The sequence below is a fragment of the Motacilla alba genome, chromosome 24, assembly GCF_015832195.1.
Source record: "Motacilla alba alba isolate MOTALB_02 chromosome 24, Motacilla_alba_V1.0_pri, whole genome shotgun sequence".
In the NCBI taxonomy this organism is placed as follows: domain Eukaryota; kingdom Metazoa; phylum Chordata; class Aves; order Passeriformes; family Motacillidae; genus Motacilla; species Motacilla alba.
In genome coordinates this window covers 274,935-326,030 of record NC_052039.1, presented here as the reverse complement: position 1 = coordinate 326,030, position 51,096 = coordinate 274,935, and the positions used below count along the sequence as shown (strand labels likewise).

General features: G+C 46.4%; 2 protein-coding genes across 3 annotated transcripts; both read left to right on the top strand.

Moving 5' to 3' along the window:
• The first annotated feature begins 23,675 nt into the window (after window positions 1-23,675).
• LOC119711312 (transmembrane protein 45B-like) lies at window positions 23,676-34,563 on the top strand. The gene is made up of 6 exons (XM_038161337.1): window positions 23,676-23,814; window positions 29,944-30,145; window positions 30,644-30,856; window positions 31,885-32,069; window positions 32,968-33,113; window positions 33,793-34,563. The coding sequence occupies exons 2-6, from the start codon at window positions 29,962-29,964 to the stop codon at window positions 33,908-33,910; spliced, it is 846 nt and encodes a 281-aa protein (XP_038017265.1). The 5' UTR covers window positions 23,676-23,814; window positions 29,944-29,961; the 3' UTR covers window positions 33,911-34,563.
• Window positions 34,564-34,885: 322 nt separating this feature from the next.
• LOC119711311 (transmembrane protein 45B-like) lies at window positions 34,886-45,908 on the top strand. 2 transcript variants are annotated; one of them, XM_038161334.1, is made up of 6 exons: window positions 34,886-39,520; window positions 42,337-42,535; window positions 42,794-43,006; window positions 43,643-43,827; window positions 44,449-44,594; window positions 44,851-45,908. In XM_038161334.1, the coding sequence occupies exons 1-6, from the start codon at window positions 39,473-39,475 to the stop codon at window positions 44,978-44,980; spliced, it is 921 nt and encodes a 306-aa protein (XP_038017262.1). In that variant the 5' UTR covers window positions 34,886-39,472; the 3' UTR covers window positions 44,981-45,908. The 2 variants fall into 2 exon arrangements, with proteins under 2 accessions (XP_038017262.1, XP_038017263.1); XM_038161335.1 differs by lacking the exon at window positions 34,886-39,520 and adding an exon at window positions 40,113-41,587 and having other exon boundaries at window positions 44,851-45,906.
• Window positions 45,909-51,096: the final 5,188 nt, after the last annotated feature.

Genomic DNA, 51,096 nt, shown 5'->3' with positions numbered 1-51,096 from the left:
AGGTCCTCTGAGAGCCTCTGGGAGCAATTTGCTTACTCACAGAATAAATTAGCTACCTTGGAAAACTGGGAAAAAAAGCTTACTTTCCCCCAAACATGCTGCTAAGGAACAGCAGAGGTCTGGAAAAGCATATCCAAAGATGTGGGTGCACTGTAAAATTCCCTGCATCAGGTCGAAACTGTGCATTTTCAGCCCTCAGGTCAAATATCAGGGAGCTGCTGCACCCTCAACATTGAACCGTCATTGTGAGAATTCCTAGTGTCTGAAATCCAAAAGTCAAAAGGTTGGTAGTGATGCTCCACAAAATTCATCCTACAGGATGAACACAGATATTTCTACTGGGATTGACTGTAAAATGAACAACCACATCAGCAGGGATGGTTGTCCCCCGTTTCTCCTGCCCATCTACTCTGCACCCACGCCATCATCCCTGCTTTGGGAGGAGCAAGGCGTCGCATCAAGCCCAAAAAGTGCCTGCTGGATGCTGTGGTGTGTGTGTGTGTGTGTGTGTGTGTGTGTGTGTGTGTGTGGATACCTGGGATAATTCCTGCCCACACAACGCCTACACCAGGCGATTTTACCAGCCGGCCCCTTTGCTAAGCAGTGGGACACGCCCAGTTGTAATAACAAAAGTAAATAAATACATTTTAATGATCCAATGGTGGTAATTAACAATGCTGAAATACAGATGTCTCCCCGAAGAACTCACGAGGTGGCTGATTGCATAAGCTGCCCCATTATGTGGATATGAGTTGATTATTAAAAGAAAACATTTAGCTAATGCAGAACAGGATATTCATCTGCTATTACATAATGGTAATAAGCAACTGAATCCAGGCAGAAATAGTCTTCCAGCCCTTACTGAATGCCGAGTGAAGTGCATTTATTGCTTTCACTGTGAAATAGTCCTCCTTGTTTTTCCAAGAAGAGGAGAGATCTTTCAAGAGATAATAAATAAAGTAGACTCTAGTTGCTTTAACATGAAGCAAGATGAGTCCTCAGGATTAGTTTGGATTAGTCTGTTGCCAGTGGCATGGAGGTTTGGCACTCAGCCATTTATTTACCTAGAAGACGTACACCTAATTGGAAAAGCACCTGTGAGGAGATGTAGCTCACCACCTGCACTTTGCTGAAATAAAATAAGCCTACATAATTGACTACATTACCTATTAATGTTATGAAATCACCCCGAGGCACTTTTAAAAATTATTATTATTATTATTATTATTATTATTATTATTATTATTATTATTATTATTATTATTATTATCTCCTCTCCCCCCTCTTCTTCCTGAAGCTTTTATGAATCAAACTTTGGTCTCTTGCTGTTTCTGTGGAAGCCCCAGGATTGTTTCACTGTATCAAGACCAGGACTGCTCTGATTGAATTGCTTCTCTCTGCAGGGGAATCCTAGGAAATTAATCCTTCTTAATAGGGAGGCAAAATAGCCTGACATTTAATTCCTTTTTGTCATGGGACACAGCTTCCTCCTGGTCTCTACCTTCTTCCCCAAAAAAGAGTCTGGTGGGAGTGTTTTGAGCGTCCTACGGGTTGTTGGGATAACCCAGAGCCTCATGATGATAAAACAACTCCTTGTTGGCTTTTTTGTTGACCCTGGCCAACAGCACAGGGTGGACTTTGCCCAGACACTGTTGGCAGAAGCTGTTGGGAGGTTGGTGCGGTTGGCTGGTTTTGGGGTGGGCAGGTTCCCTGCCTCGCAGTGAGCACATTGGAAAACAGATTGGTCACATATAGGAGAACCTGGTGCTATAAATTGCAAAATCTGTGTGTAACAGAGGGTGACAGGCAGGTGGTCACAGGGACTTCCATGGTTAGGATGGCCCTGCTTCTGGCAGTGCATTTAAAAAACCACAGAGGAAAAGCCCTCTTGCTGCATAACTGCAAGGGAAGTGAGGACAGAGCTGGGAAGACTCATGGAGAAGAGCCATCAGAAATTCCTCCTGTTTTATCTTTTCTACCTCCTGGAAACTTTTCCACAAAGTTGAACCAGGTTCAAATCAAACCATCTCAGTGTGTCTGCAAAAAAAAACCAAAAAAAAAAACCCATAACAGACGAAGAGTTTCAGGGCTTTTGCACATCCTGATTGAACAGGAAGGAAAACTGAAGTTCCTGTGGTCAGAGATACCATGCCAAAATGTGAGACTAGTTTTTGAAAATTCAGAAGCCCTGTTTGTTCCCGAGTTAGCCAAAGCTTTGCTTCAATCATGAAACCTTCATCGTCATGGGCTTCAACTTGACGAGCAAACCCAGCTGTTCTTTGCCATTTCACATCAGAGGGAGGAAAGTGCCTAATTATTGTCCCTGGTTGTTAATTACTGCAGTTCTGTATCGATAATTACTGATGTTACTGCACAAATGATTGTGTTACTTTCCGCCAAAAATAACCAGTGTCAGTAGGAGGATTGGTTTAAGCCCTTTTAGGCAGTGAAAGAGAGCAAGACAGAGAAGCCTCCTGCTCATGGCATGGAGTGTATAGGCAGGCCTGAGGATGGTGAGTTTGGCATGTGAGAGAGGATGCAGAGTGGAATTTTAGTTTGAAAACATAGCGAACAGGTCTCTGAAGACACCTGAGCTCTTTGAAGCGCTGAACTTGTTGAAGTGGCTACAGAGGGTGCCCAGAGAAGGAAATCTGAATTTTTTTCTCACTTGCATTAGGAAAAAAAAAAGTTTTTCTGCAAATAAATTATTTATCTATGATCAGATCAGCCCTGGCTGTGGAACCCAGTTGGCGTACTCTCGTCCCATGGGAAGGGATCAAAGTCTCACCTGTTGACTCACTGGCTGGACTGAAAGGTGACCTTAGTGCAGCTCTTGAAAGCTCAGAGAAGATCTCCACTGGAAAAGAGGCTCCAAATCCCCCAGGCACCTGGATAAAAGGGTTATTGCCACATAGCCCGAGAAATCCTAATGTGTGAGGGATCCTCTGAGATGAATGGTGCTTGGGTGTGCTTGCTGGGGGTCTGCAGGGGATTGCTGTTCACCTCAGTCTCATGCCCAGTCACTGGCTTGGCTGTGCTGATCGCTCTCCTCTGGACAGGGCCATTCCTGGGAAATGCCCTTCTTTCCAGGTATGTGTGCATGTGGCAAACTCCAGTTTGGACCTGGATTAAAGCATATGCTGCTTCTCATGTCCCTCTGAGTTTGCATTTTGTGGATTGCACCTAGATATGGTACACAAGGACACCAACAGGATCTCCAGGGCATTTGTCTCACACAGCTAATCCTATCACAGATATGTGGGCAGGACTCAGAACCACAGAATGCTTTGGGTTGGAAGGGATCTTAAAACCCATCTTGTTCCATCCCCTCCCTTCTTGGGCAGGAACACCTTCCATTATCCCAGGTTGCTCCAATCCCTGTCCAGCCTGGCTTTGGACACTTCCAGGGATGGGGCAGCCACAGCTTCTCTAAGCAACCTGTGAACCACAGCACGAGGTGCTCAGCATAGGTTCTGTAGAAGGCACCAGTGGCATCTCAAGGTACATCCAGGCAGGAAATCAGAGGTGATTAAGCTTTAGCAGTGCTGAAGTACCAAGGTTCAGTCTGAAGAAGACTGCAGGGAGATCTCAGAGCCTTTTCCAGTGGCTGAAAGGGATCCAAGAGAGCTGGAGAGGGACTTGGGACAAGGATCTGGAGTGACAGGACAAGGGGGAATGGCTTCCCAGTGCCAGAGGGCAGGGATAGATGGGATATTGGGAAGAAATTCTTCCCTGTGAGGAAGGTGAGGCCCTGGCACAGGCTGCCCAGGGAAGCTGTGGCTGCCCCTGGCTCCCTGGAAATGTCCAAGGCCAGGCTGGATGGGGCTTGGAGCAACCTGGGTGAGTGGAAGGTGTCCCTGACCATGACAGTGAGTTGAAACAAGACAATCTTTAAGGTCCCTTCCAACCCAAGCCACTCTGGGATTCCGGGATTACCAGCAGGAATGTGGCTGCAGCAAAAACATTTATTCCAGTGTTTGCATCCCTGGGACAGTGAGGTTCTCATGGCCAGTGTCCACCTTGCAGCTGACCTGCTAAGTTGCCATGGCTCTTCTCCATCTCTGATACTTGGATCTCACCTGCATCTTGGGGCAGATCCACAGCTACCAGGAACTGACTCACACACATAGAAGTTCAGCACTTCATACCAGGGAGACAAGAACTAACCACCGTGGGCTAAATATTCCATAACTCAAGCCCCTGCCATTATTGTGCTAGTTTTTTCTTCCTGAGGCTCCTAAGTACTTTTATTCTCATTATTTTAATTGACCTCTGAAAAAAGAACAGCATCAAAACAGGAGCTCAGATTACTGAAGTTATTACCTTGTTATGTGCAATGAGTGATTATTTTATATATAGAGAGATATAGGTATGTATAAACTCTTTTTTTTTTTCTGCAAAGGGAGCAGTTCGATAAATAATTAATGTTTCCCAATCCTGTAGCTGTTTTTCTTGCTGTAAAAAATTAATTGGTTTTCCATCATCTGTTTCCCTCTGACCTGGAGGTATCTGGCATAGCAGCAGTGCCCCTGCTTAAACATGCTCCTTGTAATCTTTGTCATGCCCATGGTGCAGAATCTGGGGGATAAACAAACTAATCAGAGATGTTCGGGGCACCTCCAGGAAGAGTTAGTCATCGTAACACTTTGCACTTATGCAGCATCCATCTGTCTGGGAATAATTAAGCCTCTCAACCCATGATGAGGTAAATGTGCTCACTGCTGTGGCGGCTGGTAAACAGAGTCACAGAGAGGTTACATGGTTTGTCCCAGACCACACAGAAAGGCAAAATGGTTCTGAGGTAGAAAATTCTTTTTCACCACCAGTTTACAAAAAGTAACAGAAATACGGAGGTGGATGAGGTGAAATGATTAAGAGATCCCAGACAAGCCTGCAATGAATTAAGGGCTAGCTTCTGGTCTCTTGGCTGGTCATGTACCCATGAACTGACACGCTGCCTCCTCTCCTCCACTGGAAACAACCAGGGAGGAGACGTGGGCTCTGTGGGAGTGCAGACCCTGACCCCCTCCCAGGGATTATCAGGGTCAGTGTGCTCATGTCACACCACAAATCCCCCTCACAAGCCCCTCCTTGAACCTGGGGCCTATTTGGGCTTCACATTTGGAGCCCATTGCTGTTGAATTCTCCCACTCTTAGCCCCAGTCCTGCACCACAGCAACTCGTGCCAGACCCAGCAGAAGTGAGGAGCTCTGGCAGGAAGGTGGCATTTACTTATCAATAAGCACATCTCATTTAATTTTTTAGAGAAAAAAGGTATTTTGGGAGGAAAAAGGACTTGTTCTCACTGCCTGTCAACACTTTTTCAATGCTTCAAGGCTGCTTTGGTCCCCAGTCTGCTCCCCAAAGCATCTCTGGTCCCTGTTCTTCCTTTGTAAACACTGTCATCCTTTTGATCTGTTTCCTTCAACTTTCAACCTTTTTTAACCCAAATTTTGCAGATTGGTGAGGGAAATGGGAAGCATTTGAGGTCTCTCAGTGCTGTCTCTGACAGCCCTCAGGTGTTTGCTGCAGGGTGACTTTGAGATGTGTTTTCTCTTACTTTTTCTCTCGGCCATGGGCAGATGCTGAGCATCCCCTTCACCAGGTGGCATTCATAAATCATCCCTACCCCTCTTCCAATAGCAATGCTTTACTTGAAGCCTTTGCCTTCCCCTGGAGCATCCTCTGGATGCAGGTCCTGGGAAGGAGGAGGAGGAGGACAGCTTGCTGTAGCTGTCTGAGCTATTGCCCCCATTTAACAGGGAAAACCGTAGAACTGCAGGGAGAAACTAAGTGCTGGAAAGCTGGAAAATATTACATTTGCACCTAATAGTTCATGTCCTGGCTGCTTTCCATCAGCTGCAGACAGTTAGTCTTGGGGTCCAGTGTCTCCGATGTCATAGCCACCTCCATCTCCTGTCTTTAAGAGGTGACTGAAACTGCCATCTCTACTGTTGCTTTACCAGTGTCATGGAACTTAAAAATGGGATGAAAGGTGCTATTTCAGGCTCCTGTGACATTGCACTAGCTGGTGCTGTCACTCCCATTTCTTGTGGGAGACTGGAGGGCTGAGCTTGCTGTGGTGCCTGGGCTGAGGAAAGCAGCTTGCTGTGCTTTGCCAGGGGGATTCACTGGTTGGTTGTGCATGGATTGAGCCTGAAAGAGTTAATTGATGGGGAAACAAGAGCCAGATCAGCCTAGGGGAGCTAACAAGTACAAGCATTTTCCTTATAGGAAGCTTTGTTTAATTACATTTGATGAAGGTTTTGGTGGGAGCCACCACTGCCATTGTGTTTTCTGGAGCAAATTCTTTCCCTTTGATTTGTAATCTGCTCACATCCCTACCAGCCAGTCTTGTACAAACAGCCTCATGGGCTGTAAAATCAAATGGAAAATGTGGGCTCACATGGCACATGGCACAGCTCAAGTCTGAGCTGAAAGAGCAAGACAGGGAGGGCAGGGAGGTTACAAGGTAAAGATTCATGCTCCAAGTTGTCTCTGCATGTGTCCAGACTGAACCCTCACAGATGTCTGGAGATCAGGTCCAAAGCCGGGCAGCCCTGAGACCCACAAATTCATCCAGATGCTCCCAGGCCCACAGGAATCACAGAGTGGCCCAGTGCAGGCACTAGGCATGGAAGATGCTTTGTGTCACCCCACACAGCAAACTTTCATCAGCCTCATCCCTAAAGCAGAGCTTCAGCCTGAAACATCTCTGTAAAGCTGAATCAGGAGGGGTTGAGGCTGGTTCAGAGCACAGATATGGTGGCAGAAACACAAACCATTTTGGGTTGGAAGGGATCTTAAAGCTCATCACATTCCAACCCTGCCACAGTTAGGGACACCTTCCACTCACCCAGGTTGCTCCAAGCCCCATCCAGCCTGGCCTTGGACATTTCCAGGGAGCCAGGGGCAGCCACAGCTTCCCTGGGCAGCCTGTGCCAGGGCCTCACCTTCCTCACAGGGAAGAATTTCTTCCCAATATCCCATCTATCCCTGCCCTCTGGCACTGGGAAGCCATTCCCCCTTGTCCTGTCACTCCAGATCCTTGTCCCAAGTCCCTCTCCAGCTCTCTTGGATCCCCTTCAGACACTGGAAAAGGCTCTGAGATTGCCCTGAAGCCTTCTCCTCTCCAGGTGAACACCCCCAGCTCTAGCCCCAGCCTGACTCCAGAGCAGAGGAGCTACAGCCCTCTGGCATCTCCGTGGCCTCTCTGGACTCTCTCCAACAGGTCAAGGTCCTTTCCATGCTGGGACCCCAGAGCTGGAGGCAGCTCTGCAGGTGGGGTCTCATAAGAGCAGCAAAGTAGGGGGGGAGCCTCTGTCTCACAAGATGAATTCCAGCACAGCCCTCATCCTGCAGCAGGAATGTCAGGGAGATGGATGCTCTTTTAAAGAACAAAGAGGACAAGAGCAGTAACAGCACTGAGTGGGCCACTCCCCTCCTACAAACAGGGCACTCATACAACAGAGAACCAGGTTTGAGCCAGCAGGTTATAAACAATGGAGTTGCTTGGACCACCAGTTTTCTTGGTGATATTTCTAGGTATTTCTCAGCCAGCACAAGTCAGACAAACTGAAAGTTTTTAACTCAAAAGTGCCCAGGTTATTTTTCACTAAGTACATCGACCCTCCCCAAATCACAGATGACTTTGCAATCCAGCAAGCAGGAAGTGGTTAATATGGTCACACTGGTTTTACAGCCAGAAGCTGTACAAAGCTGAGCAATGCAGAGTCCCCAGGCAGGTGCAAAGGAGAGCTGCTTTATTGCAAAAAACGAGGCCTTTTAAAGCAGTTAGCCCATTATCAGTTACATTCCATTAAAGTATAACAAGTGAAATTCAACCAACCACCATAAACCACGATGTGAGCACGCAATGGTTATACAACTTGGTTTTCTACCTCCAATTCAGCTGATTCTCTTTCCTACAGTCCTTTTCTACTTAGCCGAAATAGCAGGCCTGAGCCATGATTTTACAAGGGTAACAAGGCCCTTATTTTATAAGGTTTTACCTATATGCAACACAAAGCAAATGTGATTGGCATCAAGACCAGCTTCTTGCTTAGCTCAGACACAGCAAGAAAAAAAATTAGTTCCTACATTAAGCCAAAAGCTTTGAATTAATCTATAGTAGCACATTTGAATAGAAAGTTTTTTCTGGAAACTGACAGAAATACCTTGTGCTACATGAACTCTTGATTACTGAATTACTTTGCCTTTAACCACTTACGTCTTACTGCTACTCTTGCTTCAGTTTTTTGTCCTCAACGGACTCAGATCATGATCCTGCATGTCATATAGCATGAAGACAGCAGCATTTGCTAGTAGGAGCTGAGATCACAGCATCATTCCTCATCGGAAAACATATCTAGGAAATTTTACCCAGATGCAGAATTCATAGGATCATCCCAGATATATTTATATGTTAAAACATAGCAGAAGTTACATATGCTCGCACAAATAACTGCATTCTCTCATTACTCATACTTTGCCTTTGGATTTTTTCATCTTTTATTGTTGTTTTACAGTAGTAGCAGAGTAGTAGCAGTAAATCTACAGTGCCTCTTTCTAATTACATCTCGATTTGATTATTGTCTTTCTTTGTGTCTCCATCCTAATAAGGCCTTCAGGTTGGGACTGTTGACGATGAAGTGGCTGGAGAGGTGTTATCTGCTCTTCACCTGAGCAGGAGCCATCCAAGCCAGAGAGCAGAGAGGGCTCTTGACAGGGCACAGCCTCACTCTCTCTACCTTGCACATACAAAATAATCCACATTGTGAAAAGCCTGCTGGAAAGGCAGATAAAAAATTTAAACAGCCACAGGGCACCCAGGTTGGTGGATGGGTTCCAGAAACATTAGGTCATAGATTAATTTTTTTCCCCCTCTCTCCCAAAATACACTCCAGCACTTTCCCAGCAATTTTCAGAAGTCACTTTTAATAGCAAGGCTGTCTTCTACAGCACAGTCCTGCAGATTCTCTTCCATTTGCTTTGTTCTCATCAGATTTCAAAGCTTTTCTTTATTTATTTTTCTTTAAGGTGGAATGGCTCTAGAGGCAGGGTCACCTATTTCCCTCCAGATTCCCCCAGCCTAAGCCCAAATGAATATCAGATCAGTACATTTCTAGCAAAACAAATAGTCCTTTCTGGAAGTGGGGTAGATACCTTGCTGTGCTTTCTTGGCCCATGCTTTGGCCTCTGCCACTTGGGACTTGTTTCCTGTTGACATCCCAAAGGCTAAACAGCAAGTGGGGAGGAACTTGCTCCATTTAAGTAATTATTCCCTTGGAAAAGCCCAGACCCGACTAACAGTAATTGCAACAAAACTGTAGAATTCACCCATGGTGCGTTACCACACTGAGCAAAATCTGTTGCAAATGCAGAGCAATGAGATTCCTTTCAGCCCAAGTGGTTTTGGTAAAGTGCTGCCTGAACCAGGACTTCTGCTGAGCTTTATAATGCACCGCCAGTCTGGAAAGTGGGAGAAGTGAAGTGGTTTGACAAGGACCATGGGAATCAGTGGCAGAATTCAGGGGAAATCCATCAGTAATTGACTTGGCAGTGATCTCAGAGTTCACTTTGGGTAGCACTGCAGAGTCAACAATCTTGTGCTGGTGTGTAGGAGCAACAGCCTCATTTGTGGCTGTTTATAACTTTTCTGTCCCTAGTGGCAAGGTGACATCGTTGAGCTTGAGTAAGGAACCACATTCACAGACCAAATACATCACTGGGTGTTCAGTTTCAGAACTTATTCTAAAGTCTAGTGAAGACTGGGGTCAGAGGCAACATAACCATCCTAGTTCTTATTTCTCAGCAACATTCTTGCTGTGTTTTCCTATTTTCATGACAGATCAAAGGAAAGAGGAGGGCTGCTCTTATAATATCTGCCATTGAGTTTAGCAGTGCAAAATCTGCAGACTAGTGAAGAACACATCTACTTATAAATATCCCCCTCGGTCCCAATATTGACAGTGCTGTGGCCAAATGATTTATTGCCAATTTATGAAGCAGAGATGGAGAGCAGCCTTGAAACACCACCTAACCTACCTGCCCCATGTTTGACTCTTTTGTCTGTCCTATCCTTAAAACCCATAAATTGTTCAAATTCTGTATTTCTAAATCTCTTCTGTTTTTTCATTATACTTAGAAGTTTCTCAAAGTTCAGTCTGAACCCTTTTGTTCCATTTTCATTTTATTTCTTACTCAACTTATTGAGAGTCAATAGAGGTTATTTCACTACCTCACTTAAATATTTTTGCATGGCTTTAATTAGCCCTCCCTCTCCAGCCTCCCTTTTCTCAGCTGAGCAACACCATCTTACTCATTCTTCAGATGTCAGTTTTTCTGATTGCTCATCAATACTCTGTTGCACAAAACACACGGATGATTGTCCTCAATCCACACACTGAAATTTGTTTAAATCTAAGCAGATAATTGAGGCTTGTTGGATCAATATCAGGCAATGATCTAATACATTGACTAGAGATCTCTATCTGGGTAGTAATGGGTTAGTCATCAATACATGCAGGAATGATAGGACAGCTGTGGCCAGATCCAGTCTGGGCTTACACCGTCTTATCCAGATCATCCACATCCATGATTTGGGCTCCCTCCGAGTCCACATGGACTTGCCCAGGGATGGGAGTAAACCAAAACCTGACAGCCACCAAAAAAGACTGCTGATGTCAAAGACGATCAGGGCAGTTTGAATTACCTCCTGTCCATCTGCTGGCTACAAAGAGAGTCCAAGTCCTGAGGTCAAGCAGGGTAGCATGTACCTGGTGAGAACTGTGAGACTTGGGAGTGTTTTCACACCTAGCAAAAATCTTCCCCAAAGGTCCCTGCTTCCTTCATCCTTAGTCTGGACTGAGCAAAGTTCATTAAGAACCTTTCCAAAAAAGTTGTGTTGCATGCTTGAAACATCAAATCCAGGAGCTCAAAAGCCACAGGGTATCTTCTGCCACCTTAAGTAGTTGGTGAGACATGGGAATCTGAACACAACCCAATTAGCCTGAGATATACATGATGCAGATTTAAGAGAAGGGAAAAAAAAGATATTAGCACACAAAATATTAAGTCATTCGTACTTTCTGCAATTAATTTATCTGTCGTCAATAGACTCATAAACTATTTGACTTTATGACAGCTTGGAAAGAGTAGGTGCCAACTTTTCCTGCAGGTGTGCATCTGTTTGGGAAGACACCAGCAATTGTACGTGCAGGGAGAGAGGATGATGGGAGAGAGACAGAGGGGTTGTGAAATAAGATGAGAGTGAAAGGCTTGGCAAAAATGCTTGCTTGCTTCATTTGTCCTCCTTGGAGATGAGAAGAAAGGGTTTGCAAAGCCCTGGCTTTGAGCTGTGATACCAAAAGTAGGTTGAGACCCCCTTACTGTGCATTTTTATTGATCTGGCTTCAGGAAATGAACACATAAAAAGATCCCAGGGCACTATAGAAATGGTTCAGCACATTTCCTATATTCAATGTGATACTTCAAATATTTATTGAGGGACAAATAGCAGGTGTTCACACATTGCTGTGATGATAAATCTGACTAACTTCCTAGGATGTGAAACCTTTCTGAGTTTTGCATAATTGCTCTTCAGAGCTTCTCCCTTGGCACCTGTGGGGATATCTCCATGTTGTCCCTGTTTAATGGCCATGAACTACAAGGCTTTGTGCTTTGGGAAGTTGGGAAAATTATCCAAGTCAAGGCAGATTTGATGGGTCCTTCTAAAAGTCAAGCAGGGGTGGGTGAGAAGAGTGTTATAGAAACACTAGATAGTATTGAGACTGAACCCCCTGTCTCCTACTAGGCTGAAAATATGCAATAATGCCTGAATATCAGCTGTTTTAGCTATTTCCAGGGTTTTCTCTGAGCCAGGGCAGCATGGTTTTAAGGGGATGGGAGATGAACATGGTCAATGGCCTTGGTGTTTCCAAGTACCTCCAGGTGAAACCCCTCTGTGGCAGCAGCTACTAAAATGTGAGTCAGCTACAGGCTGTCTTTCCTGCAAGAGCTGAAAAAAAACTGGTAGGGAGGCAGTTTTCTCCCTTTCCAGAGTGAAAACTCCTCAGACATGTGATGGAGGAGACCTCTGGGGCTGGAAGGGGAACCTGAGTCTGCTCCTTTCCCTGTTTGTGCTTGGCTGGAATTTGTGTTTTCCATATCTCAGTAAACTGAAATGCCTATAAAGGTAATTCAGTGGCTTTGTGGGATATCTTGGGCCAAAAGTTTCTTGACCTCCTTTTCTCCTTTTCTTGAAGTTAATTAACTTTAATAATCAGAGAGGTTCTGGTCCCCACACTAGGTTCATGTACTTCCCGCATTTCCTGGAGAAAAATTGTGGGGTTTTGGCAATTTTTTCCTTCCTGGCAATTTTGGTAGTATAAAGTTCCAGATAAGCACCTGCTGAATTTTTTTTCATACTTTTTTTTTTTCAAAAATACCTGCTGTTTGGATGAAGCCAATGCTCAAAAGATTGAAACAGCTCTGCTTTCAAATGGTGAAAAGCAGTTCTTTGCTCACTTGGTGCAAAAGGGGGAAAAAGGAAAGCTATAACAGCCCCAGAAAGGAATAACTGCGGTGGAAATGTGGAAAAGTCCTGATTTGAAAACACTATCAAGAAGAAAAGTGAATAGTGAGTCTCAAGGGCCAAGGAAAAAGTAGTAGTGAGTAGCGCCCTGGCTGTCGTTTGGCAGAAGATGAAGGGGGAGGTAAGAGGGGACACTGCTGGGGTTTGAGTACCAGAATGGGGAGACAGGAAAAATGCATAGTGAGAAACAAAGAAATTAATATTTGGGCTTATGAACCAATGAGGATGCTTCATTTCTACTGAAGCTCAAGCAAAGCTAAGGATGCTTTAAAGTGAAACCTTCAAATTATTTCAGTCTGTGTGGTCTTTTGACAAGGGCCTGGATTGACAGAACAAGAGGGAACTGTTTCAAACCAAAGAGGGTAAGTTTATGTTGAATATGAGAAAGAAATCCTTCTCTGTGAGGGTGGTGTGGTCCTGCGCAGGTTGCCGAGAGAAGCAGTGGCTGCCCCTGGATCCCTGGGAGTGTCCAGGGCCAGGGCCATGGTTGGATGGGGCTTGGAGCACCCTGGGCTAGTGGAAGGCGTCCCTGCCCATGGTCACTTCCAACCCCAAACCATTCCATTATCCTTTACCATTTGTATCAGCCACAGAAATCTGCAGGGAACCACTGCTTCCTTCAGCCACCCCCAGCACTCTTGGCACATCCCACCCTCACAAAGGAATTCAATAAAAATGTGGGGAAAGGGGGAAAAGTGAGGAACCAACACAAGGAATTTTGCTCCACAAACAGGGAAAGATCTTGAACATGCCACTGGCATGTTCATGCAGACAGCTTAAGCCGAGAGAAAATTCTTTGGCAGTGACATCAATTCAGAAGTAAGTAATGCATTTTCTAGGGCTGAGATTCAATTTTAGGTCTCTGCAGTGAATGGAATGATTGAATGGTACTTGGAAAAAAAAATTTAACAAATGAGACATCGTTAAGCTATTGTCAGATCATAATTTAAAAGTGGAGGTTTTACCCTCTTTTTCCACTTGAACTGTGGTCTGTGTAATGAAGTCTGCTAGAACTGCCTTGAACTTGGCTTTCTCTAGAAATCACTCCCATTCACCAAACACAGAAGTTGACAAGAATTCGTTTAGTGCTGGGTGACATCCAAGGCTCTGAGGTCTTTAGCCCCTTCACACTCACCCCTTCGACTAATATGCTGAGACCCAGCAGAAACTGCAGATTCACTGATCACCAAGAAAAGGGACAATTTTGGGCTGTGCATCTTTAAGAAATGTGGCATGAACAATCCTTTTTTTTTCCTTTTTATGATAAACTGTGCAGTTTTCAGCAGTCAGTGTTTTACAGCCTCCCTAAACTGAAACCTGCCTGAAGAGCTCTAGGTTTAATAACCCTCCACAAATCTCTCTTCCAGAATTTGTCACAATTTCTCCCTCTACAATAAAAAAAAATTAGAAATTTATGTAAGTTTACAGGGAGCTCTCACTGCCTATGAATTAAAAACTACCCTGAATAATGCTCTGGAAAAAAGGCAGTAAAAAATAGTTTCGTACCAGCAAGGCACAGGCTTGAAAGTTTATTTTCTTGCTGAGCAACTGGAATTAGGCAAAGCCAATCCCCAAAGGTTTCCTTGCTGGTGATGCAGCTCTGAGGATTGCCAAGTACATACCCAACAGAGGACTACTTTTCTAAAAATAGTGCTTAGGTCATTAACTCTACCCCCAAGTCTTTGTCCAAATGAGTCTGGTGTGGTGGGAAAGGATGAGGGGATGCCACTGAGCACTTCTCACAGTTCTGTCCTCTTGTCTCCTGCAGATGAGGGCTTGGATGGAACCTGCTATGACCTATTGACACCATCATATCCTCACCATTAAATAGGGTGTGGTTTAGGCAAAGGGAGGAAATGGGGAGAACCTCAGATTTGGGTTGTTTTGGGGTGAATACATGTACGTGATTTTGGCATTGGATTTGGAGAGTGTGCTGTGCCATGTGGGCGGCAAGAGTCTGCCTCTGGCTGGTAAATGGGGTTTCATCTCATTGCTGTTTAAAAACGAGTACTTTAATCAAAACTGGTTGTCTTGACTGCAGCAAAGGGAGAGAGAGAGAGAGGTTAAGCCAGCAGCACATCCTGGGTCTGTCTGGCCATGGTGAGCTCATCCTTGGTGATGCTCTGTGAGTTTTACTCCTCTGGGTGTCTGCTGGTGGATTAAGATGGGTTTGCAGTGGATTCAGATGTTTTGAGTCAGTCTGCAGCTGGATTGAGAGTGGGCACAAGGTGTGCTGGAGGCATTCCCTGGGCAATCCCCAATTGTACAGCGATATCTCTGTCACTTGACCTCTGAGCAGTGTGAGACTTGGCTACTGAAGGCTTCTGAACTTGCAAACTGTGCCTGAAAAATCCATAATCTTGGTCCAAGTCAGAACCAGAAGTCTTTCAGACAGGTTTAGGAGGGTCTGGTTCAGAGCCAATGAAGCCTCTGCCTTTGGAGAGGGTAATGTGAGGTACAGTTGGAATGATCTCTCCCAGACATGATCCTTCAGGTTGAGGTTGGAGCACTCTGTGGGACAGGATGTAGAAGCAGTTTCCATAGCCGAGCTGCAACCCACTCCCAACTCCCAACATGCCTTATCTTCATCTCTCACTGTATCTATTCACATGCAATCAAAAGCAGAGGGGTTAGGGATTAAACCTGCTCTGACTTACCCTGGGGGAAGCAACATCTGGGTGTAGAGTGTTTGTTTTGGGTGTTTGTGCCACGGCAGAGAAAGAGAAGGCTTCAGTGTGAAGTGGCTGCGAGGTAAAGCACAACCCAGCTTCACTCTAGGGGTCAGCTTTGTTTGACAAATCATCTCACTTTGCTGGTGGCTGCTATGAACACTATAAGTGGAAATTTTGGGCAAAAATTATAATACTACTGCCAGGATTAGATCAAAATAAAATAGGAAAACCCCATTTAGGAATCAACTACCACTTGTTAATTCATCTCGTTGCCATAGACTCCATTTTTCCTGCCTTGCGCTTCAACAACTTAAATGTCCTGGTTTGTGGAATAGTTTGGATAAAAAGGGAGTGGGATGAGGGAAGAAATCTGTGTAAAAAGTAAGTAAAAGGCTCCAACATGTGTTCTTGGCTGGTTAAATTCAAGATGAGAGTTTTAGGCTTCCCGTGGGACCTTCCTTTCACAGCCCCCCCTAATCCTCTGGAAATCGCCTGTTACCTACAGCTGTTGGGTCACCAGATGAACTATTTGTTCAATTATTCTTGGTCGTGCTGGCCCAGGCTGCCTCAAAGCTGCCGGCTCCAGCCCTCGGCCCACTTCAATCGCGTCCGGAGGAGCCCCAGCCCGTTTGAAGCCCCCCGTCCTGCCGCAGCAGCGTCTCCGCTCCGCCCCCGCGTCCCTTCTCCTCTGGCGCGGCCGCGGCGCTCGCGGCCTGCAGGGCCGGGCTGCCGGGGCGGCTGCGCTGTCGGAGCGCCGGAGTGAGAAAATAATTACAAATGAAAGAGAGGAGATTAGCACAGGCTGTTGCGACAAATGCTGCCGAAATGGTTTCTGGAGCGCCGGCGCTCCCTTCTAACAGGAGCGATCGGCGGCAGCTGCCGTCCCTACGGCGATGCGGAGAAACGAGGGACCCGCTGGGATCCCGGAATGAAAGCCTAAAACCTGGCAAACCGCAGCTCACGGGGATGAGATGATGGACCGGGGCAGCTTCACGTCATACAAATGGACTGGTAATTAACACCATTTTCCCCCCACCTTTGTCTGCCCCCTCTGCATCCATTCCCCAGTCGGAAATGTTCAAACCCACCTTATAAATGGATCACAGCTGCTGAAAGACGGCTCTTGCCTGGCTCTGGGAATCCTCAGACTTCACATTGCAGGGGATCTGAGTCTTCAGCCTGTCTGAGATGTCATGATGTTCCTACATGTTTTGTCCTGGCTTCAGGAAAAGCCCCATTTCAGTTTGCCAAACTTCTGCCTATTTAACCAAATGGTTGGGACAGCGCATCACAGTTATCCAGAAATTCTAGATGTACAGGACATGGAGAAAAAATGGTCTTTAGATGAGACCTGAAATAGTTGATTATTCATGAAAGAACAGGAGATGGCTTTGGGAAGCCATTCCTGGTGGGTACAAGGCTGAAGGCATCCCACACGTCTGCCCGTGCATGGAGTATTTGGAGGCACAAGAAGCACATGGACAAGAAGAGCTGTTCTACATTAGGCTGTTCAACTGGGGTTGCTGACTTGCAGGGTAAAATCACCATGATGGCCAAGACAGTGGTACCACATAGTAAATAGGAAGATCACTGGGATAGAAATGCTGCTGATGATCTCTGGAAATCTAAATGTGGGAAGCATGCAGGCAATGGGCTTTAGTAGCTTGCAGAGAAGTAATGGAAAATAGGGAGCTGGGTGATAGACCTGGAAGAGTTGCCCCAGCTGAGCATCCCCTTTTCAGCAGGCTGATGTCCCATCCCTGGAAGCGCCCACATTTGGATATGGCCTTGAGCAACTTGGTCTAGTGGAAGGTGTCTCTGTCCAGGGCAGGGGAGGGGAATTAGATGATCTTTAGGGCCCCTTCCAAACCAAACCATTCTCTGGTTCTGTGACTGAGCTCTGTGATCATGCTGACCCTGGGAGGACAGTCCTGCTCATGTGAAGACAGAGCAACAGAACAAGAAGAGCCTAAGATGACAACAGAATCCTTGTCTTCTCAGCTATCCAGCCCTTCACTAACCAGAGGGAATGGCTGGTTGGGCCCTGATAATACTCTAATAATTAGCTCTTACATTAGAGGCAACATCAAAGTTTTATCTCTTCTTCTGGAGCTATGGGGAAGCTCTACCTGGATGGCCATGTCATGGCCAAAGCTTGGTTATCCAATGGGATTGTGAGTTTGTTAGTGTTCCTCTCTTCTTCCAGACTCTGAGCTTTGCCCTGGTGAGCAGAGGTGTAACCTGTGTCACTGTCAGAAGTGGTACAGGACAAGGAGAAACATTTTGATGAGATGTGCATCCCTTTGGATTCTAGAATGGAATCCTAAAATTAATAGTTTGGGTTGGAAGGCACCTTAGAGATCATGTTCCAACCACCTCCCCTGGGCAGGGACACCTTCCACCAGCAGGGACACTTGCATCCTTCCACCAGCATCCCAGGGTGCTCCAAGCCCTCTCCAACCTGGCCTTGGACACTTCCAGGGATGGAGTAGCCACAGCTCCTCTGGGCAACCTGTGCCATGGCCTCACCACCCTCACAGGGAAAAATTTCTTCCTAATAGCCAATCTAACCTCTCTTTCAGTTTGAAGCCCGTATTTCTCTGTTTCCCCCATTTAGGACTTGCAGCACCAGAGTACAGGCACTGCAGCACTCCCTGCTTTGCTTCCTCCCCGCCCCAGTTTCTGAAGTCAAAAGAAATGTTCAACCTCACCACGTCTGCATCCCCCTACCAACCCCCCTCTTGCCTCCCCCACCTCCCTCCCCTTCTCCCTCCATCACCCCCAGGTCTCTTCCAGCTGCTCCCCACATCTCTCGAATCCCAGCAATTGCTCTTGAAACATGTCAAAACACCATTAGCCAGTCCCGGGGCAGCCTGGCTCCTTTCGCCGGCCGGGTGGCCAGGACAGGCTGGCGCTGACACATCCCGCCTGGCACTTTGAAGTCCCCGCCCGCGCTCGGCGGGGACAGCTGGGCCGTGCCACAATCCCCTCGGCCCTTTGGGCTAAGCCGGGCGTTTTAAAATAGTCCCCCCTCCCCTGCCCGGCTGTGACAACTGCACAATTATTTCAGACGCTGTTTATGGACCCGCGGCGTAACCGGAACCCGCGGAGGAGGAATGGAGGTGAAGGGGGAGAGGGCGGCAGCCTTAAGTGGGTTTCACCCTAATTAACAGCCTCCTTGTTTCTCACCGGGTGCTTGAAAACTCATCTATGCACATCAAATCCGCAGCAGCAAAGAGATCCCTGGTGAAAACTGGCATTTTGTCACAATCCTTATTTTTTAAAGGATGGTTTGAAACCTTTACATTTGTTTCAGGGATCCCCAAAAAGCAATTCTACCTCCTTTCTGGAAAAGAATTGCCGCCGGGTGGGTTGGGAATCGCCTTGGGTAATGCCTCTCCTTTTGCCTCAGTTTTCCCAATGGCAAGCGAGGGATGTGATGTCGGGTATAGCCTCGAGAAAGTGGGAGAAGGAACTGGGACAGAACCGGTCGTCCTGAAACCAGGGCAGCCGTCCAGCTGCTGGCCAAGTGCCTTTGGAGAGGGAGGACAAAGTGACACAAGGAGCTTCTCGCACCTGGGCTCCCAGCCAACCCCCAAATGGAGTTGCAGCCCCCGCCCCTCCCCCCCCCCCCCCCCCCCCCCCAGGCCTTCACCCTCGCACCCCGGAGCATCCCTCTGTGATAGAACGGGATCCTTTCGGTGAGCCATCAGCACCACCTAGTGTTCCCAAATACTCCCGGGGTTCCGTTCTGCACATCCGGATGTCTGGTCACCGTGCGGTAGCTGGTCCCCGAGGCTGGGGTGGCATCCCACATCCCTCCATCCACAAGGAACCCTTCCAGCCCCCAATTCCCACATCTCTTCAGTCGTTTAACAATACAAATCCTCAATGCAAGCTCTCGGGTGTGAAGGCTGCTCCCAGAATCTTCAGCATCTGCTTCCCAAAGCATACTCCTCTATGGGGATGAATTTACAGGGAAGGCTGGATTACTTTGACATCCAAAGTTCCTTCTGCAGAGAGTGGGGGAGATGCTGGTTTGCAGCCTCTCAGAGTTGTGCTTCCATTGTTTAAAGGTCAATAAATGCCAGGTTTTGAACTTGCTTTTCTTCCCTGACCTAGGTATCGTTTTCCATGGTATTTTTTTCATGGTAATTCAACTTTTAGGATTGAAAATTAAATGAAATGTAGCAGAAATTATAAATGCTTACTTGGGAAATATAGTTGGAGCAGGAGTGCTGGAGAGGAGGATAAGAGGGGAGAAGATTGTAAAGATGATGACTAGGAAGAAAAACAATTAAATATCAGTATGGATGACACTTCCCAATTCTAATTTCAAAAGTAAAGGGCTCAGTGTTAACATGTCAAAATGATGAACTGATTTTCTCTCTTTTCAGATGAAATTACCCATCACATCTGAACCATCTGGCTCCTCACAGCTTTATGTCCCCAGTAATCTCACCGTCACTCAGAGACATTTCTTCCAGCTCCAGGTGTTGAAGATGAACAAATTCCTCTACCCAAATTCCTCTTGCTTTATTAAGTGATCTGGGTATGAGTAGCAAGGCCGAGCCTGGCTGGGGAGGTGATATTCCTCCCTCTGCCACCGAGATGTGCCCTTGCTCCATCATTGCTGAATGGCAGCTGGGTGAGGTGAAAAATCCCCAAATCAAACCTCCCAGCATGTGAAGATTTAATTTTGTCTGGCTCCCAGGGACAATGATGATGGCACAGCCTTGAGGATTGCCAAGCTCCCCTGCACCTCTCCTGGATGGGTCACTCTCCATCTGAGGTGTTTTAAGGGCACATTTTCTTGTGTTCCTGTTAGTTTTTTTAACTGCTCATCAGCTGTGAATTATTTTTTTTGTCCTGTTAAAATTTCCCACAGGTTGGTCACTTTGTGCTTCCTTTTAGGTGCCGTTGTTTTCATCTTTAACCTTCACCACCTCTCCCTGAATCTCCCTCTCTGTTGCCTGTCACTGTTTTCTCATGCTTTGCCTTCCCTTTCTCATCCTCTTCTTTCATCTGGCTACACAAATTTCCTTTTCTGTCCCTTATTAATGATTTGCCATGTCTAAGCATGCTTCAGTTCTGGCATCCAGCTGGGACTGATGCAGTTGGAATCACATGAGGGCTCAGCCCTCCCTGCTTTTATTTAATTCTCACCTGTTCTTACCTAGCTGGGCTCTCGGATCTTTTCACAGGGCTGTAACAGAGACATTGTTGGGGGTTGTCTTTGCTTATGTCACCTTTCCTTGCCTCATTCTACCCCAAAGCAGTCCCTTTTCCTCCTGGCTGTGCACGGATGCTGTTTGCTCTCCACAGCTGCAGTTGTGCCGTATTGGATTTATTCACCTCCTCCTTTTGCCATTTGGCAAACTCCTTCCTCAACCAATTTGCATGAGAACAGGGCATTTGCAAGAATTAGATCACATTTTGGGCAGAGTCTGGTGGGTCTCTTGTCATCTCCCCAGGGCACTTTTACACTCCACATCTTTCTGTATGTGAGGACTGAACTGGCCCATGGAGAGGAATAAATTTAGGTGATGGTATTTTAGAGCAGCTGCAGGTCTCTGCTCCTTCCCCCATTTCAAGGTACTTCAGAATCACTGGAAATCTGGGTTGCACACGATGGGTGAGCACTCAGGTGACAAACAACACTGAGATGGGAGGATGCTGTGAGGGATCATTCCCTGGGTACCAGGAAGGCTTAGGGAGGTGTCATCAGGAGGTGGCTCACTTAGAAATGAGAGCATCTAAGTACAAAACCTTTTGCCTGCATTACACAGACAAGATTTGTGGGTGCGGGAGGAGGGGAAGGAAAATGAGACATCATCATTTTGGTTGGAAAATACATTGCTATTCCAGCAAGGGACCAGACAAATATCTGTGTCTGACCAGTGTGCCAGCTTGCTTTCCTATTTTCCTGCCTCTTAAAATTGCAGGCAGCCTATGCAGCACCTCTCTCTGGATATGTGGCCACGTGGCAAATGACTCTTTCACCCGTCCCCTCTGCCAACACAGGAAAATGCAGGAACTAATTTCCTGGCTCTGACACTCTATCATTTCCCCCATTTCTCTGAGCTGTTAGTTCTGAGCTCTCTCTGAACATCACTCCCACGTCATGCTCCAGCCTGCTTCCCAAGCTGCATCCATGGAGACTGCAGGTATTTTCTAACAAGACAGCATACTGAGATGATTCCCAGAGAAGCAAACTCCTGTTTTCTTGGTCATTCCTAGTTTTGCATGTTGATGTGAAGAGACTGCCAGGGAGTTCTTTGCTGCCAGATCTCCTGTGAGATCCTAAACCATGTTTAGGAGCTGCAGCTCTGCGTGAGATAAGCAGGGAAAAAATAGACATCCGGAGGTGGAAAATTAGAGATGGACAGGACACAGAAGAGCTTTTTTGAGGCCTCAAGAATTCCTAGAATAGGAATTCTGAATTTTTTTTCAGGACTGATTTCATGGGGAGGCAAGATTGAGAGAAGTTGCTGATCAGGACTGGTTTTTTAGACTCGCTGCTGTGCTGGCCAGAATTCCCACCTCCAGGGGTAGCCCAGTGCCTGTGGATAGTGAGAGCCTAAACTGGACACACATCTGAAGAATTTACAGCCTTTACATGTGGTTTCAAGGCTGTCTAAGGAACTGTGAAGGTTTTAAAAGTGGCTGAGCTCTAGGAAGTTATGATGGAGATGACATCAGGTTTTGATGTGTCTTTTATCAGGAAATGACTGTTCAGGACCACTTGGAAATGAGATGTTCTGCGTAACCCCAGATCAGGGAGGGTCTTTACTACAGTAAATACTCCCAGAGAGGCTATTTGTTTCCTTAGAGTAAGATCCACCTCCCTACACACCCCATGATTTTGTTCTGCAAATATTTGAAGGTGCAAATTTCCTGATGGCCAAGGATGACTCCAGGTCACCAACATGACTCAGCAGAGCTTTGGGTGGGAACAAGCTCCCATTCCTGAATCTTGTTTAACTAAAGGTTTCATTTTTAGCTAAATTCAGTCTTTCTTATGTAACAGCTACAGCAACTTCTTCACTCATGACCAAGACTTTTCTGTGGCATTTTTTTGGGTCTCATTGGCATTTTTAGACATCTCATGGGGGTTTTTTCATGAACTTGTCGCAACTCCCAGGCTAAATAATTCTTCATTTTTCCCAAGCCCTCCATCTCAACAGTTGTTTTCCTTCCATTTATTCCTCAGCCTCAGTTTTGGGGGTAGTTTTCTGGGTAAATCTGGTAAATTTCTGGTAAATCCTTCTATGTGCCTGGAGCAGGGTGAGTGTAAACCCCTCAATTAATTCTGATTTATTCCAGGGTGTGTGGGACACAAAACATCACCAGGCTCCTGGGACATTTGTAAAACAATTTAATGAAGAGATAGGAAAGACCTGGAGCTTGGCTTTGCCTCTAGAAAATTTGAATTCTCCCACCTGAAAAACACAGGGAGTTTGGGCATCCAACCCCACCACTGATAAAGGAGAGGATGACTGTGGGATGCTTCCTCCCTTCCAGCAGCACTTATCTCTCTGGGAGGTGAGAAAGATGGATTTATTGATAATTATTCATTATTTAAGAACTCATCTGTTTAAACAACACTGTGGGACAAGGAGAGGGAATAGATTTTATGTCAATAAAATCGTAATATAATAATAAAAGAAAAAGACAGGGTTGGCAGACAGCTCTTCTAAACCCCAAGTCATTTATAGATCAGGGTGGATGTATTTAAAACATTAAAATCTGGCTTCCTTGCTACAAATTCCCTGTGGCAGGTGTAGTTGCTCTCAGTGCTGTGAGTAGCTGCACTGCTCCCTAAAAGTGAGTAAAACCCAGGGCTGAAGCACAGAAGGCCCTGTCAGAGCTTTCTTTACAAATAGCCATAATAATGCTTCTCTTCCTCCCAAGGGTGTCATAAGGGTTAATTATTTAACATTTGTAAAGAACTTGCAGGCCTGGAGATGAAAGTGGAAAGTATTATTAAGGATAAACTCAGCTTTATAGGAGGCCTGGTCAGAAAATTGCATTTGGAGTTGAAATACAGGTTAGGAGTGGGTATCCTAGGAGGGCCATCCATCAAACCTGGGAAGCATTGAAAATGGAAAATGAAGTGCTTTGAAGGAGTTAATCCATTAATAATTAATGCAGTGTTTTGGGGATGAGGGGTGCAGGCATCTGGGAGTGGGGGGGGTAATGCCCCACACAGCTCCCCTCTATCCCATTCTGCATGAGGTGAGTAATGGGGAACTCTGACTGAAGGAAATTTAATCATTGTACAAAATCTGAGAAAAATTAAGATCTGGAGGGGAAAAGCCTTGAGACAGCCAGAATTCAGCAAATCATGGATTACTTTTGTGGGAGAAAACTGCAAATTAAAGCACCTGGTGTGCCCAGGAGTGGAGGATTTCTGTGTCCAGGGCCACCTTTCCCTCCCAGCTAGGGTTTGGGAGGCAGGGAGGAGGCAGGTGAGGCGGGTGCCACAGGCAGGGGAGGAGCACAGATCACCTGGGAGCAGGTGCAGCACCAAGATCACCAGGACAGGTAAGGCTCTGCTGGCAAGGGCTGGCAGGGGGAGGGGGGAGGTCACCCCACACCATGGGACGGGAAGGGATCCCCTGCCTGCCCTTTATGGACCCCTCAATTTGGCATCCAAACTCCATGGGGAGAGAAGAGAGGGGTCAGAATGGGTGAACCACCACTTGCCATAGGAAAGCAAATCTGGGAGAGATTGAAGTGTTCTCAGCCCACCTGCCTGCCCTGAGGTCCCTGTGGAGGGGCTCATAGGGGATTGGCTGCTGTCCCTGCTGGGCTGGGAGACGATGGGACAGCCCAGCAAACCTGCAGTAACTTTTTCCAAGGAGGAAGTTGAAAAATAAACATGATATTTGGGGCCCCAAAGCAGGCAGAGGTGAGAGCGGGGCAGCCTGGGGCCAGCAGGGCCCCCAAACCCCCTTGCCACTCTGCAAGGAGCCCTTGCTGGCTCCCTGCTCCACTCCCAGCCAAATTAAATGCAAATCCTCTGCCTCACAGCCAAACTGAAATTGCTGCTGTGTGCACTGAACCAAGAACTCCTTCCCCACAAAAAACTCCTCTACCCACAGCAATGCCTAGAAAAGTCACTTCCAGTGCCTAAAACCTCAGTTTTGATTTGTAGAGTTCCAGAATGGTTTGGGTTGGAAGGGCCCTTGAAGCTCATCTCATGCCATTTCTCTTGCTGTGGGCAGGACCACCTGTGCTGCAGGGAAAGGTTTTTTCCTTCTTTCTTCCATTCCTCCTACCAGCTTACCATTAAAAAATTACCAACCCCTCACCTTGGCAGGACAGGGTGTGATGGCTGAGGCTCTAGGTGCTTGTGGAGGGCGATGCTGGGGACCACAGCTCTGGGGTACCCAGGGACAAACTATGGTACTCAGCAAGCTTAGGGTTATGTGTTCTGTGGCTATTTTGGGTATGTATTGTAAAGGAAATGATTTTAATCCTTTGTCTTGGATAGTTTTTCTTGAGGGATGTTGAAGACACACAGTGCTTATCCTGTGTCACATTCTGGGACAATTGGGACAATTTGAGGACAAGTATTCATCTCCTCTTTGGAAAATGCCCAGAGAAGTTGTGAAATTCAACAAAATTGTGGCTTTCCCACCCCTGGAAGAGTTCAAGGCCACATTGGATGGGACTTGGAGCAACCTCATCTAGTAGAAGGTGCCCCTGCCCATGGCAGGGGGTGGAACTGTATTATCTTGAAATTCCCCCCAGCCTAACTGTTCTGTGATTCTAGGATTCTGTAAATACTGATTTTTGTGGCATTTTTGATGGTGATAATGCTGGGTTTGAGTTTATTTTGGGTTGGTACCTGTGAGGGGTTATTGGAGTCAGGGCTGCCCCATCACACATCATAGAGCAAGGGAGGCAGTTCAGGGCACAGATGGCATCCACTCCTTTAGAAAGCACTTTAATGTCTTTACCATCACAGAGAGGCAAAGAAAAATGGCTTTGGAGATGGTAAAGTGCATTTCCCCCAACAGGTAATTTTTAAAGTCAGACCTCACTGTCTTAAAACCACAAATAAACAAATGCAGGTCACAAAGGAATGACAGTGCCTGTTCTGAGCCTCTGTAATTAGGCATTGACTAATTAATTTTGTTTCTCAGCTTTCCTTGCTGGGATGTAGCTTCTTACTTCTTCCCTGATGACAGGGCTCAGAGCAAGGATAGAGGTGGAGAATCCAAACCAGGGGCTTATAAAACAGGACACAAATGGAGGCAGCATAAGGAAGAGGCAACATAAGAGAGTTGTATAACCTCTTCATCACTAGGTTTTGTATCTCTCTCCCTCAGTGTCTCTCTCCAGGTGGATCCATTGTGTCTATTAAATAGACCTCTAGTCCAGCATCCTGAATTTAAAGCTTTCATCCCTGTTTGAACTTTCTTATTTCAGGAGGATGGATTATCTCAGTTTGTGTTCTCTGTCTGCAGGCACTGCATAAGCTCCTGCAGTACCTGATGATCGTTCATATACTTCCTGGCAATTGAGCCTAATAGTGTCCAATGATGATGATAATTTTTTAATCTAAGTCCAAACACCTTAAGGATCCTTTAGAGGCAGAAATGTTGCTTTCCTGCTTTTCCAGCAGCAGCTGAGCTTACCAGTATGAGGAAGATGATTGTTCAGTGTCATTGTTAACACTCCCTGGTGCAGACAGAGACAGAGGGAAAAGAGAGCCTGAAGATAATGAGATGAAATGGTCCAGAGTGGGGTTTTAGCCTGACATTAATGCATGAGAGATCCAACTCCTGTGGGAGCTAATGGAAGTGCTGCTATGATTATAAGTGCCTCTGCAGACAAATAAGACAGTGCTGGTAATGAGTGAGGCAGCACAGGGTACAGGAGACCTTATCACTGTTGGTGATGCCTCTCCTGATACCTTTTGGGTGTCTCCTGCCATCTCTCTGTCCTCAGAGGCAGAGATAGCTCACTCCTGTGGCAGAGATAGCTCACTCACTGCCATCCCCATTAGGTTTGGGCAGTGGGTTGTGTTGTATTCAGGAAGACACACAGAGGACATGCAGGATAGGGAAGGGGCTGTCTGAGGATGGTTTTTTGAGCACAGCACCTCAGCTGCTGTCAGTCTGTAGGTCTGGATTTGATGTGCTCCTGCAGCTGCAGATTCAACACAAGAGCCCCTCTGGAAGGCTGGAAATAGCTTCATTATTTCCAGATGCTCATCTCAGCGGCATTCCTCATCTCAGCCTGAGCTCAGCTTGGGTGGTTTTTCAGTTTGGGTGATTTTTTCACAAGTCAAGACATTTTTCCTCTTCCCTGAGTCACCCTTTCCCTGGGGACCATCCCTGTCACCCACAGATGCTCTGACAGCCAAGCACAAGTACAGTGAGCAAACCAGCTCTGGTGTGTCTGAACTGCCTGATTCACACAGGTTGAAGGGCAAAGTTAATTGTAGGGGTGATGGCTGTCAGCTTTGCCCACTGGTGAACTTTAGACTATGATTTCCTAGCTGGGGAAAATGGAAGTGATGCCTTGACTGAGACACTACCAATGGACTAAAAAAACCCCAAAAAACCCCAAGCAAAACAAAAAAAAAAAATCCCTCAGGAAACCAAATGAGATATTTGGAATAGTAAAAAAGCCGAGGTTGTGGCCAAAAAGAGAGTTTGTGGCTGCCAGGGTAGTGTGAGAAGAAGGAGGTGAAAGCCTAATCGGGCTCTCAGACTCCTTACCATCCTCCAGATGCCTTCCCCGGTGGTTGGGTGCATTAGCTATAAACCAAGAAAAACCAGCTCCTCTGGGAGGTGATAAGAGCAGATGAAACAGTAAATCATTAAGCAGACACAGTGTAGGGCACCATAATAAACAGGGGGCAAAGAGCACGAATGACAAGCCAGCAGGGACACAAGGGTGTTGCCAAATATGGCTGGGTGATCAGGGAAGGGACAAAGTCACATTCAGCAGGGTTGTCCTGGCGTGGTGGCTGTGGCCACCAACACAGCACCCACTGGACTTTCAGCTTGTTCTTTTCCCTGCTGATTGTAAGCATGTCTCACTTCCTTTGGAGCTACAGGGATAAACAAGAGCTGTTTGCCTCAGGGCACAACATAACTGTGGTTGGTTTTTTCCCCTGTGCTTGCCCATTGCATGTTTTTCACAGGAGGAAGAGAAGCAGGAGAAATAGTTTTGCGGGTCACGTGTCCCAACTGAGCCATGTGCTCCCGGCTACAAGGCAGGAATGGAGACCAGCAGCCACAAAAGAGTCCCCATGACCCCCTGAGCTCAGCCTAGATCACATAAGCATTGTAAGGTGGCTGTGCCACCCCACTTAACTGATCTTTTAATTGTGATTGATCAGTGTACCCTTCAGGTCATCCCAGTTTGACTGCATCGATCTCAGCAGGAAAACCATCAGGCCCCACTTTATATCAGCCTTTAATATGTAACTGCAAGAGCTACATCAGTTACATATTTGAGTGTATATTGCTATGGTCATGTTATAATTGTAGCATTAATACAGCAGGAAATGGCAGCAATCCCTCTTGTGGTATTCTGGGGTGGGTTTGGTTCTGCTTCCAGTTATTACCCTGATATTTCACCATCCCTCCTTGTTCCTGATCTAAATTTCCCCTCTTTCAGTTTAAAGGCATTACCCCCATTTCATGTATGTGATGAGATTCTCTACTTACCCAGAAAATTCAGATTTTTTTCAGCCCTCTCCATGGCTTCGGAATGCTGCTCCCTTAATCACAGGGAAACAGTTGGATGCTCCCATTTCCCAATTGCCCCTTTCAAAGGACTGCAGAAATGATTGTATTAACCCACTGGACTGTGCTAGCCCTGATGGTAAACAGCATCTTGGTTTGATTTTCTGTTTAATTACCCAATGCACCCTTTGTCAATAAATCTTTCCTTTTAAGTCATTAAATAAGGCAGAACCCTGCAGTGCTAATAGTGACCTGAAAAGCTGCCAGCTCATACCATGCCCTTTCCATGCACAGCTTTTCCACTCTTGGATTAAATCCCCCCTAAATTCATCTTCATGAACCCACTGGGATAGCTCAGAGGTGCTTGGTGAAGACAGGATGGAAACCAGCCTGGTAGCACTGCAGGAACATCAGCCCCGTGTGCTGCTCTGTGTGGCTGCATCTACCAGAGTGATGTTTGCACATGGAGCCAATGTTTGCTTTGCTCGAGCTGTTGGATTAGCTGTTTGGTTAAGCCAGCTCGGATCAGGCAGGTTGGTTGCAGGGATTTAGGAGATTAGTTTTAACCCTGTGGATTTTCCTGCATGGGGACAGACTCCTCTGGGAGATGGTGTCTGCACCAGCCATGGACTTCCAGGGATGAAACGAGGTGTCCCTGGGAGAAGTCAACCTGAAATCAGATAGTAATAAAGCCAAAGAAACAACTCCCTTTCTCCAAGGCTGACAGCAACAACTCATGTTTAACCCCACACACAAATTATCCCTTGTGCAACAGCAGAATAAGAATATTTTTGGTTTATATTTTCAGCATGTGGGGACTGAAGCCCAAAATGCTGCTGGGGAAGGCAGTTTCAGGACAATCAGGATGTCTGGGATGGGGAGGTCAGATCCAGCTCCAAACCATGCAACTTCTGCTATGTGGAGGGACAGCATCCACTCCACAAGGGAGACAGTTTCTGCTCATGGTTAAGTGTGGATTGGTACAGAGAAGTTACTAAACAGAGAAGGAAGTCCTGGGCACCAGCAGCACAGCCTTGTTATCAATGAAAACATTCTTAATTGCCCAGTCTGACACCACCTCACACCAAGGCAGCCCTCAAACATATGGTTGAGCCCACATGAAAGAGCTGATCAGTTCTCAACCTAATTAAGCAAACAGCAAAGAAGAGCTGGCTGGGTTTAATTGCTGTAATTCTCCCAGGAAATGGGTCCCTCAGCATCCTGCAAACCATGCATGTGTGCAGTCCCGCACAGAGGCTCCAGCAGCTTGGTGCAAGTCCTGGTTTAGGGATACTCAGGAGAGGGAAGAAGGAGTGTGAGCAGGTCAGGATGCTGGGAATGACTTGATTTGTTTGCCCAAACTCCCAATGTTTTGATTCCAGCAGCTTTTGGGGTATTTTTGAAGGTATATTTTTAACAAAATGCTGTGGTTTGTGGAATAGATGAAGGATTTTTTCACCTCTTCTATGGCCTGAAATAATTAGAGAGATTTAAAAAAATTTTGGACTTTGCACACCACTTCCATGGCTGTTCATGGAGCTAAAGAAACACTCTGCTGTTTCCTCCTAGACATTCCTGTTTTCCCTGCATATTATCTCTCCTACCTGGTCCTGAAAATCCCTGGTCAGCAGCAGATCCTTATGTTAATACTTTTAGAAGAACAAGAAAAGCAGGACCTACTGCTGAGAGAGATCCTTGGAATTAAAGGTTCAGGCTGGGATGTGTCAGACATTGCAGCAGATTTGGGCTTTTTTGAAACAACTGTGGCTTTTTTTGACATTTCCTAATCTTGGGGCAAGGACCTCAGAGAGGTCCCAGGGGTTCCCTGTGCTCCACCCTATTCCCATGTGCTTGGTCAAGCCTACTCCAGTCCTCCCTGAAAGGGAAATCCTATTTTTTCCCAGTGTTGTGCCAAATAACTTGTGTAAATTGAATAATTACATTGTTTTTCTTTGCCTTGTAGTCAGAAGAGGTAGACAGGATGGCAAATTTTAAGGGTCACGCGCTTCCAGGCAGCTTCTTCCTGCTCTTTGGACTCTGGTGGTCTGTGAAATACCCACTGCAGTATCTTAGCCAGAAAGTAAAGAAAAAATCTCACAGGGCTTACTGTTTCCAGCGTGTGGATGCCATTGAAGGGGGAATCAAAATCGTCTTTTCTCTCATAGGTAAGGGTTATATTTCACTTGCTATGCCAGTATTCACCTACCCTGCACTGATGACTGGACAGGAGCCCTAACTCCATAGAAATTGGTCCAGATGTGGAAGGATCAGAGAATCTTTAAGGCTGGAAAAGACCTCCTAGATCATTAAGTCCAACCACTAGCCACTGCCCCGTCCACCATTAAACCATGAACCTGAGCACCATATCCACATATTTTCAAATACTTCTAAGTATGGTGATTCCAGCACTCCCCTGGGCAGCCTGGATGCATCCTTGAGGTCCATCTTGACTTGATCTCTGGTATAGTTTGATGTGGAAAAGTAAGTCTCATACCCCTTCCCAAAGCTGAGCTGCCGTTAAACACAGGCCTCATTTTTCCATCCAGTCTTTTCTCCCTAATGCAAACTCACCAGCTCCTGCTTCAGAACCCCCAGCAGCGAGGAGCAGTCTCAACCATTGCAAATAAACCCCCAGAAACTCCATGCTCTTGGGTGTCCTGCAGGGATGCTGGCGGAGCAGTTTGTTCCCGATGGTCCCCACTTGTACCTGTACAGCGGAGAGAATCACAACTGGGTGAAGCTGATGAACTGGCAGCACACCACCATGTACCTCTTCTACGGCCTCTCCGGGATGGTAGATGTCTTCACCTACATCTCCCAGGTGGTTCCACAGGGTCTGGATCGCCTTATGTTGGCCATGGCCGTGTTTGTTGAAGGTTGGTAGAAAGTGGTGCTTAATTTGGGGAGGGATATTGGGGACCAAGTCAGAGAAGAACTAATATTCGCCCGACTGAGATATGACTCCAGATGCCTCTGGAGATAGGACACATTGTAGGGGATATATTATGGCAGGCTGGGATGGAATGAGATGAGAAATACAGTCACGGATAGGTTCTGGTTTGGGATTTCTGAGGCTACTGCAATGCAAAGCAGCAGAATAAGATTCCTTGTTATGACAAATGGCTGGTGAACTCTGCATTCCTCTGCCATCCACAGGCTGTTCCCCTGCCCCATGTTCCCCCGAGAGCCATTAATTGCACTGCAGCCATCATTAGCCTCATCTCCTTGCATGGCACGTGGCAATTTGAAGTTATTTATTTTGGCTTCAGCACATCACAAATATCATTCAGTCCTCAGGCTGCCTTGCAAGTTGCCTGCCGGGATTCCAGACCCCTTTTGGATCATAGAATCATATAAAGACTTGGCTTGGAAGGAAGCTTAAGGATCATCTAGTTCCAACACTCTCCTATGGGAAAAGCTCTTGTTTATATAGAAACCTCCTTAATGAAGGCACAGCTCCTGATAATTTTCCTTTCCTGATCACAGCAGTTTTTGAGGCAGCAGCAGCTGGGGCAGCTCTACATGCACAGTTTGGCATGTAAGACCAGGAAATCTGTCATTTACAGCTCCCAAAAAATGATGAAGTTTAGCAATAAGAAGGAAGGACACAGCAGAAGCCTGGCTAGAAGGGAAGGGTCATCTGAAGAGGTGATGGCACAGATGAGGGAAGAAAACTACCCTGTCCTTGGTCATTATATTGCTCAGATCCTCCTGCCCCAAGGTTGGGCATCTCATCCTTCCTGGATGCTGAGATGCCAGGAGGCCTAGGGGATGGTGCTATGTGGAGTCCCCTCTTTCCATGATGGCCTGTCTCAATTTGCCATCCAGGCAGGTGATTTACTCAGCTCGGTGGCCACAGCTGTTGTTGTTAATGCTGGTCTAAGCAGGGCTCGTGTTTTGGCAGGTTGTCTCTTCTATTACCACGTCCTTCACCGCCCCATGTTGGATCAGCACATCCACTCCTTGCTGCTCATCACCATCTTTGCTGGGGCTGGCAGCATCCTGCTGGAGGTTTTCCTGCGTGGCAACATTGTCCTGGAGATGTTCCGAGCCCACATCACCATCGTCCAGGGAACGTGGTTCTGGCAGGTCCGTTCTGCCTTCCCAGAGCAACGAAGCAAAGAGGAAAGAGGGGAGCAAGTTATACATCACGTATCAATCACATACTTCCCAAGGATTATTTTGCCAGGCACACTTCATAAATAGCTCATAACCCAGAATGAAAATTTACTTATCACAGGTCATCTCTGATGGCTGCTCCTGCTGAAAGAGCTGTTTTTTGGGGCTTATTGCTTCTCCAGGGAGAAGAGCAAAAGCAAGTGAGCAACATTTTACAGTACGTAATGACCAAGTACTAATTGCTTAATGTGTCCAATGCTCTCTGCAGCCTCCCTCTGGTTTAGTGAAAAGATAAAAACCCCACCAGCAATAAAACAGCTGAGTTAAAATACAGCCAGCTGCTTACTTTGGTAGGAGTTGGAAAAGCAAAGAAATCACTTGGAGATAACTGCTCTCAAAACTAAGCTGTTAAAAAAACAAACAAACAAAAAAGAAACCAAACCAAACCCAAACCACTTTGCCTTATCTTTTTCAAGGCTGTACTAGCTCAACCTGGCCTTTATTCGAGGTAAAAAACTGGACTGCACTTGTAAAATACAAAATCTGGAGTTTTCAAAGGATGGCTTGGAGTTTGGAATGCTGAGGGACAATTGTTCTGGATATTAAAGAGAAAAAGAGATATCTTGGGCACAGATTTACTTTGTGTGGCCTCTTAGTGCAAGGATGAACTTCACTCTCAGCAAAAACCTCTATCCTGGTCAGGGCTCAAGTTCCTCAGTCACCACATGAATAAAGATAACTCTGTGAGGGTGATGAGGCTCTGGCACAGGTTATTTAAGGTCCCTTCCAACCCAAACAATTCAGGCATTCTGGGATTCTATAATTTTTTCCCAGTGTAGTTGTTCCACCAGCTTCTTGTTCCACCCAGATCGGTGTTGTGCTGTTCCAGCCATGGGGAGGTCCTGTGTGGGATGAGAATGACCACAGCAACATCATGTTCCTCACGATGTGCTTCTTCTGGCACTGGGCAGCTGCTGTGGCCATCGTGGCGGTGAACTACACCCTCGCTTACTGGTACGGCTGGGACAGGGGCTGGGACGGGCTGGGACAGGAACTGGGGCAGGTCTGGGGTAGGCAGGCAGGGTGGGATGTCTGTAGCGAGACAGATGTAACTCAACCCTTCCAGCAGTACAAAATCACAGCTGAACAAGCAGTCCCAGACTACTGCAGGTTTTAGGGCACGTTATTTGTTGAGTGCACAGAATGCAAAACAGTGTCAGCAAGAGGCACTGGTGTTAAATGGGAAGTCAAACAACTGAGTCCCTAGAGGTGCTCCTGGAAGTCACACTGCTTATTTTCCTCTGCAATGAGTGCTGAAGCCAAACTTTAGTTTGACAGAGACATCAAAGCATTACCAGGACCCCCTGACACTTCATCCTCTGCCTTGCAAGGACTTCAAAGCGGTTGAAGGTCACTGAGTTCTTAGAAGTACAAAAACTAAGACATTACCAGCCCTCAGTTTGGCTTTTCCAAGGGGATGAGAAGATTATCCCACTTTAAGGGATGCTCTGAGGGATGCTGTGCAAGTTACAAAATGGATAGTTCAGTCCATGCCATCAAATAGACTTTATACAGAACAAAAACCACTCAATCCCCTATCAATAGCAATTTAGGACCTCTAGAATGAGGGTTCTGGTGAGTGGCATTAGGTTGGGTTTTTTTCTAATAATGATTTATTGCTCCTGTGTTGCAGCTGTCTCCAGAGGCTCTGGAGAGGCAGGGGAGAGCCCTACATCAGCCTGGGGGTCCGGCAGCAGAAGTGTGACAGCAGCTCCCAAGCTGCCTTCTTCAATGGCTCCGATGAAGAGTGAAGAGGGTGCAAACTCCTGCTCCAAATACCTGAACAGTCCTTTTCCCAGAAGAAACAAATTAAATGAAATGTTTTTTGTTTTGGAAGAGAGATGCCCCCATGGTGCTGCTGGGAGGAAGACTGAGCACACAGGGGTGGCTGCCCTCCATCCATACCCAAGTATCTCTGGCTCAGACATGGGCACAGCTTGAAGTGATTTTTAGCAGCAAAACAAAGCATGGAAATTCAGTGTGACAAGATCACCTGCTGTGATTGAAGTCAGGGAAATCTCCAGGCTGAGGTCATGCACCTCTGGAGCAAGGCATCACCCCAAGGAGGACGAGTAAGAGAGTGTTGAATGTGAGATTATGGCAATTTTTGCAACACCAGGGCTTGATTGCACACAATACAAATGTTATTACTGAAGCTTTGAACTAAAGAGGGGTTTTGTTACTCATTTTTATGTTCACTTAAAGGCTAAGAGAGTAAATAAATGTGAAATGAAAATCTTCACTGAGATGATATCCTTAAATTTAAGACTGATAAATTATAGAGTGTGTAATAATAGCTTAGAAAAAATCCATCCCTCAGACCTGCAAAGCCTAAAGGACTGTAAGATACATGGCCATGCAGCAGGGATTAATGAAATGTCCCAGTTTTCCACTGAAAATAAACCCCCTCAGCTTGGAAAGCAAGATGAAACAAGCATATGGTTTGTTTTAGGCTGCCTTTACTAGCTAATTACCTGCAAAAAGTGACTGGAAATGTCACCTCCTAGACAGGATGAAAATATCCTAGTACAGGGATTTAAAATATTATATATATACATTCATATATATAAATAAATAAAATACCCACCAGCACAAGGTAAATTACCATTGTTTATGTCTCAAACCCCAGGGCCGGAAGGATGCTCTGCACTGAGATCTTCTCCCTTCTGTGTAGTGGGGGTTTTGCAAGAGATTTTTGTGCTCATGTTCATGACTGCACAGGTCCAAGGGAAGGCAAAGCTTGTCCTTTAACCCTTTTCCCCTTGTGCAAAGAGCCTGTCACAGACTATAGAGACTGCAGCCTGGATTTTATTGCTTATTAACTATGCTATTAAGAGAGTAGCTTTCCTTGAATGCTAGCATTCCTGTATATCTACTTCTAAGCTGGTTTGTTTTGCAGGGCTGGATACTGGGAGGTGCAAACAGACTGGGCATGATGAGAATGAAGCAGCAGAGCTACATCTCCATAAATCCATCTCATGAACTCATGACTGGGTCTCATGAGTCATAACCACTGAACATGAGGAGCATTTTGTAGATATCTTTTTTCTGCCAAGGCAGAATAGTTTTTTGAAACATCACAAATTCCTCTGGCTGCTGTGGGGAGACACAAACCATTCTGCAGATGTCACCTGCTAATGGCAGAGATCCCCTCCTCTCCATGAGGAAGGGAACAAATGAAGTTAATGGGAGTGCTGCAGGACAGGGACGGGTTCATTGAAGAGCAAATAAGCCTTGTGTGATGCTCTGAATTATTTATGGTCTTTTGTGAATTATTTTCTTTTAGGAAACAGCCCAAGCATCACTATTCTCATTAAACAGCCAGGGGAGGGCAGCAGCTGCTGTTGGACTAGGAATGGATCCAAGCTGGAAGCAGTCATTTTCCTCCTACCCACCCTCGAAAGCCAGAGGTTTATTCCATTCCAGGACACAATGAAAGCACAGGGCACAAATGAAAGCTGACTTTGGTTTAAAGCACTCTTTGCTGTTGGAATTGGGATAGGGTTTATTTAATTCTTCACAGCTCTTAATCAAGTTGTTGCCTCCTTTCCCCCTCCTTTCTTTGGCCCCTGCCACTGTATGGCAACAAAACACCTTTTTTCTCAACAGCCCCGGTGTCTGGAATAGTTTCTATTTGCCTCATTAACTCCCTGCTCCCACAAACATCCCAGGACTGTCAGCAAAGCACTCACTAATTTGTTTTCCAGCTCTAGAGCACATTCTTTTCCAAAGTATGAAGGTCAGGAAAGGAGGAGAGATCCAGCCTGTGATTAAGGAAGGAAATACAGTTTAAGTTCATTTCTGCATGAGAATTAATGACTTTCATTTCAACTAAAACCAGTTTGTAAATAGTTTAGGTACCCAAAAAAGGTATAAAGGTGTCTGGATCACAGGTACAGAGATGATTTATATAGAAGTGCAACCTTAAGCGATCCTCACAATTATTTCTTGAGTGATGGATATTTTAGGACAGTCCTAGATGGAGACTTGCTTTTAATACAACATTAATATCCACCAGTTGTTCTGGATCATGTTTTTCAGCATATAATATTTGGACTTGATGATCCTGGATGTTTTCTCCACCTAAACCATTCTATGATTCTATAAATTGAGTTAAAGTGTCTCTGTACTGGACCCATCAGCCATGCAGCTGGAGTGTGCTGGGAGTGTGTTTGTATCTGTATCTGCACTGATTTAAAAAAAGAGCGGGATCCCTTGGTGGTGTCTCAGGGATGTTTTTTTCTTGTGTAATTGTAGTCTGATGTTTGATTTTGTCACTCAGGTGTCCTGCTCATCCACCGCCGGTCCTGGCAGCTGCTCTTCCTGCAGCTGAAAAGACAAACCCTTCATCATGAGCCAGCACAGCCCATCCACAAGCCACTCATTCCTGGGGCAGAGATAGGATCTCTTGCTGCCACCCGCACAACCACTTTTATGTGAGGCTGAAATGAAGGTGTAGCAGCAGAACAAGCCTTGCCTCTGCTTTTACCACCTACTTTACCTCCTGTTGCCTGTTTATGAAAGCTGGTGTTAGCATTCGTCATAATAATAATAATACTTTGCACTTCCCAAACAACCATCCATCTGCAGCACTCGAGCTGCTGGCAAACCTTTAATTAGATTGTGCCTCCCACCACCCCCAGGAAGGAGACAAACATTATCACATTTTTTCATTAGCACTGAGGCTGATGATGAATCTTCAGGGAGAAGATGTTGCAGTAACAGCTGAGAGAAAAAGAAAAAGAAAAAAACCAAAAATACGAAATCAAATTCAATTCGGGGTTTAGCTTGAGGAGCTGGAGGGAGTCAGACACACCTCAGTCTTTTCCTAGGAGTAAGAAGGGGTATATTCCTAAAGAACTGAAATGGAATCACATCCATTTGTGCCCACAGTGATTTTAGCATGCATGGAGTTTCGGTGACCTGCTAGGGGATTTGGGGGGATTTGTTATCTTTTGTCCCAACCACCTGTCAGAGTTAAATCCTCATTTTTCTCATGGGGATGGTTTAAAAGAAACCGCCTTTCCTCAACTGTTTAAGGCACTGAAAACTTCCTTCACTGTCTATAACTTAACTTGCCCTTTTCAAAGAGGCTTTCTCTTTGGTCTTTACTCTTTTCTGGTCCTTTATGGAAAAAGGCACATTGATTCTCTGTGTAGATACTTTACAGCTGGGCCTTGTTCTTCCCGTCACTCTCCAGCTGCTGCACTCCCACTTCATCTTTCCCCACTTTCTCCAAGGGCTTGACTCCTACTGCTTGGGAAGCAGCTTCTTGCTCTTTGGGGTAGTGGTTTGTAGAGGTAGATGGTTGCAGAAAGGAAAACTGAGATGAAAGAGGTCCCCTTCAGCAGATGGTGCTGCTGCAAAAAAGGTATGGTTCTCATCCTGCATTATTTTCGGGGGTAGGTCTGTAAGGAAGAACTCCCATGAGGGTTGTATTTTTCCCTATGCTTGGATTTAATGTTGTAACAAGTTCCTAAGCTTAAGCTTGGGTGAAACTGCCATTTGTGGAAGCCCCTTTGCTACTGTGAGCTTCCCAGGACCCTTTTGCAGGTGTACTCATCCCATCCCTGTTCCACTCATCCTGCTTCTCAGGCACTGTTGGAAGTGAGCAGTGATGGGTGTATGGCACAGACTCTTGCTTCCTTCCTTCCTCCCACTTGATATGAAGATAATGGGAATAAAAGGCTGCTGGCTATGGCTTGGTGGCTTTTCTGGCTGTGCTGGACCACAGCCCATCACCCTGGGGAGGCTGCTTTGCTTCTGTACTGCTCCAGCTTTCTGTGGGTCACTGGCTCTGGGCAGGGCTGGTCCTGCAAGGTTGCTTGGGGTGCGTTTGGCAACACAAGTGAGAGAAATATACAACTTCCTAGGAGAACTTCTAGGTTGGGAATGTGACTGTGCCAGGGTCAGGGGCTTGGGCAGGGCTCTGGGGTGATGTTGAATGTTTCTGCTCCATTACCTCAATGTTGTGGAAGGACATGAGGACACTCAGATGGCCTGAGGTATTTATTTGCCTGAAGCATTTGCACTGCTCATCTCTGTAGCCATCAGTTGGATGGGCAGCAGCTTTGAGGTGGCTTGTGTCTGTGGTTGCTTGGAGAAGGGCAGCGTTGTTGTATTAGAGAAGAAAAGGAGTGGAAACAAGCTGTCCCGTCTGCCCATCTTTTGGGGGAGAGAGGGCCATGGCCCCCATTTCTCAGCTGCTGTTGGCTGGGAGGTGAAGCTCACAAAGGCTCTGCTCTGGTTTGTGAACTTCTGGCCCAAAATCTCGTGTCCTCAGGCAACTTTTATAAGATTGGACCCCCTAAAATGTTATCATGTCCCTGACAACCCAGTTCACAGACTTCCAGCAGAGCCCTGTCAGACCTTACTGCTGCCTTCTCTTGGCTTGGCTCTTTCCCCAGTCATCCCCAGCCCCATCCTAACAACTGAATACACATGGTTGCCATGGGAACAGGAATTGGCTGCTTATTCTGATTTTTGTGGCAAACTCCAGGACAGTTGTTGGCTGTTCTTTTTAATAGCAGACAGGAGGTGACCCAGGTTGTGAAAGGTGGTTGACTCAGGGTGCTTTGAACTGGCCCACGGGATGTTCAGCTCCAAACATCCTGTCTGAGGGGCACCTCCCCATGGTGGCTTCTCTCTTTATCTGCCTCTTCTGAGTAATAACCTCCTTGCTGACACATCTGGAGAGGGAGAAGGACAGGCAGGAGTCACAGGTAAACTCTTCCATCCATACATCAGTGAGCAGCTGTGCCATGGGATCGACATGGCTGCTGGAACTTGGAAAGAAGGAACATGGGGAGAGCATCCATGAGAGACAAGGGTTCATTGTGATGACAGCTGTGGGTGAGGCTGGTAGAAGTGGTGCTGATGGTGCCAGAAATCTCTCGCTTTAGCCATTTTTAGAGGGATTATTGTGTTTTGGAGCTGCGTGATAGCAGAAGATGGAAGATGTTCAGCCTGAAGAGGAGAAGGCTTTGGGGAGCCCTTAGAGTCCCTTCCAGTGCCTAGAGGGGCCCGAGAGAGCTGGAGAGGGACACCTGGAGTGTCAGGACAAGGGGAATGGCTTCCCACTGCCAGAGGGCAGGGATAGATGGAATATTAGGAGGAAATCCTTCCCTGTGAGGGTGGGGAGGCCCTGGCACAGGGTGCCCAGAGAAGCGCTGACTGCCCCATGCCTGGAAATGTCCAAGAATGGAGGAGGAGTCACAAAGAGAAGACCCTCCCAAATGTCTGTTGCCAGGTGCTGAGCTTGTCCTCTGCACACAAGCTGGCTGTCCTGAAATGCTGATGGGTGCTTGTAGAGAATGCTGGCGTATCCAGAGGGACAGCAGCAATCCCCTCCACTAGAGCAGGTGGGGACAAAATCATGGATGATGATGGATCTGGAGCTGCAATGGCTCTAGGGGAGAGCCTGGAAGTTGGGCAGGAATGCTGTCCTTCCCAAGCTGAGCCTGAGGAGGCTGTGAGCAGTCAGGCATGGTTCTGGAAGGACAGCAGGCAGCTCCCAGGGGTGATTGAGCAGGAGCACCACAGCCTGGAGGCTGTGGAGGGAGAAGGGCAGCTCAGGTAATAACTTCTATCTGCAGCCATATTTCAAGTGCTCTGACAGACAGAGCAGCTCCCAGGAGGAATAAATAACCTGGTGTCTCTGCTCTTTGCTGCTGCCACTTCCTTGGAGCTAAATGAGCTTTTATGTGAGCCTGGGCTCCAAAGCTGGAGTGGGGAAAGCCAGCGGGTCAGGGATGTCGGGGTTGGGCTTGTTGGGCTGGTCAAGGGGCTCTGCGAATGTGAGGGTTGTTTTTCCGTGCTTCAAATATGTGAGCTGTGCAAGTGGACTGTTGCTTGGAAACGTCTGGTTTTGCTGCAGAATAGTGGCTGTTTTATAAAAAGGAGGTAGATTTTTTTTTTTTTTTTTTTTTTTTTTTTTTGGTGAGTGAGTGAGTGAGTTACATGCAAACTTGTGCTTGCCTGATGGTGGTTTGGGACATCTCTGCTACAAGAGGGATGCCCCAGGACATGGCTGGATTCTTAGAAGTGTTAGAAGTGTTCAAGGCCAGGTTGGAAGGGGCTTGGAGCAATCTGGTCCAGTGGAACGTGTCCCTGCCCATGGCAGGGAGTTGTAAAGAAATTAACTCTAAGGTCCCTTCCAGCCCAAACCATTCTAGGATCTGTGGTGGCTGTTGAAGGGCTGTTTCCAGTAGCTGGGAAGCAAAGGAGACTCGTGACAACTCCTCAAAGCCTTGCTGGATTGAGCTGCAGAGGGGTTGTGAAGCAAGGGGGTCCCTGGTGCTGCAAGGAAGAGCGAGGCTGCTCTGCTGGGGAGAGGGATGGTCAGGGTAAGAGATTCCAGGCACAGCTCTGAAACAGCAGGTTGGGTCTGCTGGTAACTCAGGCCAAGGGGGACATGGCAGGTGGATGTGGGGTGACAGATCCTCAGGTTTAACCTGGATGCTGGCATGGCTTGGAGCAGCCTCTGGGGCTGCAGGTGGAACACGTTTGTCCTTTCTGGACTCCAGGATGTCTCTGCTTTCCTTCTCTCCTCCACTTCATCATGCCAAACTAACGTTCCTGACATGTCTCTCAATCAGGGTGCGCTCCAACTTCAGGCTGTTGCCCTTGCAGTCACAAGTAGGACAATGGTAAAATTTGGTTATGTATCACACAGTTGTGCTATGCTTAAATGTGCTTTATTGTTAGACACTTCAGATGTAGATGTCTGTGCAGGGAGGGTAACTGTCCTGGCTGGGGTGCCCAGGGTATAATCAAGAAAGATGTGGGTTCTCCTGGGGCATCAGCCACCTCACCCTAATGCAGGCACTCCAAATAGAGCAGAGAGCCATCCGTGATCCCCAGCTCCTGGGTGGGTCAATTCTCACCTACCTGAAAGGCTGTTTAGTAATTTCCATCCTGAAAGGAAACCTTAGCATAGATTTGAGCCTTTCCCAAATTGCCTTTGCCAGAGATGCAAAGGATGACAATGGTTTCTACATTCCAATCCTGCGTTTGCCACACAGGGCTGAGCCAGTCTGACCCATGCTGGCTCTGCAGCCATAACCTGACCTGGAATGTCTTGCAGAGCTCTCCCTCACCTCAGGCACTTGCCATGCCACATCCTACCCTTGTTTTGCAGTGCCTAATTACTTTCTAGTGTGGGAGGACTCGGAGAACATGCTGGAGTTGTTCATCCAGCCTTTGTGATTTCCTTTGGTATTTATAAACACAGTGAGGATGTGCTCTGTGATGCAAGGGCAGGTCGGTGTGGAAGCTTTGGAATGAGTAATGCCTTCCTCTGTGCACATCCGAGCTGCAGAAAAGGACCGGAAAACCCATGAGGAGGAGAAAAGTGAGTCCTCCTTAGGTGGTAGAAGCTTACAGAGAGCAAGGAGCTCTAGAGGTCTTTCTGGAGGGACCATTCCCAGGTAAAACAATGCTAGAAACACTTTGGTCGTTATTTATTCCTTTCTGTACTTGCTACACTGGGGTTTTCCTAAGGAATTTTGTTATGGCTGAAATACTTTGCAGGATATAAATTTGCTGTACCTTTGCTCCTCTCCATCCTACTTGGTTGGTACTCTGGCATTGATTTGACTTACTCAAGGCTTTCTTTATGCTTCTTCCTATGGAGGGGAAATCTCTTGTGTAAAATCACTACTTGTGTGCCACACAAAGGGTGTGTGGAATATGCATAAGGCTCTTTTTCCAAATGTTAATGGTTTCTGGGTTGCCTCCTCCTGCACAGCCCAGAAAAGCCTTCACTGGCTGGAGCTCCTAATCCAGCACTGAATTCACACCCTGGTAATTGCCTAGTTTGGAGCAAGTTTATGGTCTAAGGAAATAATTGTCATGTTGCTTTTTATTGCTAAAAAAATTTGTTGTGCTTCCTCTTCTAATAGCTGTTATGCTTTCTTGGGCACTACTGTATTGTTTTCTGGCATGAAGTTGTGATGATTTTTTACACAGCCACATAAATACGTATATACACACATACACACAGTGGTGTACAGTGGCAGTTTCCCTGTGCTGATATCCCATTTCTGGTATTCCCTGTTTGCACCTCAGCCATGTGCACCTGCTCTGTCATGATGTGGATCCCTGGGGATGCTGAGCAGCCCAACAACTCCCTTGGGGATGCTTTAGGTTGGTCCTCAGGCACTGTTTGTCCTTGCAGGTCCAGAGAATGAGCCCGATGCCAACAACTTTTTTGGGCAGTGCCCTCCGGGGCACTTTCTTCTTCACCTTTGGCCTGTGGTGGTCAGTGAGGTACCCCCTGAAGTACCTCAGGAGGAAAGGGGGTGCTGAGGGCCAGCCGGGCCGTGGGCACGCGGAGGTCTTTGAAGGCGCAGTCAAAGCTTTCTTTGCTCTAGTAGGTAAGAGAGGGTGATGATGAGTCTGTGCCCCAGTATCTACCAACACAGCGGCAACTCTCCCACAACACTGGGCCAGTTTTAGTGGGAAACATCTGGTATGGGAGGGCTTAGGGACATGCTCGTGGTGCACACTGGGACAAGGAGCTTGCTGTTATTCTCCTGGGCAAACACCACTACAGCTCCACACCTGCAAAGGAACATTCAGGCTTGTAATTTCCCCATGTATAAGGAAAAGTGACCTTTTCTGTCTTTGTCCAGGGATACTGGTGGAGCAGTTTGTCCCCACTGGTCCCCACCTGCAGCTGTACAGCCCCAAGACGCACAGCTGGACTGACCTCACCCACTGGCACTACTCCACCATCTACCTCTTCTTCCTCCTCTCCGGCATCACAGACGTGGTCTCACACTCCCCACTCAAGCTGCCCCCTGGCTTGGACCGGCTCTTGCTGTCCCTGGCTCTGCTTGTGGAAGGTGAATTGCACCTGATGCTAGGGAAAGACACAGAATAATGAATTGCTGCAGTACTCATGGGTGTGATAGCTCCTGGGCAGTCTGGGGGCCACAAAGGCAGACCTGGAGAGGGTGTGGATGCATGATGACACTGGCTTTGTGACAGTCACCCCCTCCCTGCTCCTCCTAAATATGGATCCAGCCATAGCTGGATGCCACAGGGGATGCTTGAGGGATCTGTGCTTCTCCTGGTGGCCAGCAGCTCTCTCACTCCGAAGTTACAAAAAGATGTCATCCCCCCACCTTGGTTGGATGCAGAGGGACAGATCCTGATACAAAGCTCGCCACCATCTTTTGAGCTCAAGGTGCCCATCCCTGTGCTCCTCCTGCAGCCCTGGCTGGGACACAGGGATCCCCCCAGGTAAAGGGGCTCAGAGACTTCTACAGGTACAGGGGTTCCTCGGGAGTAGAGCCAAGCCAGTGCAGGGGCTGCCTGGTGATTGCAGACAGAATGTGGTGACAGCAGCTGGTGGCTCTCTGGTTCTTCCCCCCAAGGCAGATTATGGCAAGGCCTGGAGCCTAAGGGCGAGTTTTCAGATGGCTTTTAAGAGAAAAATCCTAGAGTGTCCTTTGCTAACAAAGGGTGGATCTTGGCAGGTTTGCTCTTCTGTTTCCGTGACTACAAGGATGCTATGCTGGACCAGCACCTCCACTCCCTGCTGGCCATGGCTATCTTTGCCGGAGCCCTCTGTGCCCTCCTAGAGGTGTTTCTCCGAGACCATATCATCCTGGAGACATTTAGGACCAGCTCCTTCCTTCTCCAGGGCTCTTGGCTTTGGCAGGTCAGTGTATATCCAGCATTCTCCTCAGATCTTTGCACCCAGGAAGGCAAGTGGAGTGGGGTTGCCCCTGTAGGCACATCTGTTGGGGTTAAACTTCTAGGCTGTTCAAATATCTTTGTAAATAAGAAGAGGAAATGACGCTCAGTGCCAAAGCTGCTATTGTGAAGTACATGTGTAGCAGCATGGACAGACCTGGAAATGAATGGAAAATGGAAATCAGAGCCCACAAGGGAAGGAAACCACAATCATGAACCTTTATTAATTTTATTAGGTCCATTTTCTTCCTCTGTTCCAAGTAACTGGAAACATCTGGAAATCTCTCATGTAATCTCCCAGCTTTTGGTCTAGGGGGAAATGCACAGACTGGCAATGTCACCTTTTGGATGTCACTCTTTTGCAGGATGCTGGGCTTGCACTGCAAGCCCTAAGGATTATCTGCAGAGAATCCATCCCCTCCTGACACCCTTGTGTCAGTGGTTGGGGAAGCCAAGGACAGTGTCCCACGTGTTACTTGGGGTTACAGTGCCTCTAGTCCACAGTCAGCTGCAGCAGGTGGGCTAAAATCAGGAAGAAAACAGGAGGGATGTGCTAAAGCCTGACTTCTCTTTCATCTGTGACCAGATTGGTTTTGTGTTGTGCCCTCCGTGGGGAGGACCAGGCTGGGATCAGAGTGACTCCAGCAACCTCTTGTTCCTCACCATGTGCTTCTGCTGGCACTACTTGGGTGCTCTTGCCATTGTGGCCGCCAACGCTGCTGCATCCCGCTGGTATGAGGGGGGTCTGGCACAGTGCATGGGCTGGGGTGGCCAAGAGCAGTACCCAGATCCAACAGTGGGCTGGGAAATCCATGCACCAGTATGACATGGGATAAGGAGTGCTGGTGTCCATGTGTATCCAAGCGTGGCTTGGCTGGAAGGCGTGGGCTCCATGCTACCACATAGCAGCCTTCCTAAGCAGGGTGGGGTGAGCCAGTGGCTCTCACTACCCACAAAACCCTGACCATTGTCACTGTCTCTCCTGCAGCTGCAATGAGTCCTGCCAGCTGAAATTTGGGGACATCGACGTGGAGTTGGACTGTGGTTTGTGTCTCCACAGAGGGAAGAAGAGCTCCAGTGGCGCCTTGCTGCCGGAGAGCAGCTTGGATGACAAATGAGGCTGTGGTGGGCATGGAAATCTCTTCCTTGATGGTTTAGAGCTCTTGAGATGAAGTCTTTAATTAGTCTTGATAAACTACCGTGGCACTTGACAGTGGAGCATCAGAAGTAGGAGGCAGGACCCTGACCCTGAGGCAGAGCGTGACAGGAGATGCCCAGTCTTTCCTTGTGCATCCCTTTGGTAGCCACGAGTTCTTAATTCTCTGAGCTGCAGCTCAGGCTGCAGACTGCAGCACTAGTTTGCTGTTGGAGTCCAACTGGAGTGGCAAATCTGGGTATTTTTTCTAACATTTTCCTTTCTGCTTCCTCCGAAGGGAGCCAAACCAGCGTTCAAAGCTCCTGGTGGCTGTCATTCACTCTGGTGTTAATGGAGAGGGTTTTGTACTAAGCTGAATGTACAGACTATCTGTGATCACCAATAAAGTGCTTTAACACATCTCCTCCATGGATCTCTTGAACACCGTGCTGCAGGCTAAGGCAATGTTGGCTTCAAAATGGTTTAGGCAGTGGATGAAATATCTGAGGGGTGGGACTGTGTATGATTTAATGTGGATAAATCTGCCCAAGGAAGAATGGGGGGCCAGGGGATGGAAAGAATTTAGGGTAGCTGCTCTCCTGCTTGTTTATCGTCAGAAGCTGAGTTAGGCTCATGAGCCAGGGGTATGGTGTTCTTGGGAGATGGGATGTTTGCTGGGCAGGGGACTCAGCTGAGAGACCCTTGAAGCAAAATTATGGTTTCTGCTGGCTGGTGGTGGGTGTATGGATGGTCTAGGGAAGTCTCTGAGAGCCCTGAAGTGATTTCAATTTTTCTCCAACACCTTTATTCTCTCCTTGGAGCTGGTCACTTCCAAAGAAAACCTCCCAGTTAGGGGTGTCTGCCTTGCTGTTGGAGTCTCCTTTTGTTTGCAGCAGAACAGTGTGGGGAGATCCTTCCTGTGGGGGGTGATGGAGAACAAAACCAAATTTAAAAATAGCATTAAGGAAGATTAGTGAAAGAACATCACTAATCATCATACAAAAGTTCATCATCAGCATCTAAAATGTTTGTGCCACGCCCTTGGCTGAGGGCTGGGCTGGGTGAACAGGGGAGCACCAGCAGCACTGATTTTATTATCTTCCAACACCTTTACCGTATTCCCGTAAGAAATGCAAGAGCCAATTTAGTCTGAACACATCCCTGATGTGCTGCACAGTCTGGGAGGAAAGAAAAATTCCTCCTGCCTCAGACCAGTTGCAATTCCCAGCCCCATGGGAGCTCCCTGGAAGAGTGAGTACTGCCTATTTAATTTTTTATTTCACATTTTATTTTAGGTTTTTTGTATTTTATTTTAGGTTTTTTGTTTGTTTTGATGTTTTGGTTTTTGTTTGGGTTTTGTTTTTGTTTTTGTTTTTGTTTTTTGTATTTTATTCTTATATTTTCTCCTTTTGGAGGAGGGTTGGAAGAAAACCAATGCTTTGTGTCCAGAAAAAAGCCTCGAGGAGCAGAGAAAACCAAATAAGTGCAGTACTTTGGGCTCCCACGTTTGGCAACCACACACAGAGGATGAAGCAGGCTGCCCTGCTGAGCAATGGTTTCTCCAGAACCTGGCTGCCTTTAAGTTGGGCTGGTGTGGATCTCCAGAACCGAAGTGAGAGCTTACATTGTGCTCCATGCAGGTGATGTGCTCCCATTGTTAATAATCCTCCTGGGACTAGAAGTGGGGTCATTGTGTCAAGTTGTTATAGACTGGCTGCCACTAATGGGAAGCTCAGTGCAGAGGTCACAACTTGGTGTATTGAGCTTGGATTGAAAAGAAGGGCATAAACAATCTCTTTCCCCTTTGATAAACTGATGTCAATTTTTTCCTGTTTTTTTTTTTCCTGCCTAAATGTTATCTTTGCAGACCTGAATCTCTTACTGAGGGTTTTGCTGCATAAAATGTTGGGGGTTTTTGGTGACATTTCTTCTTTCTTTGAATAAATGTGAGTAAGAGCAAACAGTAATCATCATGCTGTGTGGTTTGACACATTCAGTGGGATCACACTCCAAGCCCAAGAAGGTTTCTTTGAGCAGGGCACCCAAAATTACCTTTACCCTATATTAGGTGATAGAGCTACCCCATATTTGATACATGACTAATGTTCATCCTGTCAATAAAATAGAAAGAAGACATGAGGTTGTTGAGGCTGTGGCTGTGTTTGTTGAACAGTTCCCAGGTAGCCTGGGTGTGGGATTGATATTTCTTGTAACATCTTCTCTCCCAGTGAAACCTGAAGGGAATAAAACTCATTGAGTAGACAGTCAGCCCATGGCAGGGCTTTGGAATGAGACAATCTTTAAAATCCCTTTCAACCCAAACCATTCTGGGATTTCATGACTAGACAAGATGCTAGTGATCAGTAAAGACCCTATTGTCCAGCCAAAGCCTTGCTGGTCATGTACTGTGGACACAGGCGACCCTGAAATAGGTGGGAGGTGGACACATATTTCATTGCAGTCCCTGCCTCTCCAAGGCAGGTTAGGATGTGCGCCTGTGGGAGTTTAATTACAGGGGACCTCATTATTTATCATACACAGACCTGACAGATGCTGTTCCTGTTATTTTTTGACAGAACATTCAATTCCTTGAGTAGCTCCTGGTCTGCCTGTGCTGTTAGTCCCCAGGGAGATGCAGAGATGCGGATGACTTTCTTTTTCCATGGTCTGTGGGCTGTGATTTCCTGAAAAATACCTTGGCCAGAAAGCGATGCTGTGTCTCTTTGTTGTTTCACACATTGTTAAGCTTTAAATGATGCTGCTTAAACCGGGATTTAAGGTAATTCTTACCGGCATTTTACCTTTTTTCTTCCCTCTTGGCACACAGAAACACCAAGACTGGTGGTTTTGATGACAAATATTTCCTGCTGCACAGTTAAATCTGGAGACTTGATTGAGGTATCCAGAACACACGTGCTGAAGTGTTTGGAAGGAACAGGGACCTTTACACTTCCAGATTGAATTCAAAATTTTTCTCACAGCAAGGGTTGGGAGAATGTCATGGTAAGTTTTCCCATTTCCACAAATCCTCTACTGCTGGTAAATGTCAGGAACAGGCTTTTACACTGGAGGAATTGGCCATAGAAGCCTTGAGAGGATGGCGGGGTGTAATTTGGGTATCTTCTTGCCTCAGCCAGAGGGAAGAGAAACTTCTTGAGACTGTATGGAAAAGTGCTGCTGGATGAGCTGAGGTGCTTTACAAACCCTCAGTACTCAGATCTGTATGCAAAACCTTTTATTGTTATAGCTGAGAGATTTGCTGGAGATTCATGGTTTTAGGAGGAGTTGAAATTAGCACTTTAAGCACCAATAAAATCTATTGTTTCAGCTTAATTATTAAACTTAGATTCCAAACAATGCAATTGCTGTTCAGAGGACAATCAGATTTTCTAGGTCACTCATCTCTTCCAGAATTTAAAATTTTCCATTACTTTTTTTCTTTTTTTTAAATCTTAATATGTTTCTTGCCAAGTGATTTAAGAAACAACAGTCAGCAGTACATAGTTATTTTCCTCTGAGGATGCACAACCTGGATCTCATCCAAGGTTGTGGTGAGGCTGCACCTCGAATAGTGTGTTCAGGTTTGGGTCTTTTGGAAGACATCATGGTGCTGCAGATTGTCCGGAGAAGGGAACAGAACTGGAGAAGTGCTGCCAAGGAGGGGGAAGTTTTCCAGCTCTGGCTGGAGTAGTTTTCTTGGGAGGCTGGTGGTTCTTGAATGTGCCTGGGTGGTGATTATGAAGTGTTAGGTGGAGAAGAGGCTGCTCCTGCTTCAAGGATGCTCTGCGTTCCAACAAGAGTTACACAGTGTAACAGGAGTGATAAACCCATTGTTAATTGTTAATATGTTTCCACTGTACTTCATGAAACTTCAGACCAGCAAACAATTTGATGAATGTGTGTGTATAATGAGATGCTCAAATATAATGAATCTTAAAGAGTTAGAGTGGCCTTATTGAAAAATATACAGTTTTCCTCTGGGTGTAACATCTGTGGAGTCTCATAGTGCTCACATCACTCACCTCTTCCCTGACATGTCTCTGAATTCCTGAGAGGTGTTTCTTTTCCCAGCACTGCATTGAAAATAGACACCAGTGACTGTGTTTTGCGGTGGGAAATAAAATTTAAAAATCCAGGTGTACCAATGTGTTTCACAAAAAAAAATTGCCCTGTTTATTAACCTTAATAATATTTATTTTCCCTGCAGGCTATGGGGAGGTTCATGCATTGTATGAGCACTGAGGCTGGTGGTAGGATGCCTCATTGTGCCCCATTTCTGCTGGTTCTGTGAGGTGGTTTGAGTTTACTAGGAGCATCCTTTTCAGCACAGTAGAGTCTGGTGAGATGGTTATTACACATCCTACTGATTTTCTGAAAGCAACATGGAAACACCTTTGGTGCAACTATTTAAATCCGGTGAACCTTCTGTCCTCAGGACACCTCAGCAAACCTGAGCTCTTCTTTGGAGTCTTCAACTGCAACAGCAGCCAGGCTTCTCTCTGCCTTATTTTCTCAGTTTGAAGTTGGATGTAAAGATAAAGAAAGGTTTTTTTTAATGCTTAATATGATAATCTAGTACTTTCCTCTGGTTTGATTGTGTGTGCTGGGTAGAGATACCCACATATGGTGATATTGTGGTGGGGGCGTGAGTTACCTGGATTTGAACCATGAGCTGCCAGCACTACTTGGAAACCTAGCTGAAGCCATCAATAGTGCAGCAAAACCTGGAAAAGCTGCTCTCCAGAGCTGATGCTGGGATTCTGAAAGAACAGCAGTCGCCTCTTGTTCACCTTCCTATTCTGGTTAGTTCAATTGGCCCTTGTTTCTCAGGGTTAGGCTGTTGGGAAAAAAAAGTGTGTAGTTCTTGCACTGATGTGCAAGTGTAGTAGAGAGGTGTTATTTGAATCTATCAAATAACACAATTTTTATTTGAGTTGCAGCATATTTGTGAATCATCTGTTCTGCTGACCTGATGTGTTTCCCTACATCGTGTTACGAGTGCTCCATCAGTTGCTCCATCACCTGCTGAGTGCTATCACTGCCATGAAAGGGTGGAAAAAATGTCCTTTCTCGCTGGGTTTAGGTGGCTCTTTTTTCCCCCTGTGGGCTGCTGGGATCTGATAAACATGGTGCAGCTCTTGTTTCCTCCTTTGTTCCTTCCTCACTGGGAGACTCAGTAGTCACAATGGACAAAACCTACCTAATTCTGTAATTTATCAGAATAAAAATTCTACCTGGCCAAGCTGTGGTAGGGCTGGGTCTTAACTACACCTTGGGCCCCAGCAGTGTCACAGAAAGGAGAAATTTTTATTCTTAAACTATGTCAGTTTCACATTTATTTATCCTGAAATTCAAAGTATTTATTTTAGATTGTGTACTGTTTTACACATGGCCAGGAGTTTGAGTTTGTTTGGCTTTAAAGAGAGTTTTAGTTGGGTTTAAAAGAGGAGGTTTGGGGTTTAAAAGCAAGAGTTTTTTAGGTTTAAGAAGTTTTTGTATTGTGCTGTAGTTCTGCTTTAACCTAATGTTGTATCAAACATTTTTGCTACAGAAGCCTTTGGAAGGTGGGACCAGAAAAGAGGAGTTAGCCCAAAATCCTTGTCTTTCCTAGGGATCCAATAAAGAATGGGAGATGCTCAGCTGCTGGTTTTAATTATTGACTGAAGGAAAACTAACTTACTGTATACACATCTGTGTACAGTCTAAGTTTCCTGATGTTCTGTAGCAAATTCCAGGTAAAATTTGGATTTAAATGGCAAAATAAGAACTGGAGATGCAGTTACCAGCTTAACTTCTGGAGGCAGAGCTGTAGAATTTAATTAACCAATTGATGAATTATCACTTCAGCACACGGATTACTTGATGGAGCTTCTGTAGGAACTAGTTTTATATTTTAGACCAGCTTTAACAGCAGAGCTGGAGCCTCTCAGACAGCACTGGATGTGTAAACATGACTGTAAAGCTGTTTTGTGGGCAAAGAAATTCCTGCTCTTCTTTGGGTAGAGAACGTTTCTTTTGTGTTTTGCATTTAATTGAAAGAGGAGAAGCTTCACAATTAAAGATGATTTAGACCAAGTGCATGAGATCTTTGTTCAAGCA

Bases quoted from the DNA above. Each gene is read 5' to 3' on its own strand.
- LOC119711312 (XM_038161337.1), top strand. From the start codon at position 29,962: ATGGCAAATTTTAAGGGTCACGCGCTTCCAGGCAGCTTCTTCCTGCTC. The intron at 30,146-30,643 runs GTAAGGGTTATA...GGTGTCCTGCAG, and splicing joins AATCGTCTTTTCTCTCATAG to GGATGCTGGCGGAGCAGTTT. The intron at 32,070-32,967 runs GTCCGTTCTGCC...TGTTCCACCCAG, and splicing joins AGGGAACGTGGTTCTGGCAG to ATCGGTGTTGTGCTGTTCCA.
- LOC119711311 (XM_038161334.1), top strand. From the start codon at position 39,473: ATGCTGGCGTATCCAGAGGGACAGCAGCAATCCCCTCCACTAGAGCAG. The intron at 39,521-42,336 runs GTGGGGACAAAA...TTGTCCTTGCAG, and splicing joins AATCCCCTCCACTAGAGCAG to GTCCAGAGAATGAGCCCGAT. The intron at 44,595-44,850 runs GTATGAGGGGGG...TCTCTCCTGCAG, and splicing joins AACGCTGCTGCATCCCGCTG to CTGCAATGAGTCCTGCCAGC.